Consider the following 72,089-nt stretch of genomic DNA (forward strand, 5'->3'; position numbering starts at 1 on the left):
CCAGCACCAAAACCCTCCAAAAACACAGATTCTTCTGGTGAGGGGTTTTTGGAAGACCAGCCACCTTTCTGTTTCAGGATCTCTAGAATATCTCCAAAGCAGATATTATCTGGTGGTGATCTGAGGGGGACCCCTCTCTTTCATCAAAACTGGTATCCTCCATGAGAGACTCCAGTGGGGAGTCAATGTGTCTCCTTTTACAAATCCACTTCTAATGTACATCCTCTGTGGGATATTCAGGTGAGGTGTTGGAAGAGAGAGAAAGTTCATCAAAGGGAACTGGATGGACACTTACTGGCTCTAGCTGTTCCAGTGGAATATGCCTGAGCGACTCAGAGCTAGAAACCAACGGGGGAAAAGCAGTAGAATTCAAGGCATGAGAGAGCAGTTCTCTCTACAGAGAAAAAGCCCTTTCTACCACCTCAAAAGTGGGCGGACCCAGACAGACCCCAATCCATCACCTCATAGGCAAAACTCCCAATGAAGGCAGGTCTAGACCTCCCTCGGATCCACGCCTTGAGGTGGAACAAGGTACAGGGCCAAGATTCAGAGAGGAAGGGATGGATCAGACAAAACTGCAGCCAAGCCTATCCCCTCAGACTCAATGCAGACATTTTGGCTCCAAGACCCATTCTGATCCAATGAATCAGAGCAGAACTAGCCAAGGATATAGTTGGAGTGGAGGAGGAAGCTTTCCTCAGATCCGACACCAGGCCTCTCAGGGATCTCTGATCCTGGGGCTCTAAAACCAAAAAATGGATCGGAGGAGAGAAAATAGCTTTAGAAGTTGTTGGCATAATCATGAGTCCAGCAGGGGACGAAGCTGCTAAGACCCCCATCTTGATTTGAGCTCTGAGCTCTGAGAAACTTTCACATCATCCTATCCATGTTTTCTTCAGACAAGCTCCTGGAAGACTAACAGGAAGAAGTGAAGGAGGCCTAGAGTGCTTCTTGGTGGTTTGAAGCAACCTCAAAGGCAGGGTAGTTGATACTGACTTGATAGTGTACTCAAGAGTAGTGCTCCTATAACCAGAACCCTGCTTAGGATCTGAGGGTCTAGGATCCAAGGTGTCATTGTTGGACTAATGGTGATTACATTGGTTGAAGCCTAAGGATTCAAAGTCACTGGATCCGATTGAGAAGTCTTAGGATCTGATAATGTAGGATCCAATAATTTTGTTGCCTTTTTTGGAGGTGCTGAGAAAGACCTGGAGGACTTCGGAGGGGATCACTTCCTATGCTTCAAAGGAGTGGACTTGCTCTGCTTTGAGCAGGTTTGAGCCCTTGAAGTAGAAGTGGAAGGCAGAAGACCTCTAAGGATCAGTTTATTATGTCAATCTGGTAAAGCCCAATGGCTGAAAGTGGAGCATATTTAGCATGCTGTTTCCAGATGATCAGCCCCTACCTCTAGACAATATATACACTCTTTGTGGGCATCACAAACCCACACTGTCTGAAAAACAGAAAGTTCACACTCACTGTGAAATACAGAAAAATGCAGAGTAAAACTTTTTTTTTTTTTTAGCGAGACTAGAAAATATAAGAAAAAGTTCTGCTACCATCTATGGTAAGCAAGAAATACCCCAAATTATGGTTCACTAGAAATACCAGCAATGGTAATCGGATACTACCTAAATACAGAATTAGAAAGAAGGAAAAAAACGCCCTAACCCCACCCAGCAAGAGAAACTGAGACAGAAGATAATATCCTGGAAAAATAGATCAAAATGGAAAAAGAAACAGAAAATGGCAATAAAAGTTTTATAACTCACTAAACCAGTGATCACTCAAGAGCTTGAAATCCTGCATCTGTTTGCAATGGCGACAAATGAGACTTGAGGCTCTGGGGATGTAATAGAGCATTACGGGGTAGAGGGAGGAGCTCGAGAGTTGGATCCTAAGTCTGGAATAAGTGGCCAAGTCAGATCTGAGGATCAGATCTGAACCCATACATTGAGGAAGAATGAAAAGAACATCGGATAAATAAGTTTGTTTCTTCAACACGATAAAGCTCTTGGGCCAAAGGCTTTGCAAATACAGCAATCTTGAGTTAAACATTTTATGACCAAACACACTATACACAACTAAAACAGAATTTTTTTTTTCCCATGGGAGCAAGCCTCCCTGATCACCTCACACCCCCTGATATTTATATATACCAACCATAGCAAAACAGTGGGTAAAGGGCAAAATTCCACTCCCACTGTGTAATGATCCAGCACCCAAAGCAGAAAGCATTCTGAGATGAACCAGCAGTTTGAGAAAACAACACTCGTAGCAAACATTTTCTCTAATGAATGTTCAATTAAACCAAATGCACCCATGTGTATATATATATATGAATTCAGCATTCTAAAAGCAGACTGCACTATAGTGGGGATCGAAACATGTACCCCTTCTCTCACTGCAGTGTGATTTCGGAGTTAATATATTAAATTAGCAGGGGGTGCAGGGGAGCTTGTCCCTCTACATGATGGTGTTTGGAGACATCAGGAAATGTTGGGTGTTTCCAAAGCATTCAACATTCCTGAAATGTCGAATTTGTGCAGCACTTTTGTTGTTTTCAGCATTCCAAAGTGCAGTTTCCACCCATGTGAGTCGGATATTTGTTGTGTTGCATATTTTAGTTGTGATCTTGTAAAGGTCAACCATAGATATATATATATATGTATATATATATATATATATGTATATATATATATATATAGGGTCTATATTATAAACGCGAAAGCTCAGTATACAAAATACACTTAGATCAACACATAAAGGTCGAACAAAAAGAGAGAAATACGTAATCGTCGAAAATGAAAACGCTGAACATATTTGCTTGGCCAGCACGGCGATCGTAAAAATGAGGAAATATATCCTTTTCCCCACTGCAGTGTGATCTCGGATTTGATATATTTAAGTGGGGGGTGGGGGTATTTATTTTATTTTATTTTGTTAGTTAGTTTGAGCTTACCTGCATGGCGCTGTTGATTGACAAAATATGTTCGGCGTTTTCATTTTCTCCAATTACATATTTAGCTCTTTTTGTACATCGACCTTTATGTGTCGATGTAGATGCATTTGCTGTTTACAGCTTTCGTGTTTATAATATAGAGCCATGTACATCACACACACACACACACACACACACACACACATATATATATATATATATATATGTGTGTGTGTGTGTGTGTGTGTGTGTGTGTATATATATATATATATATATATAGATATATATATATATATATATATGTATATATATTTTTTTAAACAGAAAAAGCAATGGCAGGAAATACAGATGCCGATAAAATCAGAAGGACAAAGGACTTAATAGCTGGAAAGGTGAGCAATGAATTTCTCAACAAAAATTCTATCCAAATAATATTAATAAAGTTATCTAGCTTTCTTTTAGAAAGAGCAACAAAAGAGGAGTTGTAAGCTAAATTGTTAAGTAGAGATATATGTTTGCTCACTACAGTGGCAAACGAGATATGAGGCCATTAGAACATGATGGGAAGAGAACTCTTAAAAGCAGCTCATGGCTGGAGTGCTAGTGTTGACGAATTGGATTCCGCAATTGGCTTGAGGACCCACAAGTTGGATCAGATGGACTAAAAGAATAGGATCTCCATCCTTGTGTTCCTGACACTACAAGATATGACAGAACACAAATTTGTCAAAACATGCAAAAAGTCTCCTGTAGAATAAAGCCAATCCACTATGACCAGTCCAGAAGAAATAAAATCAAAAGCATATGAAAACCCAAGAAATGTCTGTGATGATTCACTATCTGTTACAATTTCTGCAGTCTATGATGACAAGCCAAAAGACCCCATAATATGTAACCACAATAAAGATCGACAATCTCATGTGACACGTCAAGGAACAGAGCGAATCTTGGGAATCTATTCAAAGTCTCCATTCACAAGACTGAAAGCAAAACTCAAACAGTACAAAAGAAACGATAAATGTTCTTTCATTCCTCTCTCTGCTGATTCTCTGCACTATGCATAATTAAGAAGAACAGGAAGAACTTTTTTTTAGAAGTAATCAACTGTTGTCTTCCTGTAGGTATTTTGCAAGCAGACAGCTAACCAGAAAACAATGTACATGTTCACAAACTCAAGTAATAAAAACATGAAGCAATCCTTCTTTAAGATTTAAGTTGTCCAGTTTATTCAAAGTAATGAGTACTTTTGTCTATCAGACTTTAGCTGATACAAGGTTTCTTCCAGAAAAAAACAATACAATTTCAGTTGTTTATATAACACTAAACAAAGGGGTGTGGTGGTGAGCAATCCTTATGACTGGGAGTAAGGCTATGGCTCCTGAATGACTAATAGTTTGGCCTGCTGGTTGGAAGGAAGGCCAAGTCCCTAATTAGAATGACTCATGGATTAGCTAATACTCAGACCAGGTGATTAGAGGGCAGGCCAAGTCCCTTATTAGAATATCAGTCATGGACTGGTTAGCCTATTATTCACTTCCATCTCCTTGTTAAGGGGGGGGGGGACTCATTCACAGTGTTGTTATAATAAAAAAAAAAAAAATAGTTTGCAGTTCTAAAAGTATTTTTTATAGAAAAACTTTTAGCTATTGAAAAATCCTTTATTTTTCAGTTAGTGTGAAATAATGCATGTGGGAGTCGACATAAACAGTGAATCAAGGGTGCCTGCTTTTACAGGGCATCCTGTGTCATCTATCTATATGACAAATCTATCCAAAATTTAAGTGGAGTAAACAAAAACAGAAAAAAGGGTGCCCATTTTATAGGGCCAGAGTTAACTAATTGAAAGATTCATCCATTATTTGTATGTCATCATCCAGTTTAATGACTTATAATGGGATTGCTGCCAGTTTTGTCTTTCATAGGGTTCCAAATTTTCATATGTGCTGGCATGAGCTGGTGTTAGATTTCACATGTTTTAGTAACACACCTGGAAAAGTAAGAATAAAGTAATCACTTTTGGTCCTGAACTAAAGTTTCTTCCGATTACCAGAACTAGAGCAGTAGAAAGGAAGCCAATAACAATCAAAAATCAAAAACACAATTTGCCATCACAGAGCTTGTGATGTTATGAGAGAGTGCCATCTGTGCCAGGGAGAGTAGGGCAGTACATGTGTACATATAGGTTCACAGGTTGGTACTAGGCTATTGGCCCTACAAGCCTAGACAAACAATTCCCTGGATATTTCTTCCCACAATATTTACTTCCCTGTACCCCTGTCTAGCAAGGTGACTGACGTGATCCCCAGGGTGAATTTCCTATATCCCATCCGATCGTCAAGGTTCCTTTTGAAGAGGGGCAAGGAGGCGCTCTGCTTGACATGTATGGGCAGTCTATTCCAGAGTCTCTGGGTCAGGAACCTATCCCACCAGCATGTTTTGTTCATTGTGATGACAAGGTTTAGATCCCTGGAGCGTGTGGCTCTGAGGGATTGGGATTTCTTTAAGTGGAGCATGTCCAACAGCTCAGGGTTTGACATGGCCTTGTATGTTAAGCAGAGATCACCTCTGAGTAGACGATATGCCACAGAGTATAGCTGGAGGTTTTTAGATGATCAGCATAGGGCATCTGCTTTAGGCCTATGATTTTTTTAGTGAGGTATTTCTGCAGCCTTTCCAGCTGTTGCAGATGTCTTGTGAGGTAAATACCAAACGGGGCATTGTACTCTATAATGGGTCTAATGAGGGATGAGTACAGTGGGACAATGACCTCCTTTTTTCTGGATGAAAAGCCCTTGGTGATGAGGTGTGCCAGATAGAAGGATTTCCTGACTGTTGTGGCGATGTGGTCATCAAAGGGGAGACCACTGTCTACCTGTGTCCCTAAGCCTCTCATCACACTTTCGGTATTTAGTGTACTGCCAGCATAGCTAGCTGGAGTTTTGTAAAGAATTTTGTGTTACTTGACTATCACACTGATTTGTGCAGGTGTTTGAGTTAAAAATATATTGGAAATGTTACTCATGTTAAAATGCATTAACAGTAGGTCCTGCTAGACAGGGAGAATGTATGCATACACATTAGGTTGTATTGTTGTAACTGATCGAATGTGTATGTTTATCAAAGAACCATGGAAGGGTGGAAAGTTTGAAATTGTGTTATAGCTTTCAGATACTGCCACAGATCTTAGCAAATCTGTAGCTTTCAGATACTACCACATATTTTAGCAAAGTGTGTGTGTGTGTGTGTGTGTGTGTGTGTGTGTGTGTGTGTGTGTGTGTGTGTGTGTGTGTGTGTGTGTGTGTGTGTGTGTATTGTACCAGAGCAGGGTGACCAGAGGTGATGTCATCCTCTAACCAGCATCTGGCTTCTTTGGAACTCTTGCAGAAGCTCTTTGGAACCTGACAGGAAAGTTTTCTGACTGTTTATTTGTCTCACACATCCACACAGACAGGAGATACATCATCTGGCTTTTGCTGTGGTAACACCCTCAGTACACATCAACTTGCCTTGCTTTAGTGAGTAGTAAGGGTTAGTACTTCTTTAGTTAGAAAGATTTAGTGAGAACAGTTTAGTATAGTTTTCTGCATATGTGAGAAACTATCCAACTGTATTATTTTTATATCTCTGTGATTGAATCTCTGTTGATTATTGTATTCAGTATTCTCCTGTTTTCTGTTTTATTAATCATTAAATATTTAATACATTTCATTGTAGCTGGTCCTTTATAGAATACTTTTAACATCTTGAGAGTACTTATGCTTGTTTTAGTGACATTGTGGATGATCCTGAAAACCTGGATACTTTGGTCACACACTACCATTTGTATTGGTATTAATTTTATACAGTATAATTGGGTACACTCTGTAATAGCCTTAGGGTAGCTGACTGGTGGCAGTATGATTACCTCAGAGTCTGTGCAAAAAGGGGCACAGCAAGTAGAAACAGCTTCTCCTAGGTGTGTATATGTGTGTGTGAAACTGAAATATCCAAGTGTGTGTGTGTGTGTGTGTGTGTGTGTGTGTGTGTGTGTGTGTGTGTGTGTGTGTGTGTGTGTGTGTGTGTGTGTGTGTGTGTGTGTGTGCATGTGTCAGCTACTGGGAAAAGGGACAGAGAGTTCCAAAGTGGTCAGTGTGGAGTTTTGTGTGGGTCTGGAGAGACGAGAAGAGTCCAAACCTAGGTCTGGAGTGTACTCCCTGTGTGCTCTTAAGGGAAATTGTGCTTGGTGCAGGGAGCTGCATCTGAAAATACTGTGTGACTCCATCTTTGCTCTTAATGGCCATCTCTCACTGGAGTCAGTGGGGAGGATTGAGTCTCGTCTCCTTGAATGCTGGCCTGGAGTAGGGACACGTCACATATTGGAGGCAGCTGTGTGGGATATTAATTGACCTTCAGTAGCTGATGGGCAGTTGTCACAAGGTGTGTGCACTCTCAGCAGCTAAAAGGTAAACATACAGAGTTTCATTTTCACACCAGTTTTATTTACTTTTGTTAATTTAGTTTAGTCCAGGAAAGCAGGCCAGGATGTCAGCAGAGGATTATAGCAAGCTGACAAAAAAACAGTTGGCCAAAGAGTGCGGAGCCAAAGGACTGGTGCATGCCAACCTGAATTACGAGGAAATGCTTTCAACCTTAGTCACAGCTGCAGCACAGACCAGCAACCCAGAAGACAACCAGTCTGGTGATGGGGATGTGCAGTCTTCAGAAACAGGACAGTTCACCTTTTCCGCATAAGACTTAAAAATCTGCCTGGAGATAAAAAGGCTTGAAGTGGAGGCCAAATGATAGAGAAGCAGATGGCATCAGAATCAGACGCGAGCTTGTGGCATTTGGAGGTCGAAGAGAAAGAGAGACTGTGTTGTTTGGAGGTCAAAGAAAATGAGAAAAGTACAGTTTTGTACCTACCATAAATGTAGATGTTCGAGGATCCACATTGCTGCAGTCCTAACTATTGGGTAGTCCGCTGTCCAGTCGGCCCGAATACCAAAGTATATGGCTGACGTCGGTCAGGGCGCATTAGACTGACGTCAGTACGTCAGGGTACTAATGCGCATGACCGACGTCATATCCTCAGTCTTTTCTTGCCCCAGATGTCAGAAGACCCTGAAAAGATAAGGCCAAAACAAAACAAAACTCCCAAAATACCTGCACCAAAAATATATATACAATATATACACAATTAGCAGAATATAACCTCACCTACACAACCACCCCTAAACACAGAGGGGAAGGAGGGAGGGTAAATTGGACTGCAGCAATGTGGATCCTCGAACATCTACATTTATGGTAGGTACAAAACTGTACTATGTTCTTCATTCCACATTGCTGCAGTCCTAACTATTGGGTAGAATCCCAAAGCAGAGGTAAGGGAGGCTGGCAAATCATAAGGAAGCAGGAACTGACAACATGCCTTGCAAAATAGCTGTGGCAAAACCAGCCCTAGACTTAGAGTAGAGAGGAAGGTGATAATGCTTAGAGAAAGTATGCACTGAACTCCAAGTAGCTGCCTCCAAAATATCCTTAGTTGCCACCCCTTAGAAATGCTGTGGAAGTGGCAGTAGCCCTAGTGGAATGAGGCCTAATCCCAGCTGGAATCTCCTTGCCATGATGGGAATAACAAAATGTAATGCAACACCCAATCCACCAAGAAATAGTTTGTTTTGACACAGGCTTGCCCTTTGAAGTCAAAGCAAAAGAAACAAACAACTGCTGAGACTGCCTAAAATCCTTAGTCCTGCTCAAATAATAACGCAATAGCCTGTGTACATCTAAAGTGTGCAAAATCTTTTCCCCTTTATTTTGGGGATCTGCATAAAAGGTAGGCAAATGAATAGTTTGGTTTAAAGCCACACTAGAAACCACCTTAGGCATAAAGGAAGGATTAGTACGTAAAGATACCCTATCCTTATGAAAAATCAAAAGGCTCCACTGCCATAAGGGCCTGCAACTCAGAAACCCTTCTTGCAGAAGTAATGGCCAACAAAAAAGCAGTCTTCCATGACAAGTATTTCAATTCAGCAGTAGCCGCAGGCTCAAAAGGTTGTAGAGTAAGTTTCTCCAACACAAAATTGAGATCCCAAGCAGGAGTAGGAGCTCTACGTGGGGGTCTTATATTCTTTGCCCCTCTAAGAAATTGCTTGAACAAAGGATGCGAAAACAATGGTGGATCACAATCATAGTGAGCTGAAATAGCTGCAGCATGAATCTTAATGGAAGAGAAAGACAAACCTTTGTCCAGTAACTCAGTAAGATATTGAAGAGCCACACTCAAATTAGGCTCAGTAATCTCCAAATTGTTTGCTGCACTCCAAAACAAAAATCTCTTCCATTTTTCTGCGTACACTTTCCTTGTACTAGGTCTTCTGGCTTCCATAATCACATTTAAAACTTGTTGAGGAAGCTGAGACCTGCTGTCTTTCAAAACAGAATATGCCAGGCTGTTAGATGTAGAGAGTGAAGCTTGACATTGAGCAGATGACCGTCCCTCTGAGACAACAGGTGTGGAATCAAGGGTAAAGGCCATGGAGGCTTCCTTACCAGACTCCTTAGTAATGGGTACCAGTGCTGCCGAGGCCAATCTGGAGCTATTAAAATCATCCTTGGCTTGTCTTGTCTGACCTTTAGAAGCACCTTTGGAAGAAGAGGCAGAGGTGGAAAGGCATACACATGAAGATTTTTCCAACTGAAAGAAAGAGCATCCACTTTCCAAGCTGTGTGATGAAATCCTTTCGTGCAAAACTTTGGCAGCTGGTGGTTTAGTGGAGAAGCGAACAGATCTATGTCTGGAGTTCCCCATGACACTGTCAATTTTTGAAATACATGAAGATCCAGTTTCCACTCGTGAGGATCCATGATTTGTCTGCTTAATACATCTGCTAAGGAGTTCTGTGCTCCCGGCAGAAACCTTGCCTGAAGAGTTAGTTGCAGACTGAGCGCAGTCTCCCATAAAATCATTGCTTGTCTGCACAATGGGTAAGAATGTGTTCCCCGTTGTTTGTTGATGTACCACATGACAGTTGTGTTGTCTGTTAGAATCAACACCTGCCCTGGAAGAAGTAACTCCTTGAAAGCCATTAATGCAAACTGAACTGCTAACATCTCTTTCATGTTGATATGTAGATGCTGTAGTCTGGCAGGCCACTTGTCTTGTATCCACTTTCCATTTAGATGAGCTCCCCAAGCAACATCTGAGGCATCTGTCGTTAGAATCTGACTTGCCTCTGGCCGGGTCACAGAGAGTCCCTTGTTTAGGTGACATTCCTGAGCCCACCACAAAAATTCCTTTTGAATGCAAGGTATTATTTGAATGACAGTGTCCAAATCCTGGCAGTGCTGTGTCCACAGATTTTTGAGATACCATTGTAGCTTCCTCATATGCAGTTTGGCATTGGGAAGCACCAGAATACAAGATGCCATGAACCCTAAGGCTTGAAGGACTGTCCTTGCAGTCAGCCCGGACTGAAGAGATAGATGATGGAAGTAACTGGAAAGATTCTTTTGTTTGTCCGGGGTTAAAAAGGCCATCTGGGCTGCTGTATTCAGTCTCACACCCAGAAAGCACATGTCTTGAGAGGGTACTAGACTGGACTTTATTTCGTTCACAGAATACCCTAGGCATCTTAGCACTGCTATGACAAATTCCAGATGCTGTAGAAGATCTTCTTTTTCTTGAGCCAGAATCAGGCAGTCGTCCAAGTAAGGATAGATTTGGATTCCTTTTAGCCTGAAGTAAGCTATCACTGTAGCCAGAACCTTTGTGAATACTCTGGGCAGTAGATAAGCCAAAGGGCAATGCAGAGAACTGATAATGAGAATTTCCAGCTCGAAAACGCAGATACTTCCTGCAACTTAGTCTGATTGGCACATGAAGGTAAGCTTCCTTGAGATCTAAAGTTACCATCCAGTGATCTTTGCCCAGCAGAGGTAAAAGCTGTTGTAACGTCAACATTTTGAACTTGGGAATGTCCAGATAAGTGTTGAGGATAGATAAATCCAGAATTGGTCTCCACGTGTTCCCCTTCTTTGGTACTAGGAACAGGCGAGAATAAAATCCTAGGCCCCTTTCCGGCACAGGAACTGACTGAATGGCCCCTATTTGGAGCAACAGAGAAATTTGCTTGTGAGCCTCTGTCCTTTGAAGAGGAGGAATGTCTGGCATGCCTTTGAAAGGAGGCAAGGTATGGAAATAAAACCTGTAACTGTGGTGAATAATATCCAGAACCCATCTGTCTTGGGTAATTAAATCCCAATTTTCTTTGAAAAGAGACAGCCTTCCTCCCAAAGGTGCTGCCAGGCGAGAATGTACTGGCAGCTGAAAAGGTAGGTCATTGGGTCTGCTTACGAAAGGACTGACCCCTGCCCTCACCAGAAGTCTGAGCAGGGGAACTCCCTGTCCTAGGCCTAAAAGAACCCTGAGCTCTGCCCCTACCACGTCTAGACCTACCCCTAGACTGGGAATCATAAGCAGGATAAGTCCATCCCTTAGTAGGCCAATTTCTACTAAACTTCGGAGGCTGCACCTGTAAAAAATCTTTAACAGTTTGCATAGACTTAGCCTTGTCCTCCATTTTCTTCAAAACTGCTTCCACATGCGAACCAAACAACACATCAGACTGTAAAGGAGCATCCAAAATCCTTGTCTTAACATGCTCAGCTAAATTCTGATCTCTCAGCCAGGCGTGCCTACGAAGAACAGAACCAGTGGCAGCCACCCTGGAGGAGGCCTGCACAGCATCAAAACCACACTGCAAAGAATGTTTACCTACCTGTTCAGACACATGAACTAAATCCTGCAACTCTTTACACTCAATACCTTCAGCCAGAGCATCCACCTTAGATTTCAACTGTGAAAGAAGATAATTCTGATATTTTAACATGTGAAACTGACAATTCAACGCCCTCATGGCTAAAGTGGAAGAAGTATACACTTTCTTTCCCCATCTATCCAAAGCCCTTGCCTCTTTATCAGGAGGGACAGGATTTTTAACAACTGAGGCCTTCACACCTTTAGGCCCCTGAGAGACAGTTTCTGGGTCTGCCCTAGGACTCTTAAAAAGATACTTATGAGCTTCAGGCACCCTATAATACCTATCCGGTTTAACTGGGGCAGGAGGCAAAGAATCAGGATTCAGGGAAGCCTCTGCAAACACATCTTCCACCACATTCAAAACAGGAGGTATAGCTAAAGGCCTATGCTGGGGCAAAAACAAGAATTCCCTAAGCCTTTTCCTGGAATCAGAGAAATCTTGACCTTCCCATTTAAAATGCTCCCTCATGGAATGCAGAGTCTCCGAAAATGAAAAATCCTCAGGAGGAGAAGCAGAAGGAGTAGAATCATCCACATCAGAATCAGAATAAGGAGGGTACTCCTGCAAGTCTTCAGCCGAAGACTCCGAAGCCTCCGAGCATTGCTCAAAACTCTCAAACTCAGGTTCCACCCTAGGCCTCTTATCAGGAGGGGGCATAGAACCCCTAATCATAGTAATCAAATCCTCTGCCATTTTAAGCATATGTTTCTTAGGCAAAGATCCTGAAGTACTAGGAGAAACCCCCACAGAAGCTAAACTTGGCCTGCCCCTCAAAGAAGCCTTGGAAACTGAAGGAGAGGCTCTAACCACCTTAGGAAGAGAGGGAAGAACAGCCACCTGAGAAGCCCCCTCAGCCTGGCCTACTTCCTGAGAGGATACATCCTGTAACAGTAAAGTCTCTTCCTGAGACTCCAAAGAGACACCTGGCAAAACCTCCGGCTCCACTGAGCCTTCCAAAGAACCGACGTCTGGGACTGTCGGTTCCTCCACCCTAGGCTTTGCTGCTTTATCTTTGCGTTTTTTAGCCGAAGCCGGCGTCGGAGCATCCGACGGCATTATATAATTACAACGCTTCCCAAACACTAACCTGGCACAGTCTAACCGTCTCTTAATAGTGCGTTTGTTAAATCTAGCACAAGAGCGGCATCCAACAACGTCGTGCTCAGGCCCTAAACAAGGTATACACAAAGTATGGTAATCCCTATGAGGTATCTGTTTCCCACAAGAAATACAGTTATTCACTTTTTCTGACATCCGGTTAAATACTGAGGCAAGAAAAAACCAAAATATTCCCCAACGGGGTACTTAGCCAACTTTGATTCGGTCTGAAACTCTGACTTCAGAAACTTTCAGAACGCCAACCTGCACTCGCAAAATTGCTTCTGCATCGGACCATGCGGCAAAAAAGACTGAGGATATGACGTCGGTCATGCGCATTAGTACCCTGACGTACTGACGTCAGTCTAATGCGCCCTGACCGACGTCAGCCATATACTTTGGTATTCGGGCCGACTGGACAGCGGACTACCCAATAGTTAGGACTGCAGCAATGTGGAATGAAGAACATCAGCACCAACATGAGAGGGAGATGCTGACTCTTCGGCAGGGTCATGGAGGTAATGGGGAAAGGAATAACCGAACCCCAGAAGCAATAAAGGTCAGTAAATTTCTTCCACAGTTTACTGAGCCTGATGGTCTTGATAGTTTTATTCATGTACTGGTCAGCATTATATTGTTTATATAGTCTTTCAAAGTACTCTGAGTATGGTTCCTGACCCCCTACTCCATGGTAAAGCTGTAACTGCTGTTCCTAAATTGTCTGATACTGATTGTTTAAACTATGATAAAGTAAAACAATGTTTACTTGAATGTTTTAAGTTAACATCTGAAGCTTACAGAAAAAAGTTTTGTGAGCACAAACACAAGGCAGATGAAAATGTATGGGATTATCTTGCTGAGTTAAGCACTTATTTTCATAGTTGGGTGAGTGGGAGTCATGTCACCACTTTTGAAGGGCTGGAAGACCTTTTGCTGAGGGAACAAGCCCTTAGCACTTTGCCTGAGGACATGAGAATCTGGTTGGCAGACTGGGAGTATAACTCTGCAGATGAACTAGGGAGAAAAGGAGATCTCTACTTAGCAAGCAGGGGATCACTGCACAAGAAGGGGATACCCAGCGCTGCACATGGTTGTAGGGGAACCCATGGTGGGCAGCCTAAACCACCCCAACAGCGTACACCAGTTGTTGCTCGTCTTGTATATCTGAATAAGACTATGAGGCTTGGGCATTTGTTTAAGTACTTTATTACATACAAATGCATCAGGATGGATAGCAGGAACATTAGACTTAGATGAACTAACTGACTGACTACTACACACATGCATGCATGCTTTCACTCTGGGTGCTCTCTCAAAATGGCACTCTTGCTTGCATGTGCTCAGTACTTATATGCACGTGCCTACAGACTAAAAAGCTTGTTAAAGGTGTATCACACACTTTGATCTACAACCTCCCTCTTTACTGAGCTGTCTTGCAAATGATAATGACATCTGAATAGGCATGCAAATTATACAGACAATAATGAATAAAATAACATTCATCTTCAGATTGTCGTGTATCTGGAACTGGGTCTGGAAAGGTGACCCGATCTTCTAATGTAATAGGACTGGATTTAACAACAGGGACAGTCACTGGTGAATGTTCTGCTTTAGGAGTCTTGGAGATAGTCTCAGGGACAGGGATATATGCCAGAATGTCCTCTAGAACTGGAACATTGGATAAGTCACTGAGAACTAGAATTTGTATTATAGGCAAGATGCTGTAACAGTGGCTTGGACACTGGTAATAAATGCTTCCAACTCCACCTAAATTCTTTTCCCTGTTATTCCACAATGTATGATCTAGGCTACTGACACAAAGTTTTCACAAATCCAGTCTGATCAAAACCTTTTGCTGACTGCATCTTCACTATCTCCCCTTCTTGTAATGGACTGAGCAGTTTGCTTGTCTTATCATAACAGGACTTCTGGGACAAATGCTTTTGCAGGAGTTGAACATTCACTGCTTTGTTGTTCTTAGCACATGGAACCAACAAACCGCTACTGATTAGTAGTGTGGTTCTGGTTTGTCTTGATATAAGTCTCTGGGCAGGTGAACCAAGATGATTATTGCGAGGAATGTTCCTGAGATTTCTCTAATAGCTGTTCTGCACTTTGAACGGCATGTTTCACCAAGCCATTTGACTGCAGGTATTCTGGGCTATTCGTAATATGAACAAAGTCCCACATTTCAGCAAATCTCATGAACTGCTGACTTGTAAACTGTGCACCACTGTCACAAATGACTCTGTGCAGACTACCATGGACAGAAAAATGTCTCCAACTTAGTAATGACAGCACTGAATGTAAGGTTAGGAAGTAGGTCAATCTTGAACCAAATTGAATAAGAGTCTATTACTACCAAGTAATGTTGACCATGCCACTCGAAAATATCAGTGGTTACTGCCAACCAAGGCAGTTCAGAAATCTGGCTTAAATGACACAGAAGCCCAAAATACTAATCCTTTCACCTTTCTTTGGTAGAATCAGTTCCTGGGTGGCCACGATGCAGGATTTTAATATACTCTTGTTGCAAGGATTTTGGAACAATCACTTTCAGACCTTTCTTGATCATACCATTGTCAGACAAAATCTCTTCTCTGTAAGGAAAAAAAAAAGTTATGTATTTACCATAATGTTCCATGTGAGTTGTTCTACCTCGCCTTCATTCTCACTGATGGGTTCGGAGCCGATCCCTCAGCTCCGACATGGCCGTTAGCAAGCTCGAGGTTTACCAAAAGCTCGAGACCTAGCCCCTTATCCCATGATGCACTGCCTGGAATACCTCAGATCTTGTTTGCTGTGTGTACTACTTTTGTCAGATAATAATTATTCCAACAAAAAATAAAAAGGAATGCATAACCAGGATGAAGTTAGATTCCAGGTCAACTGTCAGCCAGGTGGGGGATGGAGGGAGAGACGTGAGAATGAAGGTGAGATAGAACAACTCACATGGAACGTTATGGTGAGTACATAACTTCTTTATGTGAAGTTGTTCAATCTCACCGTTCATTCATCATTGATGGGTAGCATCTCTAGCACCCCAAATCTCGGGTGGCTCATGGAAGTACATTTCTCAGGACTGTGGAACCGAAAGAGGCCCTGTCCCTAGAGGCTTTATCCACTTTGTAATGAGTGATGAAGGTATGAGGTTTAGACCAAGTGACTGCCACACAAATATTATCTAAAGGCACTTTGGCTTGAAAAGCAGCAGATGTAGATACTGCTCTGGTAAAATGAGCTTTACTCTTTTGAGGCAAAGGGATATTGGCAGCTGAATGAACAAAGGCATTACAATCCGATAACCATTTAGATAGAGTTGTTTTAGCCACTGGCCTACATTTTCTGGTTTCTGAAAAGGATAAAAAGAGTTGGTATGATTTCCTAATATCTTTAGTTCTGTGCAGATAAATTCTGAGCTGTCTGTGAGCGTAAAGTTTGTGTAGCATATACTCCATTTTGTTAGAATGGTTGGGAAAGAAGACTGGTAACTCAATGACTTGATTAATATTAGTTTCGGAACAAACTTTAGGCAAAAAGGAAGGATTTGCTCTGAGTGATACTCTATCGGGTGAAAAATCAAATAAGGTGGTCTGATAGGTAAGGCTTGAAGCTCTGACACTCTACGGGCAGATGTAATGGCCACTAGAAACAGAATTTTCCATGATAAGAACTTAATTTCACAGGATGATGCTGGTTCAAAGGGAGGAAGAATAATCCGGGACAATAGTAAGTTCAGATTCCATGGTGCATAAGGAACTTTCACTGGGTGTCTGATGTGGAAGGCCCCTTTGAGAAAGGCTCTAGATAGCTTATGGGTCATAATGTTAAATCCGTCTATTCCTAGGTGAAAGTTAGCAATGGCAGCCATTTGAACTCGTACTGTAGCTGCTGCTGAACCTTTATTGAAAATCATGGTAAGGAATTATAAGATGGAGGACATGGGTGCTTTACATGGGTCAATGTTCTGTTTGGAGGCCCATAAAGAAAATCTTTTCCATTTGCTGGGGTATAATCTTTTGGTGGAAGGCTTCTGGGAAGACAACAAGATGTGCATTGTAGCCTGAGAAATATTATCAAGCCTGGCTATGAGGGGAACTGGAGCAGCAAAGCTGTGAGCTGCAGAGACTGCAGAGAAGGATGGAGGTTCCCCGACGGATGTGTCAGCAGGTCTGGAACCGGGTCCAGAATCCATGGTTCCTCCATTAGGTGCTGAAGTAGGAATGGGAACCAAATCTGCCAAGGCCAATGAGGGGCTATTAGAATCATAGTCCTCCTTAGCAACGAAGCTTTCTGTAGAACATTTGAAATTAGAGGAATTGGTGGAATTGCATAGAGAAGACCCAGGGGCCAATCGTGTACAGGTGAATCCCTTGGGGACTCCCCCAGAGGGGGGATCAGGGCAAAATAGCTTCTGCATTTGGTGTTTGGGTGACTGGCAAAAAGATCGCAGCAAGGCTGGCCCCATTTGCGGAAAATCCTGTCCGCTATCTCTTGTTTGAGGGACCACTTGTGAGGCAATAAAATTGCCTTGCTCAGTTTGTCTGCTATCATGTTGGATCTTCCCGGGATGTGCTTTGCCAACAGAAAACACTGGGAGGATACAGCCCACTGCCAAACTCTGAGGGCTTCTCGGCTTAAGGGGTAAGATCTGGTCCCGCCTTGTTTCTTCACATACCTGACCACTTACATGTTGTCTGTCTGAACTGCAATGGTCCCGTGAGGAGAGTCTTGGAAGTACTGCAACGCCAAAAGTACTGCTCTCATCTCCAGGATGTTGATATGCAAATGTAACTTCCTGGTCGTCCATGTGCCTTGGACAGTCCTCTCCTGATAATGCCCCCCCCACCCTATCAGGGAGACGTCCATGGTCACAGTGGCTATTGAAGGTGGAAATACAAATGGGCGACCTACGGTTACATGAGGAGATGTCAACCACCACTGAAGGTCCTTCTTGCATGAGTTTGTGATCAATATTGTGTGACTCATGGAAAGCTCCTGGTAAGACCAATGAGTGAAAAGTAACCATTGAAGTATTCTCATATGCATTCTCACTGGAGGAATGGCTATGACTGCAGCAGCCATCAGACCCAAAATCTTTAACATTTCTGATGCTGGTGCTTCCGTCTTTGATACTAGAGAGCTGATTTGCTGACACAGCAGAGCGATTCTTTCTAATGGTAGCCTTAAAATGATTGTTGAGGTGTCTAACTCCGCTCCTATAAAGTTTATTTGCTGTGATGGTGATAAGGCAGACTTTTCAAAGTTGATGGTAATGACCAACTGATTGCAGAGAGTCAGGGTGTGGTCTCTTGATTGAACTAGTTGATGCCTGGTGGCGGCGGAAAGGAGCCAATCGTCTAAATACGGAAACACCTGGAATCCAAGACACCTCAGGTGAGCCGTTACCACTGCCATGCATTTGGTGAACACTCTGGGGGCTGAAGTGAGACCGAAGAGCAGGGCTCAAAATTGATAATGACTGCCTCCCAGCCAGAAACGCAGGTGCTCTCTGGATGCCCTGTCCAATTTTATGTGGTAAGAAGCATCCTTGAGATCTACTGAGCACATCCAATTGTCTTTCCCTAAAAAGGGAAGAATAGACTGAAGCGTGACCATCCGGAACTTCTCCTTCTTTACAAATTGGTTGAGTCTGCTGAGGTTCAATATAGGTCTACAGTCTCCTGTTTTCTTTGGCACTAAAAAGAACCTTAAGTAAGTTTCGGATCCTGCTTGGTCTGCTGGGACTGGCTGGATGACTCCTTTTTCTAGCAACTTTTGGACCTCTGAAGTTGCTTGTTCCCTGTAATGGGGTGGTACGTCCGGGATTTTCCTTAGGGTTTTTGGGAAGGAGGTGAATGGTATGATATATCCTCTGGAAATGATTCTATGTACCCATTTGCCATTGGAGATATTTAGCCAGGCGTAGGGATACAGGGATAAGCGAGCCCCAACTTCCTCCAGAGTAGAACAGTCGGGCTTTCCTTCAGGGACGCTGGTAAGGTTGACCCAGAGAACTGATCTCTGTCACCTTGATGCTGCGGGCCCCCACTGCCACAAGAGTGGCATCTTCCGTTATTACCCCCTCCTCTGCCTCTAAAGGGGGTATCACCACGGGTGTCTGGAAAGGCTGTGTGAGATTTTCGGAACCACATTTTGTCTCCCTTAGTGCCTTTGGGATAAGGCCGTGTAGGGGTGACAAAACGGACTCTGATGGCAGACAGAATCTTCCTGTCTTGCTCACTCCTGGTGAGAGTTTCCTTCACTTTAGGCCCGAAGAGAGCGGTGCCATCGAATGGGGCATTGATGAAAGAAGACTTGTGAGGTTCCGCAAAGGAACATAGGTGCATCCAGGACTGTCTACATAAGGCGATTCCTGAACATGCAGCCCTAGTCGAACCCTCAGCTGCATACGAAATGAGCCTCATGGATGAGTTTACTATGGAGTTAAGGGTAGCAAGCTGGGTGGTCACTTTGTCAGCAACTCCTGTAGCTACAGAACCCTGGAGAGTATCTCCTAACTCCCTGAGGCGATCTTTCTGTAGCCTAGTTAAGTGGGTTAGGTAGTTCAGCGATCGCAATGAAAATGTTGCTGAACTGAAGATGCGTTTCCCGTATCGGTCCATAACCCTAGAATCTCTGTTAGGGGGATGGACCGATGAAGTCTCGGATAATTCTAAGGCAAACAGCTATAAAATTTTAAAAAAAAGCTCCCAAAGCATAGGAATTGAACCTGATGTTTGTTTAGACAAAATTACTCACCTGCAAGTTAATTATTCAGGAGTTACATCTTGAAACCTGGGCTCTAGTGGCTTAGTGTAAACCCCCACCCCCATTCTATCCCTGTTACAAAGGTTTGAAATAGCCCTTGTCTGGTGCCTTTAATTTCAAATCCCTAGTGCTGTAGGACCTTGTTACCGGCCTCTACCTCCTGAGGTATGTATTAAGCTGTTATTCATTGTTCCTAATAGACTGTTAAATGTATTTAAGTTGAACTGTGTGATTTAATAGTAACTGATGTAACTATTTTTTGCTACATAGTTACATAATGCACTATTGAATGGCATGAATATTGTAGCTACTTGTTTCTTTAAAGCTAAGTTGTGTCTCTAAAGCTAAATGTGTTTGGTAACCAGACTTTAGTATGACATGCTCTTTGCAGGGCTGTACATTAGAGTGAAAATTGAGAGCCTTCTGTATATTTTTTGAGAAGCAGGATATTCAACATTCAACATTCTTTGACTCTCAGTCATAAGGCACTGTTGCAGTAAAATGCTAATGTGTTATAATGATTTATGCTATATGTAAAGATATGTAAAGATTTTACTAACATAGTTTAGGGTTTCCTCGGGTAGTCTAATGTTGTTTAAGCTACACAGCAGCTTCTGACTGCCTCTGAAATCAAGCTCTCTCTCTATCCCTCCCAGGTCTTCCCCTGCACAGCGTGAGGCAGAAAAGAACTTCGCCCTTTCGGCGACTACTCTACTATTGCCCACAACCTGTAAAAACAAAACAGGTCATTATCTGGTCATTTTAGTATAGACTTTAAAGTAAAGTATTATTTAAGGGTCCTCAGCACTAGCACGAATCTCCCTAGGCTTACCCAAACAAAAAATCCAAGCTTGTTTGCATATACTCCACTTAAACTACAGAACACACTCTAAAACTAAGGCAAACAGCTATAAAATTTTAAAAACAAGCTCCCAACGCATAGGAATTGAACCTGATGTTTGTTTAGATGAAATTACTCACCTGCAAGTTAATTATTCAGGAGTTTCATCTTGAAACCTGAGCTCTAGTGGCTTAGTGTAAACCCCCACCCCCATTCTATCCCTGTTACAAAGGTTTGAAATAACCCTTGTCTGGTGCCTTTAATTTCAAATCCCTAGTTCTGTAGGACCTTGTTACCAGCCTCTACCTCCTGAGGTATGTATTAAGCTGTTATTCATTGTTCCTAATAGACTGTTAAATGTATTTAAGTTGAATTGTGTGATTTAATAGTAACTGATGTAACTCTTTTTTGCTACATAGTTACATAATGCACTATTGAATGGCATGAATATTGTAGCTACATGTTTCTTTAAAGCTAAGTTGTGTCTCTAAAGCTAAATGTGTTTGGTAACCAGACTTTAGTATGACAAGCTCTTTGCAGGGCTGTACATTAGAGTGAAAATTGAGAGCCTTCTGTATATTTTTTGAGAAGCAGGATATTCAACATTCAACATTCTTTGACTCTCAGTCATAAGGCACTGTTGCAGTAAAATGCTAATGTGTTATAATGATTTATGCTATATGTAAAGATATGTAAAGATTTTACTAACATAGTTTAGGGTTTCCTCGGGTAGTCTAATGTTGTTTAAGCTACACAGCTGCTTTTGACTGCCTTTGAAATCAAGCTCTCTCTCTATCCCTCCCAGGTCTTCCTCTGCACAGCGTGAGGCAGAAAAGAACTTCGCCCTTTTCGAGCGACTACTCTACTATTGCCCACAACCTGTAAAAACAAAACAGGTCATTATCTGGTCATTTTAGTATAGACTTTAAAGTAAAGTATTATTTAAGGGTCCTCAGCACTAGCACGAATCTCCCTAGGCTTACCCAAAAAAAAAATCCAAGCTTGTTTGCATATACTCCACTTAAACTACAGAACACACTCTAAAACTAAGGCAAACAGCTATAAAATTTTAAAAACAAACTCCCAACGCATAGGAATTGAACCTGATGTTTGTTTAGATGAAATTACTCACCTGCAAGTTAATTATTCAGGAGTTACATCTTGAAACCTGGGCTCTAGTGGCTTAGTGTAAACCCCGCTCCGCCCTGCCCCTATTCCCACCCGCCCCCAGTACTCGTACTTTTATAACCTCAAACCACTCCCTCTACTGTCCACTAACTTCCTGTACCTCACTACCGCCCTCTAAGATCAAACGGAATATGACACCACCCAGGAAGCTTATCATACTAACTCTTTTTCCCCTGCTACTTGTCCCTTACCTAGCTACCCTATATGAAACCTGGTCTTACATAGGCTTCCACCACCCAGGCTACCAAACCAACCCCTCCCCCATAATTAACAACAGAGGCCATGACTCAACTCCCTACTCACCCTCCTTGTTAGAACTCGAACGCTATGTAATTATCAAACCTACCAATATTAGGCCAAATGATAAACATTACTACAAACTTCTACTCAAAGCCCTCAAATTCATTACCACTCTGAATCACAGACTAGCCACAGATGGTGATATCCACCCCAACCCTGGCCCTTCCCCTCCACTGAATTCTAATTCCACACTATCCTCCCCTCCACTTCTCAATCTAAACTCTAGACCCTATAACTCTCTTCTGACCTGTCATCTAAACATCAGAAGTGTAAACAATAAGATTCACAACCTACATGCCCTTTTAGCTACTTGTTCCCCAGACCTACTATGTCTCACAGAAACCTGGCTTAAACCAAATATGAAAGACACACAGATAATCCCACCAGGGTATGATATACTAAGGGCAGACCGAATAACTCGTAAAGGTGGCGGTGTAGCCATACTCTACAAAAATACATTACAAATCTCCCTTGCCTCTCCACAACCCCTCCTAACAAACAATGCTGAAATTCTACTTGTAAAACTTCAACCAAACAAACATAAAAGCATAAATATAGCATGTATTTACATCCCCCCAGGCAACAATAATAACAAAACCTAAGAGGACTTTCTCCACTGGTTAACTCAAACTCACCCCCAGGAATCCATAGTGTTAGGTGACTGCAACATCGATTGGAATTCCTTCTCATCTAGCTCCCCATCTAGCAGCATAAATCTACATGGCTTTTCTCAGCTCATATCCACTCCTACCAGACTAGGTAAACCCCAAAACAAAAACAGCATCCTGGACTGGATCCTTACTAATAAAGATCCTGACCAGTACTCAGCAGGTACTCACCCAGAGGACATGAGTGATCACTTACTCACCTATGTTATCAAATTCAAGAAAATCACCCCCCTTCTTACAACCATAAAAAGAATCAGGAACAATAATAAATTCAACGCCTCCATTTTTCAAACTGAACTTAAAGCCCACAACTGGACAATACTCAAGACTCTTCCTCTTGAAGAGGCAGTTATCTACTTCAACACCACCTTCCTCAAGATTCTAGATTTCCATGCTCCAATACGGTGCATTAGAACTAAAACTAAAACCGCACCATGGCTCTCTAAGGAAACAAAATCCAAAATCCTATCTAGAAACAAGATGTGGGTCACATGGCGTACCTCTAAAGACCCACACTCCCACCAAACCTTCCGGCAACTTAGAAGTGAAACTAAAAGAATGATCTTAAATGATAAAAAAAACTTCTTCCTCCACCTCCAACACAAACACCTTAATAATCCACAAAAATTCTGGGCAGGCTTAAACAAGCTCCTGCACCCAGGCCAGGCAACCACCCCCACTCCAACAACTTGCAAACAACAGTGCCCTGTAAACATTGCTAACACATTCAATAGTTTCTTCACAAAAACTATACAATCCCTGGCCACACAATTCAAACAAACAACCAGCCCACTCCACTACCCATGCCAGCAGAATACTACAACTACATCAGATCATCTATTTACCTTCGATCCAGTACCCTTATCCTCTATAACATCTCTTCTTAAAAAACTAAAACCCACTAAGCTAGCAGCTGACCTTCTCCCAGCTGAGTTTCTGCAAAAAGCAGCAGAGGCCATTTCCTATCCCGTCTCCATAATCATAAACCGTACCTTGTCAGAAGCCTTCATCCCCTCCATATGGAAAATGTCCCACATTATTCCTCTCCATAAAGGTGGTAGCTCACTAGAGCTAACCAACTACAGACCTATAGCTATACTCACACCCCTGGCCAAAATTATGGAAAAGTGTGTCCACAAACAACTGATGGAACACCTCACCAAAAATAAAATTCTAGCCAACTCCCAACATGGCTTCAGGCCAAATCACAGTACCACATCAGCCCTACTATCCTTTTCTAATACCATCAATAACTTCAGAAACAATAATAAACTATCATCTGCTCTTTTCTTAGACCTCTCCAAGGCCTTTGATATGGTGAACCACATTCAACTCCTCCATACATTAAAAAACTATCACTCAGCAATTCCACGCTGAAATGGTTCCAATCCTACCTGTCCAATAGGCAACAGGCTGTTCTATGGCAGGACAAATTCTCCACATGCCTACCTGTTACACTTGGAGTTCCCCAAGGATCTATTCTTGGCCCTCTTCTCTTCAGCATCTTTGTTAATGACCTGCCCACAATCACCCCCCCCCATGCCACATGCATTCAATATGCAGATGATTCGACTATCATCAGCACTGCCTCCAACCTGGCAGACCTCACTGCTTCAACCCAAGACACCTTCAACCTAATAGAAAAATGGTTCTCAAGTCGTCAACTAGTTCTCAACCCCAACAAAACAAAACTACTTACTTTTTCACCCACTAACAAGACTCTTCACCCCACCTTCTATATTACATCCTCCAATGGAATCGCTATATCACCAGTAGCTCACACAAAGCTATTAGGTGTTACCATTGATAACTCCCTTAAATTTGACACCCATTTCAATCAAACCATCAAAACCGTCAATAAAAAGCTTGGCTCTCTTTATAAAGTAAAACACTTTCTCACTCCTCACGCTAAAATTACAATTGCCAGCACACACCTACTATCAACTCTTTTCTATGCCTCCCCCCCCCTTTTACAAACCTAAACAAGACAACCCTTAACAAACTTGCTTCTTGTTACAATCACATAGCTAGATTTGCCACAAATTCCACCTTTAGAACGCACCACTGCACTAACTTGAAGCAACTAGGGTGGTTAGAGTTTTCCAGCCAACTCCATTTCAACCAACTCAAAATGGCTCACCAGATACTGTATCACCCAGGGAAAAAACACCAGCTCTGAAAAACATCATTCACCCCTATATTAACCTGCAATCTTTATGCTCCTCCAATAAGATCTTAGCTCAAACTACCAAAGCCAATAATTCTGCTGGGGATTCTCTATTCTCAAACTTTGTAGGTAAAATGTGGAACTCCCTACCGACCATGCTCACCTCAGAACCTTCACTCCTACAATTCAAAAAAAAGCTTAAACCCCATCTCAATACTCTCTGGCAATGTCCCTGTTCCAAACCTGATTAACCACTATAATTTACCCTTCTTTTACCTCTCTATCCTTAACCGCTTTTTAACAAGGCGCCTCACCTTTGTAACTGACCTATGTTTGTTTTTTATATGCTGCTGTTATTTTTTTCCCAAGATGTGATGTATCTTTATATTGTATTTAGAACTCAACTATATTCCTTTTTTTGCATTAACAAAGTTCATATGTCTGTTATGTACCTGGAGCTTTTCTCCCTGGGCCTCCGCTGAAAATGGACATGTATCCAATCGGACTTTCCCGGTTAACAAATGTAAAATAATAAAATAATAATAATAATAATAATAATAATAAAATTCCTTCTTGGTGGCTGCTGCCACCACCATGGCATCAACAGGCACTCCTTTAGTCAGGAACTGCTTATCCGCAGGGGCAGAGATGAATTTACTGGGCCTCCGGGGAACAGGCTCTGTCGCATCCAGTGACTCCCACGCCCTATGAGAGATCAGCTGCATGAGCTCATCATAGGGCAGAGACACCCAAGAGGTGGAAGGTTGAGACTCGATAGCCTTCAGTAGCACTGACTCATCCTCAGTAGGGCTTTTGGACTGCCAATCACCCCTCTGCCTAAGGATTTCAAGTATCTCCGCAAAGGAGATATCCTCAGAGGGGGATCGTGGGGACCCTTCTGACTCATCTAAGTCAGTGTCTGATGTCAGAGACTCCTGTGGGAAGTCTAAGTGTTTCCTCTTACACACCCTCTTCCTGGGAATCTCTTCAGTGGGGATTTCTGAAGAGGTCTCAGAAGAGCAAGGAACACCCTGTGGGGTTACCTGAGGCTTAGAGTCTCGACGCTAGGTTGGGATGACAGGAACAGAAGCAGACCCAGGAGCTATATCGGAAGAAGAGGCTAGACCTGAAGTTGAGATTGTCATTGGGGAAAAAGCTCTTCTCTTGGAATAGCCTCATGACTCCGACACGACGGAACCGAAGTCCCCAAGGGAACCGCCAGCTCCCTCTGCACCGAGGCTGGCTCCGAACCTGAGGTAGGAGCCGAGCTCACCTGAGCTGAGGCCCCAAGAGGGAGAGTCAGCACCGACAAGTCAGTGCGACTGCCCCCCCCCCCGGAGCCGACTGGAGAGTGTGGGCTCCTAGACTCCACGGTCAGCACTGATGAAGTCTGAGCAGATGGAGCCGATAGCGCAGTAGCAGGCCTTGGCTCCATGGACTCTATAAGAATCAGGTCTGCCGCCTCCAGCTCTGAAGTACCAGTGTGGCTCGGAGGAGGAGTAGAAATGTCCATAACAGTGGACTTCGGTTCCGATGCAACGGTCTGAGCCGACAACAATTTGGGAAGTCCTGGTGCCTTCAACAGCTTCTGCACCAGTCGATCCATGTCTGAATCAATAAGGCTAACAGAAGACTTAGAAGATATTACAGAAGGCAAAGATTGAAGAAGGGGAGAAGTAGGAGTCTCTGATACCGGCTCCAGGGACATAGGCCGGCTCCAAACAGTGGAAACAGTCGACTCCGAAGGCATTGGAGCCGATGTTCCAGCAGATTCTCCCAATTTTGCAGTTTTATGCTTCAATGACTTACAACTAGAAGTCAATGAAGATTTTGAAGATATAGGGAACTAACCAGCCCCATCCTGGCTAGACAAAACCTCATCAAAGGAATGTTTAAGCAGGCCTCTATCTATTAATTTTCTTTTTCTCTCGAGCAAAACCCTCCGAGGAAAAGCATAACATACAACAGAAGACTTAGAAGATATTACAGAAGGCAAAGATTGAAGAAGGGGAGAAGCAGGAGTCTCTGATACTGGCTCCAGGGACATAGGCCGGCTCCAAACAGTGGAAACAGTCGACTCCGAAGGCATTCGTCCATGCATTCACTCTGGTGATGGACATTTTTTGTCCACAATCTGGACATTTTTTGAAGCCTGATTTAGGCCGTTTGTCCTTTTCCTGTGACATCCTAAAGTAAACTAAACAACTTTTAAGGAAGTTGTTACTGCACAGCTAAAATAAAGTCAACTGCTGTTAACTATAGAGTTAGTTGTTAATTCACAACTACACCCTGACAAGTAGGTCCAAGGGGCACTTAACTAACAAAAAACTACACTTTCCTAATACAAAAGATAAGATGGGAACAAGGGGTAAACAGTAAATAACAATAAATAAAAATTAGTTATTTGAAAGAAAGAATTTAACTTGCGTAAATCCTATTTTTCTCCAGTAAAGGAATCGAGCTGTGGAAATACATGAGATCTGTGCCATGGCAAACCAGATCTGAGGTATTCCAGGCAGTGCATCATGGGATAAGGGGCTAGGTCTCGAGTTTTGGTAAACCTCGAGCTTGCTAATGGCAGTGTCGGAGCCAAGGGATCGGCTCCGAACCCATCAGTGATGAATGAACGGCGAGATTGAACAACTTCACATATACTGTTGCACGTCTACTGGTAAAAAAGATGGCTTTGATGGCTATCCTTGACTGATAATGTGGTTGAGCTTCTGCAGAATAGGATCTGAAGCTGTATGAGTTCTATGCTCATAAAGACGTAGGGAAGAAAAATTTCTCACTTCCATGACTTCAAAATCGGGTTTCTCATTTTTATGCTGTTCAGTGTTTTTTCTAGGCAATATGGATGAAGTCCACAAGAATGCACACAGTCACAACTAATAAACACCAAAAGGCACTAAGCAGATCTGGGGATCCCAAAAAGTACGCTGTAAAGCCAGGTCTGTAGAGAAGTTTTATTCAATATACTTATTTTAAAATAAAACAAAAAGTTAATAAATTAAGCACTTTCGTCTCTGCTTATTCAGAGACTTCTTCAGAATACCATACCAAGCTATTCATCTGTTTTTATATTAACATTTTGAATAAAATGCACGCCCCCTAATCACTGCACCAGACCAACCCAAAAGCACAATCAATTAAATATGTAAATGCATCTCTCATATATCTCATAAAACACATCAAATAAAATAAAATAATATATGAGAGTTCCCTCCCTCTTATACGCCGCCCCAGTTCTTACCAATATCCAGGCCTTCACTCTAAACAAACTACCACAGACTTACCATAAAATAGCCAGATTCATTACTAATTCACCATACAACTCACACCACTGCATTTCTTTAAACTCTCTTCAATGGCTTGAACTTCCCCAGTTTCTGCTATCTTATCAATTTCATATGCTACACTCTATTCTTTATAAACCCTCCTTCTGTCCATCTCTACCTTCCTTGGTCTCAATCTACATCCCATTCCAGACCCTCTGTACTTCTAACAAACAATTACTTGATATCTACCACCCAAAAAGGTCAGTAGGCAAACTACTCCACAAACACTCCTTTGCCCATGCTTGGAACAAACTTCCCCTTGACGTACGTTCACTCTCCCACACCTCACACTTTAAAAATGAACTAAAAGCTTATTTTCTCAATTCCAGAACCTGCCCTTGCCCTGACCCTACCTAGTCTTCTTTCTCTTTATGTACCCTCAAAAGGACCATACTTGGTACCTCATTACACCTCTCTCTCCAATGTGTCTACTATACATTTGCACAATTTTATACAAACAACATTTTTTTATTGTTGACCTATTGAACTATATCAATGTAAAATTTTCACTTAGCTTCTTTTTAATGCAACTTTAACTTTATGCATGTAATCCAACATATGTGAATAGTTTTTCTATAACTGCTATTATATCAATATTGTTTAAAATTGTACTTGTTTTAAAATGTATTACTGGAGCTTTTCTCCTCGGGTCTCCACTGAAAATGGGCCACAAGCCCAGTTGGACAAACCCGGTTAACAAATGTCAATAAATAATAAATAAATAAATATCTAAAATATAATATAGCATATCAGTATATCTTAAATAACATTTAAACATATAAATGTTTAAAATTCAGCAGCTTTACATATTAATCTTAAAAACATGTTTAAAACCATAAGTAAAATAATTATGCTATCAGCATGACATAAAAGGACTACGACTGATACACAAGACAAGAAAAAAGACTTGCGTTTCAGCTTCCCTTTATAAGCCCAAACCTTGTCTATCTAAGGCTTTCAGTTTAAGAAAGCATGCCAGTGACAAAGAGTCATTTAAGCCTGGCCACTGTGTGTGGCATTTGTTTTAATTTGCCAAAGTGCCTCATGTTTTTCTAGTATTAACGTCCAGGGGCCGCCTCTTTTATCTAGTTCGAGGGCTTCAGTGATGGCAAATTTAAAACTATGGTCCTCAAATTCAATACAATGTTTAGCTAATGCATTTTTATAATTTTTTTATTTTTTATATCCCTCAGATGTTCATAAATATGATTTTTTTTAACTTCCTCTCCATTTTTCCTATATAGAAATAAGGGCATTTTAAACAAAATGCAAAGTATACTACTTTCTCCGTGTTACACAAACATCTTTTGTTTAATTTTATATTGTTTTTCTCATTAAAAATACAGCCTTCCTTAATGTAAGGACAATAATTACAGGCACCACACTTACTCATATTACCATTCATTGGTCCCTTGGAGGTTCTATTTATATGAGTTCTATTTAGAAGTGGAAGGGGTCTCAATGGGCTCGGCCTGTGGGGGTCTCTATGCAAATGTAATCATGCTCCAATGGGAGAAAAAGTTCTTGTTAGTATCACCTTATTTTCCATATTGTAAGTGTTACATGCAGTTTTTGGATGGCATTTTTATTTATTGGACAGGACCAATTGAAATGATACCTGAGTTTTTGAAGTATGTAAATAATGCAACCACATTTTTAAAATTTAGATACACTATTGGCATTGAGGAAATTGCTTATTTAGATATTAAACTATTAAAAGAGACAACAAAGAGTTTTTTAAATCTGAGATTTTTAGGGCAGCCACATATTCCAGTAGTTTTTTATACTATGAGAGTTCCTGTCCTTATAAACAGAAGAAAAACTGGTGAAAGGGCAGTTTGTGACAGCAGAATGAATGGTCATAGTCTTTGATAGATTTTTAAATGAGTGTGAAACTTTGAAAGAAATGTTTTTAGGCAGGGGGTATCCCGCTATTTTAGTGAATTCTGTTATGCTCAAAGTAGTAAACAAATGTGAAAAGGGACACTTTTTGCCCCTTCTGAACCAGCAAGAAAAATATGGTGACATTATGCTGAACTGTGATGCTCTAGGTAATATTGATAGTTTGAATGTTGACAGACCTAATGATTTGGGTAGAAGGTGTCCTGTGACATATGATAATTTTTAACACTGCGTTTGTTACAATATTTAATAGTTCAAGCAAGAGTATTGTGGATATACTTTCAAAGAACTGGATGGTAATGACAAGTGATGGGGAAATTATGGAGTCTGTTGGTGAGAGACCCATTATTGTTTACAGAAGGGGTACGTGTTTGAAAAGTATTTTAGAAACAACCTCCAAGGGACCAATGAATGTTAATATGAGTAAGTGTGGTGCCTGTAATTATTGTCCTTACATTAAGGAAGCTGCATTTTTAACGTGAATAACATCAATATAAAATTAAACAAAAGATGTTGGTGTAATACGGAGAAAGTAGTATACTGTGCATTTTGTTTAAAATGCCCTTGTTTCTATATAGGAAAAACGGAGAGGAAGAACATCTGAGGGATATAAAAATTCCAAAAGGACAGCTCATAAGAGCCAGTCGAATGACAAGTGAAATGCATGACTTTTTGAAGGAAATAGAATTTATTACTACCTTGTTTGTTGAAAGAGGGTATAGTAAGATTCTGCTGAAAGAGGAGGCTGAATATGTCACACAAAATATGGACAGTATCTTTCCAGCCATCCTTGAGCATGGGTTTTCCAACATTAATACAAAACAGAACCATGACAGGAACACATCTGATGCTGGTAATTATTTTTGTTTGGACATGACAGTAGATAGTGTTATCATCATAAACTTAATTTTTGACAACTGGAAATTTTTAGATGGAAACAAAGATTTACAATCCATTGTGGGGACCCAACCAAGGTTTTTATATAAAAATCAAAATAATTTAAAAACATTTTAGAAAGAGAGGGAAACAAATGTGTTCATTGTCCCAATATCACACAGAAAAGATGGGGCATGTATAAGTGTGGGAATTGTAACATATGTAGATACATTTCTGAAAGTCCCTTAGTTAATTTAGAACATTTGCCTTACACTATGAAAGTTCCAGGGCACTTTAACTGTAAGAGTAAAGGAGTTGTATACATTGGTATGTGTGCACACTGTAGTGCATTCTACATTGACTACAAGAGCCCTACGCACTAGAATAAAGGAACATTACTACAATATTAGAAAACAAGATAAGACCAATGCTTTTTATAAGCATACTATCACCTGTCCCATGTACAAAAAATGTTGTTTTCTGTGCTGAAGCAAGGAAGTCATGATTTTAGGGGTGGCAATTTCAAAACAAATCTTGAACAAAAGGAGACTTTATGGCAAATCAGATTAAATTCAGATAAAAAAAACTGGTATAAATGGTGCTGTTAACATCAAATGATTTTTGAAAGACCGTAGAGTCTATATAAGGAAATAACTTCCAGAGCTTTGAAATTTTATTGATTAATTGTGTAACTGTTAGGTGGAAAGATGTGTTTATTGGTGCACAGGCATTTCAAAACTGTTTTTAAATGTGATGTAGAGAATGTACAATTTATTCTGAAGAAGTTTGGTTACGAAAGCGTGGATTAAAAGTTTTTATTACACTAACATTATGTGGATTTCACTCTGTTCTTCTGCATCCTCCAGTCTGTTTTTTTGGTTCTTGTGGTCATCCAGGAGTATTTCAACTTTTTTTAGAGGAGAAGGTGTGTTGAGTGGGAGCTAGAAGTTCAGGAATGCTGTAGGCAGAGGTGATGAGAGTGGAAGCGTCGGCATATTGTAGAAGTGTTGAGAGGTTAGTAGCAAAGTGAAGTTTGTTAGTGAAAATACTGAACAGGAGGGGGCCAAGGATAGATCCTTGAGGGATGCCAGTGTTTACTGGGAGGAAAGGGGACAGGACAGTTTGCCAAGCGAATGGACTGTTGCCTGTCAGAAAGGTAGCTAGAAAACCAGTTAACAGAGGAGGTAGAGAGATGAAGGTCAAAGAGTTTAGTTAGAAGTTTGGAATGGGAGACAGTGTCAAAGACCTTAGACAGGTTGAGGAATAAACAGGAGAAAAGCAAGTTATTGATACGGGCTTCAGCTACAGTTTAGGTGAAACAGAGTAGTGCAGTGGCTGTACTATGGTGGAGTCTAAAGCCATGTTGGGGGAGACTTAGGAGGTTGTTGTCAATAATGCGTTTGAGTAACTGAGTATGGATGCACTTTTCCAGGATTTTGGAAAGGGGGGACAGGATAGCAATAGGTCTAAAGTTAGAAGGATCAGTAGAATTTCCACCTTTGTGGAGAGGGATTGTATAAAATACTTTCCATATGTCTGGGACATGGGCTTCAGAAATGGAACGATTGATAAGTATAGAGACAGGATATGCAATAGACTGTGCAGCAACTTTAAGAAAGTAGGGGGGTAGTTGGACGGCAGAGGGGGAGCAAGGTTTAAGTTTATTTAGGAGAGATTTAATAATGGAAGTGGGAAATGGTTGGAAAGTGAAACCATTGGAGAGGATTTTGTTATAGGGTGATGGAGGGGGTGAGCTGGAAGTACTATTTTGGGTAAGTTTTTGGATTGTTTCTATGAAATAGTTGTTAAGGAGAGTTGCAGTTTCAGTAGCAGTGTTGTGTGGGAAGGGGTTGGGAGTAGCTGGATTGCCAGGGTGAAGCAGGTTATTGATGGTAGTCCAGAATTTCTTTGGATTTTTATGTGGGCTACATTGGCTAGAGCAGAAGAAAGCTTTCTTATCTTTGCTAACTAGTTTTTTGGTCACGATTCTGAGCTCCTTGTATCTTTGAAGAAGGATACATTTTTTAAGCCAGGCTTTCCAGGCACCATCTCTTTTGTGCATAATGGAGCAGGTTTGTTTTGTGAGCCAGGGGGCAAAGTTAGATTTAATTCTAATTTTTCTAGAAGGGGCAACTGAGTCGAGTGTGTCAAGGAAAATTTTACTGAAGGATTCTACTGCTTCATTGAGAGGGAGGTGATATAGGAAGGACCATTTAATGCTAGAAAGTTTGGAGTTAAATGCATCATGTTGCTCATCTTGTATATCTGAATAAGACAATGAGGCTTGGGTGTTTAAGTACTTTATTACATACAAACACATCAGGATAGATAGCAGGAACATTAAACTTAAACTAACTGACTGACTACTACACATATGCATGCTCTCACTCTGGCTGCTCACTCAAAATGGTACTCTTGCTTGCACGTGCTCACTACTTATATGTACGGGCTTGCTGACTGGAAAGCTTCTTAAAGGTATATCACACACACTGATCTACACCAGTAACAAGGGAAGCCACTCATTCAGGTACATGGCCAGGACCAAGGGTTAGATATTTTGAATGTAACCAGGAGAGCCATGTAGCATGCAAATATCCACCGAGGTAAGGTGGGAACAAAATGTGAAGAAGCCAACAAGTGGGAATAACAGCATGCCAGTGATAAGTTTTCTGGAAATAACAGGGGTACCAAATTATCATTGAAGTTTGTATCCTATCTTAGTGGATGGAAGACATGCCACTGCTAAGAGAGACACAGCCTCTGACACAACCATTGTGAAGCCTGCGGTGGTTAAAGAGGAGCAGTACTTGTCTGGGCAGTCTACACCAGAGTTTTAGGAGGGACCCCATTCCAACTATCTTTGGCCAGTGTTCATCTTGACTGGGAGGATGGGAAAGGAAGCAAGCAGGTATGTGTGTTTAGGATATCCCTACCTTGTGTGCATGCAGTTACACGCAGTCAGGCTTGAAGACAGGCATGTGGGTCAGGTAGCCTGAGGGAGACCCAGATATATCCCACACCTGAAGCTGGGGCTGGTGAGGTGGCTATTTCAGGGAGGGAGCTATCCTGTAGCAGTGAGCTTGAAAGTGAGCCACAAATGCTGGTAGGTACTGATGTTCCCATGGACAGGGTGACTGCAAGGGCAGAGGTGAATGGTAGTACCCAGGCTAACAGTGAGGCACCACTGTCAGGAGAGACCAGGCTTCCAAAGGAAAGGGAGCAGGGAAGGGTCACAAAGGTAGAATTGAGAAAGGCTCAGCTCTCAGACCCTACATTACAAGGTTTGAGGGCGGTAGCTAAGGAGGCACCTGATTCTCAAGGAAAAGGGGAGACTGTATACTGTGAGTATATAAGTATACATAGTCACTCGCACTGTATACATGTGATTACATGAGTGTCTTCTGCCACTCGACTATTTCTTATGGTTACTGAACATTTAGCATAAATATTAAGGGAGGAATTAAAGTAAGAGGGAAGAGAAAGGCAGGATTAGCACTTTTCCTTTTTGCAGATATCTACATGTTGGTCATGGAAGATGTTACATATCAACCACCAAGGATTGTAAGGTATTTACTTATTGTTTTATTTTACATATTTATTTTTTACAAAATGTGTAGATGACTCTGGGTTGAGATTCTGCTAAAATAAATCAACAATAGTACAGATCAGAAAAGGAAAGGAAGATAATTTAGGACTGCCAGATATGGAAGGGTATGAGATATTTAGGTTTGCAAGTGTGCAGAATGGTAATAAAGATTAAGAGAAAACATTGGAACAGTATAGAGATTAAGACAGAGAAGATACATGGTATGTGAATGGGGAAATAAGTACTCTTGGAGGGAAAATAGATGTGTTTACAAGTTGGATCTATATTATAACATCGAAGTTACAAAACTTTGCATGTTATAATATCAAACGCACTACATCGAAGGATGAAAATAGCGACACTGCGGAACATTGAATTCTTACCTAGGGCAAGATTTCGGTGGGCCGTTCCATGGCTTCGCTATTTCCTCCACTGTGGTGCGATAGTTACGGACCTTAGGGTGAGGGTGCGAGTTAAGGTAAGTGGATAGATGGGAATGTATGTATGGTTTAGTGTAGGGTTAGAAGTAGGGTTTTGTTAAGTGTATGTGTGTGTATTAATTAGTTTGTTTGTGTATAGTTTCTTAGGGTAAGTGTGCGATAGTTACGGACCTTAGGGTTAGGGTGCGGGTTAAGGCTAGTGGATAGATAGTAATGTATGTACGGTTTAGTGTAGGGTTAGATGTAGGGTTTTGTTAAGTGTATGTGTGTGGATTATTTATTTTGGTGTGCTTGTGTTGTATGTATGTTTCTTGGAACAGCAATTTTTTTCCCCTGGGGAAAAAAAATTGTTACTCTGAGTGTTCAATGTTATCACATTTCGAAATTCCAAGTTCGAGCTTATGGTGTTCGATATTTTGGAATTTCGATTATGTGATATAGACCCTACAAGTTTAGTGCTCCCTGTTGCTATCTATTTAGGAAAACATATACAAAGTATGCCGCAAAAGAAAGTAAGTGTGCGGGAAGGCAATTCAAATATGTAAAGGATAAATATGAAAAAATGAAATATTTGCAAAGGACAGACTGAGGTGGATAGATAACTAGGAAATTGAGGATAACATATTTAGATGATATATACTAGCCATAAATGTACCACACTGGATAAAACTGGCAGTAGGAGGGAGACTTAGAATGGATTATATGAGAAGAAGGATGAAAAGTGAAATATGAGGGAGCATATGAAAGGATAGCAAAGGATACAAGTAATATGTTGTAGAACTACTTAGGAAGGAAAGTGTCTACAGGAAGAAAGAAACAACAGGCTGAGAAGTGTATGAAATAAAATGTCAGAAGACAAGGAGAGGAAAGTATGCAAATGGATAAGCCTAGGAAATTTAAAAAAAAGGAGACCTTGAGAAGAAAGCAGAATGGTGGGAGTGGCTGGAGTTTGAGGTGGTGCAGGGGAAATATAGGACTGCTTCATTTTACAGACTATTTTATAGGTGACTGATTGCTGAGGTTCAGAAGGAAGATAGGATAGAAAGCAATTGACATATGAATGGAAGGGTGGCAGATGTGAATTAAGGAGAGTTGGAAATACAAGGAAAGGGTGCATAGAGAGGATATATAAAACAGATAAAGACAAGGTGGCAAAAGAGACCATGGATACATTGTGGGACTAGTGGATAATACAGAATGCTTCTTAGCAAATAATAGGGCGTGAGATGGTATATAAGAAATGTTAAATTAGGTCAAATTGGCAAGGGATAATTCATAGAAGATGCAAGACATCAATGAGGATTCTTTTATCAATGAAGATTTTTAATAAGATTGGGGCAAACAGCAAGCTGCTGAAAATATGGAGTGGACATTTTGGGTCAAATCTATATGCAGTAGATATGTATAGAAGTGAAAGTAATGGGGTTAAGCAAGAAAGGAATGGGGAAAGGTATATGGGAAAATGACATCAGATTCATATAAGTTTTGTGTTTATTGGGTAGATAAAGAAAGTAATGCATGGGAATGGGAGGAGAGGGTAGGAATACAGATTGCTAAAGATGATCTGTGGAGATTGATGGCAAGAAAGTGAAAGAGAACGAGGGGGGGGAGCATTTCCCGACTACATGTCCTGTAGCTGGATGAAGGAGGCAGGGAGAAGAAATAAAGAATGAATACAAAAAAAGATTAAAAGGCTAAGATGGAGACAGGAAATAGTGAATGTCAGTGACAGGATGGTGGAGGAGACACTATGATATGCAGGCACTGGTGATAGAATAAAGAATGCGAGACTTGTGGTGTTACACAGGAAGATTTGACTGTATTACTATTAACTTCGGAGGAGATATGAGGAGAGTGAGCAGAGAAGTTATGGATAGGGCCCTCACTTTTTCCACAATTTTCATCTTGCTCTCTACAGAAAATCAGCAAATTTTTAAAATAATTTCTGACATATTTTTAACAAAGATACTGAAACTATTGACATATTCATGTAAATCTAACAAAAGATAGCAACTGTTTAACAAAATATTACAGTATGAAGGTCAGCTGATTTATTCTATGTTTCATCATTCAGGCTATTAGCCTGATCACATAAACACTGAGTTAAAACCACTAGCCATAGAAGTTGCCATTCTCTTGGGTGAGGCAACTACTAAAACATTTTATTTTGTGTGGCTAAGTCTCCCAGCTATTAATAGTTCATCCTAAATCTTAATTTAAATATATGAAAAGTTTAAATTGACGTGGCTGCTTAAAATGTTGAAACCGTTTAAGGGAGTTTAAGTGACATAAGTGCATGCTTATTAAATGTAAATAACATTTTCATAAAGGTTGCACCCTTATCACAGGTTTTAGTAATTCATGTTCTTTGCATTTAAGGGTGTGTGGTATTAAATTTTACTGCCAAATGTAATTGGTGGCGTGAGGAGGCATCTTTTCACGAATTATGTTAGAAATTAATTTTTCAGCAAAACAGACACAGGTAATTAGGTGTCTGCTATAATCTGTTAAACATGGAGCACCCAAGTGAGTGTCTAATATTTAGGTGCTGCACTGCTTGTGATGTTGAGGTCTTTAAGAGGTATTGTGTAAAGCTTTGTGTGCATGTCCTTTAAGGAAAACTCAGTCTGAAAGCACCAACACATGGCAGCACATCTGGCATGTAATTTATGTGATTAATACAAGTGGCAGCATATAAACTCTTTAAAGGGCTGTGCAGTAAAGCCCACGATTTTTCTACAATTTTGAAAAATACTTCTGCAATTTTTGATGAAAATTTTCTGCAATTTTCTAGTGGCTTTGATTATTGGGAAGGTAGGATAACATGATGAAAATGGATAAATGGAAATCCTTTTACACTATCCCTCTCCTCAAAAGAGGAAACTCCAGTGACCCTTCCAATTACCAGCCTACAGCTATCCTATCTCCCCTATCCAAAAATTCTGTTAAAATGTGTCCACATTCAGCAACTTAAACACCTGCTTGATAATAACTTCCTAACTGCCTATCAACATGGCTTTAGACCCTACCACAGCACATCCACTGCTCTACTTTCATTCACCCAAACAGTAGCAGAAACCCGTGATAACAACCTACTTGTTTCCTGTTTATTTCTCGATCTCTCCAAGGCATTTGACACTGTCTCTCACTCTAAACTGATAACTAAACTCTATGACCTTCATCTCTCTACCCCCTCTATAAACTGGTTCTCTAGTTACTTATCAAATGGACAACAATCCATACACTGACAAACTGTCTCCTCCCCATTTCTTCCTATCATTATTGGTGTTCCTCAAGGCTCTATTGTGAGCCCTCTCCTGTGTAATATTTTCACTAAAAGGTTACTCTGCTACTAACCTCTTTACATTTTTACAACATGCCAACGACTCCACCCTCATCACTGCCGCCCACAGCATTCCTGAACTCCTTACTCTCACCCAAAACACTTTCTGTTCTGTCGAAACCTGACTCACAGATAATCAGCTAATACTAAATCCTAAAAAAACGAAACTTCTGCTTTTCCTACCCAAATCAGTGGTACAACACAAACCCTCTTTCTTCATAACCTCCCTTAACAATACTATCATTAAACCCGAACCTCATACCAAATTACTTGGTGTCACTATTGAAGATGAACTAAAATCTGACATACACATCCACCAAAGCATTAAAAAAAAACATCAGAAACTTGGTCTACTGTACCGTAATCATAAATTGCTTTCACCCTCCACTAAACCCTCCCTAGCTCTGTCTCTACTCTTACCCCGTCTTCTGTATGCAGCTCCAGTATTTACTAACCTTCAATCATCACTTCTCACTAAGTTAGAGCAAACTTGCAATAAAATAGCTCGATTTGCCTCCATTCTCCACTATAAATCTCATCACTGCCCTGCCCTTAAATCACTACAATGGCCTGAATTCCAAAACAACTGCTTTTTCCACAATTACATAGTACACATTCCATCCTCTATAACCCCACTTCCTGCCCCTCCATCTCTAATATTGTATTTCAATATAATCCCGACAGCTGCTTCGTACAACTGACAAACAAATTCTGGACATCTACAAACCATCAAAAATATTGGAAAGTCTCTAGAAATGCTCTGTAGCTCACACCTGGAACTTTCTTCCTCTTCATGTAAGGAGTATTCCCCATAAGTCCCAATGCAAACTAGAACTTAAAAACTACATACAAAAGACCTGGTCCTGTCCTTGTCAATCTCCAACCTGATATCTAACAGCTTTTTCGTGTTTTTCCTACCTCTTATTTTAATTATTTCTTCTTTTCTAATAACATAATATAGCATATCTTTATTTTATTTTGTTTCTTGAAAGCTTTTTTTGTATACAGTTTTATTCTGCTGTTATATAATTTCTATTGCTAAAAGTTGTTCACTACTGTACAAAATAGAAGATTCATCTTATGTATAAGTTCTTGTAAACAGCTCTATTGTTAATTTTAGTTTCACTGTATATTACTATTATTGTATTTGGAGCTTTTCTCCTAGAGTCTCCACTGAAAATGGGCGCCTGGCTCAGTTGGACCAACCCGGTTAACAAATGACCATAAATAAATAAATAAATAAATTGCAATCAAGATTTATGACTATGAGAAATGTGCCCAATTATGGGAAACATCTTGTCAAAGTTTTGTTATATATGCTGCTGCTGTAAACTTTATACAAGAATTGGAAGTCATAACAGGTGGACGATATAAGATAATATGCATGTGTGTGGGATATAATATTTAAACATATTATGCACATAATATATTGTATGATTTAAATGCATCCACGGAGGCCTGGGATAATTACTATCTTGGCAGTAATTTTATTTCCAGCTTGGTTAAGTCAGTGTTGAGCTACAATATTCCCAGGTGGTCATAGAGCCACCAATGGAAGGCCATGTCCTTGATGTTAATTGGATCAAGAATGATTCAGTAATCAGTTGTTGTAGGACTGAATATATAGATTCTGATCATGTATATGTTTATTGGGAAAGATATATTTACTTTGGTTTAAAGAATAATTCTTCAATATTGAAATATCATCAAACAGACTACTCAGCTACAAATAATGAACAAGAAAATTAAAACTGGCAGATAGCTATGGAAGATAGAAAAGTTAAAGCTTGCTGAGTCACTTATTATGAATATATCTTTCTCTTATTGATCATTTTGTTCCAAGGACTAATAAGCCCAACTATCTAAAGAAGCACAAAGAACTGTGGACTGGTAAACTCGATAGGCTAGGGAGAAAAGTGAATGTCTATTGGCAGAAGTTTAACATAATTCCTAAGAATATAAACAAAACAAAATATAGGAGAATCAGGAATAAACAGGCATGTGTTAAGATCTACTAGAAGGAAATATGAATACAAGTTAGCAACCTACAGTACTGATAACAAAAAGGCTCTCATTATGTACATAGGGAGTTATAGGGTGGATTTTCAGTCAAATATTTATAGATGCATCCCAGCTGGTAAAGGTATATGCAGATAAGGTGTGTTCCTTGTCAAATAACAGCCCCACTCTCTCCAATTTTAATTTCAACTACCACAGTTATACCTGCCTACTTATAAACAAGGATCAATTGGTTTCTGCATCAACATTTAAACTCAGCAGCTGGATCTGATAGGCTATGCTATTATTTTTTTGTCTAAAATTTCTAAATCACTAATATCTTGTCTGTGCTGGTTATATCAGTTTATTTTACAGGCAGGGTTTGTTTCACTGATACGGAAAACATCTGTTATATTTGCACTTTTCAAAGAAGGTAAAACTTGTATATTAGACAGTTATTGCCCTATTAGTTTTACATGCATTATCGGCAAATGTTTTGAAAGAATGTTATGCTCTTTGATAAAACAAGAGCTATGTTCGAGCCTAGATATTTTTCAGCATGGGTTTTACCCAAGGGAGATCTTGTCTGACTCTTCTGTTAAGTTTTTACCATAATGTCTGGAAATCAGTTGATGTAGGTTTATCTTTTGATGCTATCTACTTGGATCTGGCCAAAGCATTTGATGGTGTTCCCCATGCAGAAATTAAGATGACCTTATTTAAACTTTGAATCAACCAATTTAGAATAAAGTGGGCCATTAGCTGCCTGACTGAGAGAACACTTAAAGTGGCAACTGAAGATGATATTTCTAAAGAAAGGAAGACTGCAGAAGCAGTCCTTCAGGACTCAGTTCTTTGACCCTTGTTGTTTAATCTGCTTATGTCTGTCTTCCCATCTGAAAATAAGATTTTAGTCAGCAAATCTGAAGATGATGCTAAAACTGTGGTGATTATTAACTCTGGCTAATTTGCAAGGCTTTCTGGATGCAATTATGGTTTTTAAATAACAGCATGGTCTTTAATGCCAGTAAAATGAAGGTGTTGCATGATCCTAATTTCAGTATGCCTTGGATAATATTTTTTTTTAAGTACAGAGGGCAAAATCCAGAGTTTACGTCTGCTGCTAGCCTCTAGACTGAAATATGATGACAGTTTAACATTTGTAATAAACAAGCAATACTCTCTTATTAGAGACATTATACTTAGTATCCCACACGGCTGTATTAAGACCGCATGTAGAATATTATGGTGCTGTCTGTGTTTACAATTGTGCCCAAATACCCAGAGTGGAATGAATTTAGAAGTATTTTATGAGGCAGAGTCTTGGTGCTAAGAATTATAGTTACAGAAATACACTTAAAAGCTATCTCTGTATTCCTTGCATATGGGACCTGAGATTCTTGTATAAACATTTTTTAAATAATGCTGTATTGTCAGCCACTTCGGATCTCAAATTCATTCAGCACAGTCCAGGTACTAGAAATATATATTTTTGTAGATATGTCAGTGTGGTACTCTTCTCTGGGGAGCAGCACTATTCATCACAGGGCTGGAAATTGTGGAGTGATCTCCCAATAGAGATCAAAAAGGTATCTAATCTCAATAAATTCAACAGTTATTGACAGTTGATTTGGAGATAAAGTAATTATTAGTAACAGACAGCATACTTAATGAATCTACTGAGGCTCTGAGTTTGATTCTCACTCACCAAACATTTAACATTAATAATGGTTCAATTAGTCTCAGCTGGTCATGAATTCAAACAACGTTTTCTAAACAAGAAACAGAGCAACCTTAACACCCCTCCCAAACATTTGCAACATGCGACAGACCTCTACAAATACTGGTGTTTATCTCCTTCTAATACAAGGATAACTGAGTTTAAAGAAAATATAACGGATATGGATACAAAAGTTTTGGATGCACACAGAGTGGGAGGACTTGACAGAAATGTTTCAAGATGAATGTCTGTAAAATGAAAATGCATGCTGTGGTTAGACAGAGGCACGATTATGATGGAGAAACAGGTCTGAGGAATATCAATCTGTAATCGAACTGCCAAGGATTCAAGAGTACAAAAAGAATTTGGCATTAAAGTTCTGAGATTGTGACATTTTAGCAAGTAATAATGTTGATGCATTAGAACAAAGTTCCCAAGCTATTCCACTACTTTACAGGGATTAAAAAGTTCATTAATAGAGTCAAGATATGTAACAGATGGAGATGACTTAACATTACTGCACTTAAAGGCCCATATAAACCATAAGGAATAACTTACTGAGAGAGATGAATGCAATTTTTAGGAGGTTATAAGTGGACCTGCTGGGAATGGATCAGGAAAAAGATCATGGCAGTATGATGTTACAATTTTTTTTTACTTGTCTCTGTTTATCTACAGGAAAGTGCCTGATCCAAAAAGAACCCATTCAGCCACTGATTGGGCTCATAACAGCAGAAAAGTTTATAGAAAATGAAAAATAAACAGTTTCTAAAAGTAGGTAAACATTTTATATACAACTATAAACAGATATACAAATACAAAGCAATGAAAAAAGGCAGGCATATCTCATGAAAATCACTTCTGCCAAAGGATACAATGTTTGACAACTAGAAAATAAATACTAAGCCATATACATACAAGATGCTGCAATATTAACATAATAAATGTTATATACGCATAAAAAAAAGTTAAGAGTATTGGCAAAATTATAAATTTTATCAACAGTATTCAAGTCATGCAAAGAATAAAATAGTTAAGACTTATTTAAAAATAATGGTGTGGATCAGATAAGTTGCATTTCCCTGCTGCTCCATCTGCCTGTGGTCAGGAAAAACATATTTGTGTGGTTTATTCAGTGATTTACGTAACAAAATGCAACATTTGGATAACTAAACAAAGGAATAAATAGAAGCAGCAGCAGTGGGACCTTAGAAAGTTTCCAAAAAATTGTAAAAAGTACAGTCGTGAAAGTAAACTTACTATAACAGTAAATATTCAAATAGATCACACTTGCAGCACAGTAGCCTAAACACTTTTGGTTATAGCCTGCCTAGGAAATGACAATCATCCAGCTGTTAAAGCTTCAGGGCACCTTTTACACACCCTAACTGCCATGGGCACAGGCAGAGCCACATAAAGAGGCAGTTTTGGGTGCTGAAAGCATCAGGGCTTTCTTAACTCGAGATGGGAGGACATAGCATTGAAAGGAAAAAAAGCTATGAAAGGAAAAAGCAAACATACACAATGATATCCATACACTGGCAATACATCAAAAACAAAACAAGAGGGTGGGGGAAGGGGGCAGCTACTGCAACAGTGATCTATTTGAACATCTACTGTTATTGTTGAGGTTACTTATACAACTGCACTATGTTCAACATTTGATCATTGCTGCAGTACCCTAAGCTATTTGAGTAGATTACCATAGTTTAGAAACATATATGGAGAAGAAGGAAGTTCATTAATCCAGAAGTCCCTTAAGAATATTCAAAGCAACGCTTGTTCTGGACCTAGAAAAGGAATCCAGTTTGTAATGCTTTGGGTAAGTATGTACACAGGACCACTTTTCTGCATCCTGAGTACTTCTGGGGTCCACCCTTTTCCAGCAAGCCACGGAAGAAACCAAAGTCTTGGTAGAGTGGCCCCTCACCCTGCCTGGAAGTAAAGTAACAGCAACTAACAACTATCTAGGAGACTGTCTGCTTTGGCACTGGTTGTCCATTTTTCTTACCTTCATAAGAGAAAATTGCTGATCAGCTTTTCTGAAGGATACAGTGTTGTCCAAGTAGCATCTGAACTACTTGTGGATATCCAGACTATGTAGGATTTTCCCTCGTTTTTAGGTCAGGAAAGAATTTAGGGAGATTACTATATCGCTTCAAGGTAAACAATTAAACCACTTTGAGCATAAAAGTAGCATCTATTCCTAAAGAAACCCTGTCCTTCTGAAAAATGAGGTAGGGTTGACTCACTGTAAAAACTTGTAATGGAGATACTCTGCCTGCAGAAGTCCGGGCAATAAGTAACACAGTTTTCCAAGTCAAGAACCTCAAATCAGCCTGATGAGTTGGTTCAAATGAAAGGAATGTAAAATTTTCAAGCATAAAGTTAAGATCCCAAGGAGGAGCCGCATGTTTTCTACGAATACATATATGTAAAACCTCTTGCAAAAACTGCTGGACTTAAGGACAGATAGAATGGGGGATCCAAGGGCAGAAAAGCAGAAATAGCTGAAAGATAAATCTAGATAGATGGGTAAGAAAGGCCAGAGGATAACCTGCAAAAACAATCAAGAACTAGAAGCATCTGTGTCTTAAATGGGTAATGGTTCTTAGAATACCACGAACTAGAAAATCTCTTCCATTTACACACACAAAATTTTCTGTTAATTGGTTTCTTAGCCTCCTTTAATACCTGCTGCATGTCCTCTGGAAACCTAAAGGGTATCAAATCTCTATCATCCAGACAGTCGACTGAAGTGTTTTCAGATTGGGGAGTATATACCGCCACATCCTGTATGAGCAAATCCAGTCTGATGGGAAACTTGTGGTAATCGCTTTGGTCAATTTCAAAAGAAGGGAAAAATGAAAGTTAGGTACTTAACCATAATGATAGATCTGTGTTGTCTGCTTCTGTCCTTCCTCAAAGGATGGGTCTTCAGATCTGACCTTGGAGCCAACTTCAGCCACTTCAAATTTTGGATACAAAGCTCTGTCTCCTCCTCTTACCCATAATCCCCTCCTGCCCCTGACACTACCTCAAATTGAGTTTGGACTCTATCCTCAAAGACTAGACTCTCTAAACTCAATACTTATCTCATATTCTGTTCTGAAGCTTAAGAAGCATTTGCACAGACCCAGGAGACAGATAGTATGGTATACCAGGAACCAAAAAGTGATAACTTCAAAAATAAAATATGGGTAAGGAGGGCAGGAAGTTGAGGAAGGACAGAATCAAACAACACATATCTACCATTATGTTAAGTACATAACTTTCATATCTGATATCTTCTCTTCCATCTGTTCCTCAATGCATGCCCCAGAGCCACAGCTAATAAAACTCACGGGTTGGTCTCATGGAAGGATATACTGGAGGATGTCTGAAACAAAAGCAGTCCTATAGCTGAACAGTAAATCCAATTTATAATTAGAAATGAAGATATGAACAGTGGAATAAGTGGTTGTAGTGCAAATATCTTCATTGGAGGTCCTTGAAAAGAAGGCAGTAAAAGTAGACACAGATCAAATGAGTCTTGATGGGTTTGAGTAAAGTCAGACCTTTCTCTCTGTATAAATGTGATGCAATAGGATAACCATCTAGATAAAGTCAATTTGGAGACTCCCTGTCCCAGTCTGGCTTTTGAGAAAGAGACAAACAGCTGATATGACTTTCTAATATTCCTTGTATGGTGAAGATAGAAATGGAGCTGACAATGCACATCTAGCAAGTGCAGCATATACTCCTCTTGGTATGTAAAATTTGGGAAGAAAACTAATAGGTTGATGGACTGGTCTAGGGAAGTCGCAGAAGGTATAATACAAATAATGGATGGGTTTTTCCACAAACGCCACCTATCATTATGAAAAATAAGGTAAGAAAGTTTGCAAGACAGGGCTTGTAGTTCTGATACTCTCTGAGCTGAAGTGATTGTCACCGAAAATAGTGTTTTTACAAGCCAGAAATTTGATATCCACCTTGGTTGCATGTTCAAGGGGATGCTGAGTTAGAGCTTGTAATGGTAATGTCCCAAGGAGAATTGATATCTCTCGGGGGGGGGGGGGTTATGGTAAGAAGGAAAATGCCCCTTAAGAAGGCCTTCTGTAATCTAAGAGCAGTGAAGGATGACTGATTTTCCCCAGTATGATAATCTGAGAGAGTGGCTAGCTGGACTTTGATAGCAGAGTAGCTGGCCCCATTGTGAAAAAGTGAAGCCAGAAATTCTAAAACACTCAGAAGAGCAGATGAAAAGTGATTCAGATTCTACTGACAGTCTTAAATAGAAAACTTTTTCCATGTGTCTTTGCAAATCTTCCTAGTAGATGATCTTTGAGATGACATAAGAATGCAGATAACTGCAGAAGAAGCCTGGACTGACTAGCCATCATTGAAAGTTAAGAAACCAAGCAGTTAACTTGCTAGCTTTAACAGCTGGGTGAGACTTTCCAGACAGGTGAGAAAGAACATCTGAACTGGAATCCAGAACCCAAGGAGAATGCATCAAATGAGTACAGAGGAAGGAAAACCACACATGTGGAGGCAAGAAAGGGGCAATGAGCAATGAGGATGACTGTGATCTTCCTCTCCAATTTATTCTGCAAAAAGTTTGTAATAAGAGGAGTAGGAGTAAAAACATACAGGAGCTCGGGGGCCAAATGTGGGTCAGAGCTTCCATTGTTGACTCCCCCCTGGGTGATCAGGGTAAAGTACCTGTCACATTATGTGCTGTGAAGGAAGGCAAAGAGATTGCGGCATGGTTGACCCCAGCAACAGACAATCTGTTCTGCCACTACTGGTTTGAGGGACTACTCATAGACGTGCTCAACCTGCCCTCTAGAACACTGTGTTTCTCTAAGATATGCCTTTCTATAAGAAAGTGATCAGAAGACATCACCCATTGCCAAACTTTAATTGCCACAACATAATGGGTAGGAACATGTTCCCCTCTGTTTGCTGATGTAACAGACCACTGACATGTTGTCTGTCTGAATAAATATCATTCCTAGAAGAAGGGAATCCTGTGAGGCCTGCAACACTAGGAGGACTGCCCTTATGTCCAGAATACTGATGTCAAGACTGGTCACAGAGGGCGAACATGTGCCTTGGACAGTCTTTCACATTTAGTGTCCCCCCCTAGCCGGGAGGCATCTGTGGTCACCATGGTCTTGGGAGAAGAAGGAACAAATGGGTGACCCTCTGAGACTTCCGGGGTTAAGCCACCATCATATGTGTATTCTCCAAATGTTTGTTAGTCATATTTAGAAACTCATGGGTTGATGTCTGGTGGACCACTGCACTGAATGTGCCCAGTGGAGTACTCCTCATGTGATATCTGGGCTAGAGGGACCAGAGTGATGGAAGCAGCAATTGATCCTATGAGACAAAGAATAAGTCTCACTGGTGGCTTTGGCAGGAAAAGACCTCTAATGCCTAATTATGGAGGGTGGTCAACCTGTTCTCTGGAAGACTCGCAATCTGGCATCCTGTATCCAGTTGAGTACCTATAAATTCTATCATCTTAACTTGGAGAAACTTGGACTTGTCTGAGTTCACTGTGATACCTAGGTGAGAGGAAAGATGAAGCAAGAAGTCCCTGACACAGATAAGAAGATCCCTGATAGGGGTGGAAATGAGTCAGTCATCCAGATATGGGAACACTCTCAACCCTTGGAGACTGAGATAAGCTGTGGCCACTGGTGAACACCTGGGGGGAGGGGGGGAGGCTTTGGTGAGGCCAAAGAGCAGGTCCCTAAATTGGAAGTGACTGGCTTACAGCAGAAAGAGAGGAAACCCTGTGGATCACCTATTCATCATTATGTGATGGTACGCATCCTGAACGTGTATCGACCATATCTAATTGCCCTTTCTCAACAATGGAAGGATGCTCTAAACTGTGACTATCTGGAACTTTGTCTGTCGAACATACTGACTGAGATGGCTAAGGTCCAAGATTGGCGTGACGTCCCAGCTCTTTTCTGTCACCAAAAGCAATCCTGAGTAAGTTCCAGATCTGTGTTTGACTGGTAGGACCTTTTGGATGACTTGCTTGTCTACCAGCTTTTTTATTTCTAAGACTGCTACTGTTCTTTCAGAGGGTGTGTAACCTTTCTGATGATGGGAGGTGAAAGAGAAAGCGAACTAAATAGCATCTGGTTATAATCTTTTGCACCCACACGTTTTGTGTGATAGATGCCCAGGTCTTGGGGTGTAGAGGTAAGCACTCCCTGACTGCCTCCAGAGTGTGGCAGTCATGTGACCATTCAGAAGTTCTGAAAAGGCCTCGTAGAGAATGGCCCCTGGAAGCCTTGATTTTGTGGCTCACCCCTGCCATGATGGTAACATCTACCATTAGAATCCTTCCCCACTGCCCTGAGATGTCTATCCCCAGCAGTTTTGGGAAAAATCCCCTGAGACTTCTGATATCACAGCTTGTTGCCTCCCTTCTGGTTTCTAGAAAAGGAACTCTACGGGGGTAGGGAAATATACTCCCAAGGCAGAAAGGGTTTTCTCATCTTCCTAACTTCTTGAAAGTGTGCCCTTGGCTTGTGGCCCAAAAAGTGTTCAGACATCATAGGGGGCATTGAGAAAGGATGTATTTAAGTACTCCACAAAGTAATACAGTCACATTTAGGCATGTCTGCTTACTGTTATTCCAGTACTTGCAGCTCTCAAAGCACCCTCTGCTGCATTAGAGATGAGGTGCATCAATACGTTGGAAAGGAACTGGAGGGTGGGCAGCACTGAGTCCAAGTTTTCTTGTCCTCTGCAGAGATGTACTCAGAGAGGGTGTGGATTGTTCCTTCATCAATTCCCTCTGGAATCCTGTAACATGTGCTAAGTAGTTCAGTGCACTCAGAGCGAGGGTCACTGAAGCATTCATCCACCTTCTGAATCTGTCCAATGCCCTAGATTTTATGTTAGGGAGGTTGGACAAATACGCTTTCCTCAGCAAGCACCTTTTTAGTAGTGGCCGCCACTACCATAAAATCGACAACAGGACCTTTGATCCAATTTGGAAAATCTTTGGGTGATACTAGGTACTTATCAGGTTTGTGGGGAACTGGTTCAGCCACATCCGAATCCTTGCATGCCTGTTTTAAGCTAAGGTCAACCATCTCATCAGCAGGAGGGATCATTCAAAAAGTAGCTGGGCTAGACCTGAAGGTCTCACTTAAAAATGACTCCTCTTGATGGGGACTTTGGAGAGCCACATACATTTCTGTCAGAAAGGTTGAAGGATCTCAGTGAATGAGATGTACTCAAGGGAGGATTTGGGAAATCCTCCCCTTCACTGAAGTCAGTGTCTTTTGTTAATGACTCTTGAAGGGAGTCAACATGCCTCCTCTTACACATAGGCTTCTGAGAAGCCTCTAGAGCAGGATATTCTGGTGAGGATTCAGAGAGGAGAGTGGAAGCCCTGAATATGGGCATTCGTGAGGCTCAATGTGACTCAAGAGCATTCTGTAGGGGATGGGCAGAGCCAATTAGGAAAAGATGTCCGCTCATCCGATAAGGAGAATGCTATCTCTATGACCTCGAACACTAAGGTGGAACCTAAATCAGCCTGACCAAAGACTAAGCAACTGCTCCAGGCAAATACTGGAATCTGACTTGACCACGTTCCAAGGCTGGAGCTGAGCTGTCCAGCATCAACGTTCCAAGAGGAAGGGAGAGCTCCAAAAACTCAAGAGTTAAACCCATCCTCCCCAAATCTAGTGCTGATGCTTTGGCCTGAGATCCTTCTGGATCCAAGCTACTTTGTTCAGAAAAGGTGCCAGAGAAGAAGACAACCATGTTTTTGGATTTGATGCAGGCAATCCCCGGGTAGTACTGGGATCCATAGTACCTGGACCCGAAAGGTGGATCAAGGTAAGACAACAATGGAGTGAGGGGAAGTACTTGAGCTCACAGGTCTGGGAGAATCCCCATCTGAATTTGGGTCCCGAGGAACTTCATCATTCAGTCCAAGTCTGCTTCTAGCAGACAGTATTAACCATAAAGAAAAGGTTGTGGATGGTGGTCTGGAAGATCTGTGAAAGGATCTTTCCTGAAAAAAAAGGAGAATGAAGCTAAGGGAAATGAGCTCTGGGGAGAGCTTAGGCTCCAGCAGCAAGTAGTATGGGATCTGATAAGTATTGGCTCTGAGACTGGGGACTGGATCCAAGGACTTAGAGAACTTTGGAGCTAGAGCCAAGGACACAGCAGAAGAGAATGTCAGGGGATTGCTTCATAAATTCATTTAGTTTCTCCTTCAATCTGCCTGCACTCTTATCCTCCTTAGGTCTACCAGAAGGCTTTTGACAGAGGGGTAGTTCCAGAACCAAAGGATAGAGCCTGGGACAAATCCTCCTTAGGGGTCAGGAGAAGTCCCTTCAAGACATTTGATTCTGCTTTTGTTGATAGCCAATGGACCAAAAGCAGTTCATATGGTACACTGCTCATCTAAATGGGCAGCACTGAAACACTACATGCACTTCAAGTGCAAATCTGAGTTAGGTATCTTAAGACTGCAGGCCACTCATTATTTGAAGTCCAATGGTTTGTTGGATATCCTGAAACACAAACCAAGAAAACCACAGTACCAGAAACTACTCAAAAAAGCACAACTACTAATAATATATTAATAAACACATTACTACATAAAAACTGTAAAACATTAACAATCTAAGCTATCTAAATAAACACTCTCTTATACAATGTAAAGAGGGGCAAAAGCATGAGACAGTAAAAAGACAGATAAATAAAAGTTATGTATGTGTGTGTGAGTGCGTCTGTGTGTAAAAAGATTGAGAAATTGACAAAGATAGAGAAAACCAAGAAAAAATGTCAAGGGGGCACAAAAAACACCAAATTCACCTAATGACAATACCCAGAGCAATGGAGATGCACGTCTGAAGCAAAGGAGTGGCAAACAAGATCTGGGGTTATGTCAGGGGCAGGAAGAGATTATGGATAAAGGAAGGAGACAGAGCTTTGGATTCAAAGTCTAGACTGGCCGAAGTTGGATCCAAGGTCAGATCCAAAGACTCATCTGTTCAGAAACAGATGGAAGAGATAACATCAGATCCACTGCTGCCTGGGCCAAAAGGGAGTCACCACCACTTTCTTTGCAGAGTGCTTCTGGATCTTTAGAAGAACCCTTGATATCAGTGGAATGGATGGGAAATCATATAGGAACATTCATGTCCATGGGAATAAGAAGGCATCTGTCTTCCAGGCCTGTAAGGAGTGCTGCAGCAAAGTTCTTTAGCTGTCTGTTTAGAATGGAGGTAACCAGATCTACTTGAAAAATTTCCCACAGTTTGGTCAATTCCTGGAAGACCCCCAAATGCAACTTCCATTTGTGATGGTCTGTCTTGTTACAGCTCAGCTTGTCTGCCACATTGTCTTACTCTGATTGAACTTATGTAGTCTGAGGAGTACAAACTGAACTGACCTGCTAGATCCCAGGCTTTCACAGCTAATCTGCAAAGAATTAAGGATCTGGTTCCCCCTTCTTTATGTATCACATCACTGAGATACTATCTAAGATTACTAACATTGAGCTCAGTGTGCAAAGATGGTACATGGATTTAAGAGCATTTATTAGTGTCATGATTTCCTTGATATTTATTATTTTTAACTTGTCTTGTTTATTCTATAGACCTTGCACTTCCACTCCACTGGACACAGCTCTCCAGCAAAGCCTGAACTATTTGCTGTCTCAGACTGAGTTGGAACTGGCAGGGAAAAGAGAAGACCTGGGTGGAGAAACAACTGATCCACCTACCAACATGCATTTCCTGAGAAAGGAATCATCACTGGAATTTCAAATGACAAAAGGTGCTGCTGCTGAATACGAAAAAACACTGAATCTTTCTTATGTAGAGTCTGGCAAAAGGAATCATATGAATAGTTGAAGCCATCAAGCCTTGAATTATATGGTATTCTCTGGCAGATGAGCAAGTCTGGTTAGAAAATACAAGGAATTGTTCCCTGTAACTCTATGTTTTGTCTTAAGGAACGTAAGAATAAATAAAATAATACATAATAATAATAATAATAATAATAATAATAATAATAATAATAATAATAATAATAAATCAAAAGTACAGGTGTAGGGGCAAAGTGCCCTGCGTGGGAGATGGGAGGCTGTGTACCTCATAAGAAACTGCTTATAATTAATGTGCACATTTGAGTTTTTGTATTTATGTTGAATAGTTTCTTTTGAGGAGCACTTCCACTTTTGGTGTATCCATCTAATGTACTCAGTGACACTGTTTTAAGTAATGTGGTCTACCACATGATAGGACTTAAAGCCATGTAATAAACTCTGTATCCTTCAAACTGCTAAGAGGTGACCTGTGTCGGGCATACAAGGCATCCTCTGAATGATTACAGATGGATTTACTGCACATGAGCAAGTCAAATTACATCAGAAATGCTGTGTCTAGCAATCAAACCTCTTCTGCAAAATCAACAGAATGGATTGGAAAGACGGTTATATCTCACAGAGGATACTGCTGCTGTGGAACAAATAACCCATCCACATAAAACAAAGTTCATCCATGTCCATGTTCAAGTTCAACTTATGGATGGGAAATGGAAAATTTACCCAGGACTGCCCCCTGTACTACTAATGGACAGCAACAGCTACTAATGCTTTATCCCATGCACAGACCAGCTTAAAATCTTTATTGTATGATCCCAGTTATTATCATTAGCAGTAATATATAATTATCAGCCATGGGATGAGAAGTGCCACTTTATAATATAATAGAATAGGTTATTTTGAGCACAAAAAGGGAAACTGATTAGGCTTAAAATGGCCTGCAAGAGCAGCTAGCCTAGTACCTATGAACCTAATAGTGTTGTATCTAAAAGACGCCTAGAAACACTATCTTGAGAGAAGGAATAACAGACTTCTCTGTTCACCCAAAAGCCCAGGTTGAGAATAAGAAGATATGTACTCACCATAACGTTCCATTTGAGTAGGTAGACTTCATTTGTCTGCACCTTTGGGATTCGGATCCGACCTCGGATCCGAGCCGGCAATCTTTCATAGCTTAGATCCGAGCTCCTAGCTCCATCCCTTCACCCATAATCCCCTGCCATCCCTGACTGACCTCAGATCAAGTTTGCCCATAACCAATAAGGCTGAAAAAGGAAACTAACTACCTTCCATAAAGGGCAGAGTGAAAACTTCTGGCCAAATAACATCCGAAGGTCAGGGGGAAGGACAAATGAAGTCTACCTACTCAGATGGAACGTTATGGTGAGTACATAACTTCTTAATCTGAAGTAGTTAACTTCATTTGTCAGCACCTTTGGGACAGAGTCCCCAGCTACCTGTACCTTGGGCGGCCTACATAAAAGGATGTTCCGAAGCACTGCAGAGCCAAAGGATGCTCTCCCTCGAGAGATAATATCCAATTTATAATGGTTGATGAAGGTATGAGGTGAAGCCCAAGTGGCTGCTGAGCAAATATCATCCAGGGGTACTCTAGACCGAAAGGCAGCAGAAGTAGACATGGACTGAGTAGAGTGGGCATGGACTCCCTGAGGTGCGGGCCTGCCAGAACTTTCATAAGCCAAAAGGATGCATTGTGAAATCCACCTCGACAAGGTGACCTTCGACACAGATTTGCCTAAATTAAATTTTGCAAAGGAGACAAACAACTGGTCAGAATGTCTATGACCAGCCGTTCTATGAATGTAAAAACGCAGCTGTCTATGCACATCTAGAGAATGTAGTTTGTATTCTCCTTTGTTCTGGTATTCAGGAAAGAAAACTGGCAGATTAATGGATTGGTTAATATTTGCCTTGGAGGCGATCTTAGGAAGGAATGAGGGATTGGTCCTGAGATAAACCCTATCCTTGTGGCAGGACAAGTAAGGAGGTTTTACACATAGGGCTTGAAGTTCAGAAACACTCCTAGCTGAAGTAATAGCGATGAGAAAGGTTGCTTTCCATGACAAATGTTTGAGATCAGCTGAAGCTGCAGGTTCAAAGGGAGGAGCTGTCAAGGCCTGAAGTACTAAAGTCAAATCCCAGGGGGGCACTACTTCCTTTATTGGAAGTCTGAGTAGGAAGGTGCCCTTCAGAAAGGTCTTACATAACTTCGTGGTGATCAATGGACCCAATTCATGTCCCACGTGGTAATGAGAGACAGCGGCTAGTTGAACTTTGACTGTGGAACAGCTAGCCCCCTGATGAAAAAGCCCTGAAAGGAAATCCAAGACAACGGGCAACGGAGCTGTGAAAGGGTCTAGGTTCTGACGCTCCGCCCAAATAGCAAAACGTTTCCATTTACTCCTATAGACTTTCCTAGTAGAGGGCTTGTGTGCTGCTACTAGGATAGCTTTAACCGGGGAGGAGATACCGGGAGTCCTAGCTAGGAGTGGAACTGGAGCAACCAAGCCGTAAGCTTGAGATTGTCCAGGTTCGGGACTGGGAGGCCTAGGGGGTGGGAAATCAGATCTGGGAGGGGATCTAGAATCCAAGGTGGATTCACCAGATGAGACCAGAGGTAAGGGAACCAAGCTTGATGAGGCCAGGATGGGGCAATGAGGATCATTTTGCTCCCCAACCGACTGGCTTTCTGTAGAAGCTTCAGCATCAGAGGTAGAGGAGGGAAAGCATAGAGTAGACCGGGAGGCCAAGCATGCACCAGAGCGTCCCTCGGGAATTCCCCAGCGGGGGGAATTAGAGCGAAGTAGCTGTTTCATTTTGTGTCTGAAGGAGAGGCGAAGAGATCGCAACAGGGTTGTCCCCATACGGCAAATATCCGCTTCGCTACCTGGGGATTGAGAGACCACTCGTAAGGAGACAGAATGGTGCGACTGAGTATGTCCGCCAGGATGTTGGACCATCCCGGAATGTGCGTTGCAATAAGAAAGCGGTTGGTGGAGATCGCCCATTCCCACACTCTCATAGCTTCTCGACAGAGTGGGTAGGACCTGGTTCCCCCCTATTTGTTGATGTACCAGACCACTGACATGTTGTCTGACTGAACTGCAACTGTTCCTGTAGGAAGAAGGCTCTGAAGTGCTTGCAACGACAACAGCACTGCCCTCATCTCTAGGACATTTATATGCAATGAGGTCTCTGTATCATTCCACGTGCCTTGGACCGTCCTGCCCGCATAATGCCCCCCCCACCTGAGGCGAGAGGCGTCCGTGGTCACCGTGGCGAGAGGAGGGGCCATGGAGAAAGGGCATCCCGCTTGGAGGTCCGGTGATTGTAACCACCATGCGAGAGCCCTTTTGCAAGCCTTGCTGAGGGGAATGTGGTGACTGAGAGGGTATCGATGAAAGGACCATTGGACTTGGAGAGTCCACTGCAAAACCCTCATATTCAGGTGGGCAGTGGGGAGCAGGGTAATTGTGGCCGCCATGGAGCCCAGCGCCCTCAGGACCAATCCCGCCGGGGGAGCCGACGATAGTAAAATGGCCCGCACATGAAGTCTCAGGGTGTGAAGTCGTTCGGTGGTTATGAAGGCTAGTAAGTTGTTGGTGTCTAATCTGACCCCGATAAAGTCTATCACCTGAGTCAGGTTGAGAAAGGATTTGTCCGTGTTGACAGTGATGCCCAGCTGGAGAGCAAGGTGGAGAAAGTAATTCCTGGCTGAGCAGAGTAGATGCCTTGTTGAGGCGGTCAGGAGCCAGTCGTCTAGGTATGGGAACACCTGCATTCCCTGAAGCCTCAGGTGGGCCGCTATCACTGCTAATACCTTGGTGAACACCCTGGGGTCTGAGGTGAGACTGAAGGGAAGGACCCTGAACTGATAATGACTGGCTCCTAGCCGGAAGCGGAGAAACCTCCTGGATCATTTGTCCATCAATATGTGGTAATACGCATCCTTGAGGTCTATCGAGCACATCCAGTCGCTCTCCCGCAACAGGGGGAGAATGGATTGAAGGGTGACCATCAAGAACTTTTCTTTGGTTACTGACAGGTTCAGGAGGGAGAGATCGAGGATTGGCCTTAGGTCCCCCGTCTTTTTTGGCACCAAAAAGAACCTGGAGTAGTAACCCGATCCGAACTGGTCTGGGGGGATGTGTTGGATGGCTCTTTTTCCTAAGAGCTGCTGAATTTCTGCAGCTGCAGCCTCCCTCTGATCGGGTGGGACGTCGGGGAGGCGTTTGGGTTGGTGAGGGATGTGAGAAAAGGGAATTTGGTATCCTCTGGATATGATGCGAAGCACCCAGCGGTCTGTTGTGATGGACTCCCACGCTGCCAGGTGCCTCAAAAAACATCCCCCGACTGCCCTCAGGGTCGCTGGGTGGGCCGGTCAGAGAAAGCTTCTCTGGACCCACCATTCCTCGGGCCCCCTCTGCCTCGAAAGGACTGGGGGTCCGGAGCAGACTGGGATTGTTGCGACTTCCGGAACCACATTTTCTTCTGTACCTTTTGGTTCTTGGAGAAGGATCTCTGGGGAGCAGAGAAGTGGACTCCGATGGCAGAAAACATCTTCCCGTCCTTTTCGCTCTGGACCAAAGTCTCGCGAACAGTCTTGCCAAACAGGGCAGAACCATCAAAAGGGGCATTTGCAAATGACGCCTTGAAGGGTTCCGTGAAATCGCAATGCTGGAGCCAGGCCTGACGCCACATGATGTGGCCTGTTCCGCTGGCTCTAGCGGCTCCCTCTGTGGCATGGGACAACAGCCACATAGAGGTGTTAGATATGGACCTGAGAGTGGCCATTCGAGTGGAGTACAACCGTTTGTCCTCCACTGACATGGACTCCGGGGGCGTCGCAGCATACTCTTTGATAAGGTCCCGCTGCAGTCGAATAACATGTACCATGTAGTTCAGAGACCTCACCGAAAAGGTCGCTGAACTAAAAGCCCGCTTCCCTAAACGGTCCATCAAACGGGACTCCATGCTCGGTGGATGGACTGAGGGGCTCTCCTGAGCTAATTCCCTCTTGGTGGCCGCCGCCACCAACATGGCATCTACGGGGCACCCTTGCTCCAATGGGACCTCTCGGAGGGGGGACTAAGTATCTTGTCCGGGCATTTGGGGACTGGCTCCACAGTGTCCGGCTCCTTCCACCCCCTAGTGGTAATAAGGTCCACTAAGGGGTCGGGCGGAGGGGACACCCAAGAGGTAGATGGGCCTGCTTCGAATGCCTCCAGGAACACGGATTCATCCAAAGAAACCTTGGGGGCAGACCATCCCCCCCTTATCCTGAGCATTTCCATGATGTCTCCGAAGGAGACATCCTCGGGGGGTGACCTAGGGGAGCCTTCCCCTTCATCCAAATCTGTGTCATCTGTCAAGGACTCAGGGGAGTCCACGTGCCTCCGCTTGCACTTTCGCTTGTGAGGGACGTTCTCGGGGGGGGGGGCTGTCCGAGGACGTCTCACCAGCCACGTACTGTTCCAAGGGAACGACCTGGGACATCGAAGCAGGCTGTCCCTGGGGCCGGGTGATGGAAGCCGGACCCAACAGAGAGGGAGTGCGGCAAGGACCGGGGGCCTGGAAGCACTTGACAGTGCCCTCTCCACCACATCGAAAGCCGAGGGAGAGCCGCTCTCTCTGGGATCCAAAAGCAAACCCTCGCTCGGATCTGATGGATGGATCGGGGTCGGCGCCGAAGCCATCAGATTCGAAGGACCAGTGTGCTCCAACCTAGACAGAGCCGAAGACACACTGATTCCCTCGGATCCGACGCTCAGCCCACGGCTCCGAGAGCCCGGATCCGACAAAAAAGGACCCGACAGGCTCGAGGGAAGAGTCGGCGCCGAAGTACTCGATACTGTCGGCGCCGACCCACCCCCGGCACCAAGGCTGCTCAGCTCCGAACCCGGGAAGCGGGTCGGAGAAGGAGCTATCGGAGCAAAGAAGGGTGTCGAGCTCCCCCCCCCCCGGAGGGGGGGTGAGGCAGGAGCACTCCCATCTGCAGTTGGGCCTGGAGAAACCTTTGCATCATCCAGTCCAAATCTGCATCGGAAAGACTGCGAGTTGATCTCGAAGAGGCCACCGAGGCTGGCCGGGAGTGCCGCCTCAATGACCTCGACGGAGATCGGGTCTCCTCCTCCTCGGGGCCCGGTGAGAAGCACGGAGATCAGAGCCGAGAAGGAGGATACCTAGAAGCCCTGGAGGGAGAAGTCCGCTTAGCCGGGGGGGGGGCCGAAGCGGAGGCCTCGGCCCACCGCTTGTGGTGCTTCTCCCTCCTTTTTTCTTTCCTGGCCTCCCTCTCCTCCGGCACTGCAACGGGAGTTTGAGTCCCGACCGGAGAGAGAGAGGCAGGAGTGGCTGCCACCGAAGCCGGGGAGGAGGCCACAGAAGCACCGGAGGCCAAAGCCGAATCCGGGGGCAAAAGTCCTGCTAGGATTAACTTCGACCTCCAGTCCTTCAGTGCCCTAGGGTTGAACGCCGCACAGATAGAACACCCAGACGAAAGGTGTTCAACCCCAAGGCACCGTACACACCAAGTGTGGCCATCCGCTGGAGAGAGCTTATGGCCACACTCGATGCACTTAGTAAAGATGGGTTTTGGGGCCTCAGACATCCTAAAGAAAACCCACTCATTAGGCCCCAAACACACAACACACAAAAACTAACGACCAGCGAAGGGGAGGGAGGGAAAGTTTAACTAAAGGGTTTAAACTAGGTAGTTTTACACCAAAAAAGGAACCTGAAAACTCAACGCTCACACACACTTAAGGGGGATAAGAAAAAATGAGAAACTTCTCTTACAAAAACCCTGCGATACCAGGAGCTCAAGAACCTAGCTGCTGACAAGAAGCACGGCAAACTAGATCTGAGGTCAGTCAGGGATGGCAGGGGATTATGGGTGAAGGGGAGGAGCTAGGAGCTCGGATCTAAGCTATGAAAGATTGCCGGCTCGGATCCGAGGTCGGATCCGAATCCCAAAGGTGCTGACAAATGAAGTTAACTACTTCAGATATAGTTTTAGCACCCAAGTCAGAGATTTTTGACAAGCTGCGAAAGGATCTGCAAAAATCAAGCAATCATCTAAATAAGTAAAAATGTGAATGCTGTGCAACCTGTAATTTGCTGTTACATTCACCAAACACTTTGTAAACACTGTCAGTGCTGTAGATTACCCAAAGGACAAAGCAGCAAACTGAAAATGCAAAACAGACATACAGAAATGCGAAAACATCTGAAACAGTTAACTGGAATGTGATGGCAAGTATCTTTTAGAAAACAAAGTTACTAGAAACAGGGAGGAGGAGGAATGAAAGGTAACAGAGACTGTAAATGCATTTTGAACTTTGTAACTATTACAGGTCTCCAAGTTCCTTCTTTCTTTGACACCAGAAAAAAATTCTCAAAGTAAAATCCTTTCCCTGTGTGATCTGTAGGAACCAGTTCTAACCCCCCACCCCCCACCCCAAGAATGCACCTGATTCAAGGTAGGAGGGAACAGACCAGCTTGACTGGGAGGATGTGGAGGAATCCTTTGAAAAAGAGGAAGGAAGTCTCACTACTAAATGTAACCTTTTTAAAATGATATTCAAACTCCAACTGTCTGAAGGCATCTGGTTCCACAAAGGATAAATAAGACCTAAAAACTGGGATAAAATTATGGTGTTGCCAGGGTGGGGAAGAGGAAATCCAGAGAAATCGTAGTCGGTCTTTTTTTTTTTCCATGTTGACACTGGTTTTGGGAGATCCATCTTTCTTCTTTGATCCCTCCCGACACAGCTTTTTGAAATTTTGTTTGCCTAAACCTTGTTGGGCACACTTGCTCTGTTTCACAGATGAAGCAGACTGGGGTTGGGGGAGGTGATGTAATGGTTAAAGTGTTTACCTCACAGACACAAGGTACAAAGTTTGATTCTTACCTTTGAGGGGAAATTGACTGGGCTTAAAATGGCCCACGAGGGCAGCTAATCTTTTAGTTCACCTATGAAACTTGCACTAGACTTAAAGCTTTTGTTATATTTTGGAAAGGAAGGCTGAAAAAATGGAACAACACCTCAATTAAAATTTCAGTTTTAATATCCACTGGTAAATTTTGAGACTGTAACCAAGTCTCAGAGGGCTCAGAGGTAGACACATTCTCTGCCACATTTTTTCTAAACAGAGCCAGTGTCACCAGTTCTGGATATAACATTAGCAGTCATAAGCACATTTCAAAAAAGTCCAACTTTCTAAGAAAAAGCAAATACTGCAGAACACACACAGATGCTTCAGTATCTGATGGAGGGACATCAGCAGTTAAATTCCTTAAATTATTATGTCAACAAATACTTAGACGTGTGCCAGATAACTTGCAATTCTGAAGGCCAGGCTGGAAGAATATATTTTTTTAACCAAACATATCTAAAACCTTCCCCACTTTGTCAAAATGGTTAAGGCTGATAGATGAATTAAGCCTGGAAAAAGTGACTTTGACAAAGAAATTGCTGCAGGATCTGACCTGGGATTAGAAAAAAATGTTATGGGATTGGGAAACCTTTTAGAATATCAGACGTTTTAGGAAAGGATGGTTAACCATCAGGAAAAGGGCAGCCTACCAAAAAGGCATCCTCGAAGGCTAGCAAAACAAGATAAATAGCTGCAGGTTGAGGCAAATCTGTCTGTTGTATCTTTCGGCTTTTCCCAGTTAGGGGTCGCCACAGCGGAACTCCGGTCCGCTAATGATTGGCAGTAGATTTTACGTACCAACTTGCCAGGCCTGACGCACAACCTTCAACGAAGGTACGCCCATTCACGCACGTCTCCACACAGAAGATGCTTTAGCTGAGAATCGAACAGGACAACATCTTACTGTGAGGCGACAACGAGGCAAATCTGTCTGTAATGCATCATAATATCTTTGCTGAGATTCTGAGAAATATTTTGTTCCCATTCAAGGGATTCCCTTACTCCAGCAAAAGTAACAGAAAAAGAGCATTCTTCAGATGGGGAATATTAACACAAGCTCACTTAAGAGTCAGATTCTCTATCCTGTAAAGAGAATACATGAGAAGCACAGTCCCAAACCTATTCCTGTCCCTCTAGAAATCCGTATATGACAGAGAAAAAAAATCTTCTCCTCTTTTTCTGGGGAGGATAATCATCCTTCAAAGTCTGAAAAGCTCACAAAAACCCTACTGTCAAATCCAGCCAGACATCAGCTTCAAGAGAAGAAAACTGTTTAGATTAGCTTTCCTTTTTTCTAGGAGACCCACCCCTGAAAAAAAGGAGTGGCTAAACAGATTGTTCTCTGCCTTGTGGAATTGGCTCATTTGAGTGGTTACCACTGGTACCTTTCCTGAAACTGACAAGGGCAGTTTTCCCTTACTCAAAACCTAAGATACTGGACAGCCGCAGAGAATGTGCGTGCCTCTAAGCCCATAGGAGCACCTGAAGAAGAAACATCAGAGAAACAGGGAGAAAAAGATGAGCAGCCTGACGAACAACTGATAATTAAAACAAAGCCACCCACCATTGGTTGAAGGATGGAAGAAACTGTCTTGAAGACCAAAGCTTCTCAGATAATGTTTTCTTTGTGTACCTGGGGGAGGAACTGATAATGTTACTAGGTCCTTGGTCCATGTCCTAGCCATGAAAGGAGTCTCCCAGACTGATAGTAGAGCCAAGAAGAGTCAAGTTACCCGCTGATCATCTTTGAGATAAATTTTTTCCATTGAAAAATCACACAACATACTTGCCCTAGCCCCATGCAACAAGTTCATGCATAAGTAGAACACTGTTTCTCACAAAAAAACAGTAGTAAATTAGTGAGTCCCCACAGATAAAAAGTGCCTGATATACAGTTAGAGGACTGCAGATAATTCAGTAGTATAGCCTGACAGGAAAATAACTTTTATAATAAGAATTACCACAGACAACTTAGTATTAATGAAGTTTAAGCCGCAAAAAACAAACTTGAATGCAATTTTACATAAAAAAATACCTCAAAGAAGCCTGTTAGAAAAAAATAAGGTCTGAGGTAAATTTTGTCATAAGTGTTCAAAAGAGCAGAAATGCCCTAAAATACTTCTTCTGTCAAAAACTAGATGTGAAAGGTAATTATTTATTTATTTATTTTTACATTTGTTAGCTTGTAATACTCAAAGGGAACTTCTCTGCCCAGCCTTGTTGAAACTCTTCCTAACTGATAATCTCCCAAAGCCTGGGAAGGAGAGTAGTCTTCAGCGGCTAGAACTTTCTGAAGCATTTGGCACCCTAGTCACTGTTTTTCTCTGCATCCTCATGCATACCAGTGTCTTGGGTGCATGTAAGGACCCCAAAATCTTTGGATAGCTGTCCAGCTGGTCCGATCCTTGGCAGGACATTCCATATCATTTAAGGCTACTGCAGTACTGATTTAATGAGGAACATATTGTAACCAGCATAATTTTACAATGATATCAAATAACTTATCAGACTCAATATGGTTTACTTTCTTTTCTATTAATGTGCATCTGTCTATGTCCTAAGTGATAATGTAATAACAGTGCGTTTAAAAAATGATCAGACTCTATCCCAAGTTTGGCTTTTTAAAGGGAATATCTTGTCTAATAAATCTTGTGAACTTCTTTGAGAGGGTTACACAGGCTGCAGACTGTGGACAAGCAGTCCACACGGTGTACCATGACTTCATCAAGGTATTCAATGCCATACTACATGCAAATATAAAGCTGAAGGAGCTCCAATTTAACCCATATGTGGTTATATCCTAGCCAAATGGTTTAGTGACAAGACTTGTCAAGCAAGAGTAAGAGTTGAAGAAACATCATCAGAGAAAAATGGAAGTAACCAGTGGAGTTCCACTGGGATCTGTGCTGGGACCTCTGCAGTTTGGTATCTACTTCTCTGATCTCCATTTATCAAATGAGGATCTCTGGTTAGCAAACTCTGCAAATGATTGTAAGCTAGGAGCCATCATCAAGTCCTCCTCCAAATATACATGCACTGTAACAGGAAGTTATACTTGTCAATAAATAGCGTACTAGAAATGGATTCAAGCTTGATGCAAAAAAGTTAACACTGCAACATTTCTTAAGCACCCTCTAGCTCTGGTTTATAGCCTAGATAGCACACCACTTCAAAATGAAAATGTCATGAGTATTTGTGTAGATAGCTCACTTAAGTTTTGACCCTCATATTGTTAACAGTGGTTAGGAAATCCTTTCACCTATCACACCTCATAGCAAAAGGTAAATCATCCAGATTAAAAGACGTCCGTACCTCTTTGTAATTTGCATTGATTAGATGCACCGAGTACAACACCCACTTTGGGATGTACCTTCCTAAGTATATCAAGTGATTTGACAGGCCCCAGAGGTTTGTAACTAATAAGATCAGGGGCTTAAACGACCTGAACTGGCAAGAAAGACTGGAGGCTCTGTCAGTATACTCAGTTTCATATAAAATCCTTAAGGGTGATTTGTACCTTTCTTATACAGCTATACGTGATCATGTAATCCAAGAACTCTTATAACTCAATAAATCAAACTGTCAGAAATATAAATCTACTCCAAAAAATAAGACAAAAAGGGTGGAATATATTTATATGTTTGAAATAATGTCTTTACTGTTTGTAGTCTCTGATTTCAGTACTTTCAGGTAGCAAAGGCTGCTACAGTTTAAGGACAAGTACAGAAAAGCTGTGGTCTGTAGAATGAAGTTTTGTGGATAGAGTTTTGAGAATGTGGCCATTAGTGGATTGTCTTCTTAGGTTGTAGTGTGGGTTGGATGTAGTTAGTCTCATAGTTACAGGGTATGGCGTGTCTAGTTATAGAAGTTTGAAGAAAATGGAGCCAAGAAGGTGGTTGCCTCAGCCTTTAAAAGGAAGCCAATCTGCCTTTTCCAAGGAGTTGTAGTGATGTGAACACTGAGAGGAACTGGTGATGAAACAAGAAATTTTTATTAGAAAGAGAATGTAGAATGGTAGTTTATGTATTTATTTATTTTTTGCAAGGTAGTGGCAAATAGAGGTAGGCCATATTCTAGTTATGTAATCAGGACACATTTGCCTAAGGTTGCTCTAGCCAGTTGTGAGAGGAAATGAGATATTATTTGGGCCCAAAATGGGAGGCAGTTCACTTTGGATCTGACATTCTGCATGCAGTCTTGGAAGTTAAGAGACTGGTCAAGCCAAATACCAAGGTATCTAAATGATATGATGTCTCTGGTGAGCTGTTGTCTACTAGGTCTTTGATATAGAGAGGGTTAGTGGCTTTAGCAAGACTTTTATTTGTGCCAAACAGCATGAACCTGTTTTTTTTTTTTTTTTGTAGAGTTGAGAAGTAGTTGTTTTAGAACGCAGCCAGTAGTCAAGTTGTTAAAAAGCACCATGAAGTTGATTGTGGATGATGTCATGAGATGGGTTGGATCAACACATAACCATGTCATCAGCATAAAGAGGAAGTGTAGATGAGGAAGGTCAGGAGGCAGTTTATACATACAATGGAGAACAGTACTGGTGCAAGAATTGATCTCTGAGGAACCCCTAAAAGAGTGAATGTTATTTCATAAGGCAGGCCTAATTTTAATTGTGACAGTTAAGTTGGTCTGAAAATCTTGAATCATTGGGTACAGTCAGAGTTTGCAAAAGTTCAGCAACTTAGACAAGTAAGTATCTAGACACAAACAAAACCCTGTAAACAATCTGACCTTAAAATGAAAATACAATGTGCAACTACACAGATAAGGAAAATATAACAAATTTTATTAAGCTGTTCCTCACTGAAAAAGAAAGTCATGGATAAAACCTGACATTTAACTGAATTTTTGGACCACAACAGAACTCAGAAAACAATTAGAAATTCAAAGCATAAAACAAAAAGAAAACACAAACACACATCTAATATCTACTAAACAATAAAGAAAAAATGAAATTAAGGAAAGAAAATGCCCAAAAGGGATAGCTACAGACTCTTAGATGAATTCAACAAACCTTAGTTATTCCTTTGAGGTGAATCCTCTTCTCCAGAGGAAAAGGGCTAATAAAGGTAGTTCTCCCCAAAAATCTTTATTAGTCAATGAATGAGCACTTACACAGAACTTCAAACGTTACAAAATTTTAACAAAAGTTAAAGTGATTTTGCCTTTAAGAAGTGGGAATAGTTACTGGGGGAGGACAAGGGTCACATGGGTTTGGCTGAAACAGGTCATTATTTGGAAGGATCCTATTGCAGGATTCCTCTAGCCTTTCTTTGTATATGAGCCCTTGGCTGGCCAGACCGCTGTCCTTACAAATCAATTAACTTTAAAAATCAAAAGTATAAATATTTCCATTTCAGTGAATAAGAAGATACTGGAGATAAAAACTGACATGAAATTCTCCATCACAGTGCATTTTCTTTTATTTGTATTTCTATTTTCTGCTTAATTCAGGTTAGCCTTTATGTTTAATTACACCAGTCTTACATAGCTTAATCGGATCATTTTCTAAAAAGCACTTTCACATAAGCTTCTTCAGACCCATCAAAAAAATCAATTAACCAGACCCCATTTATAGGACTCAATTTTTTACTTAGCTTTTTCTAGTGTAAAAGCCCACCTAACCAAAAAATTCTGAGTATAAACTTAACAGGTAGTACATTTTTGCTTATGCTTGCTTTTTTGGAGCTTGAGTAATTAAGGAAAAATTTATAGATCAAAAATTGGACATGAAATGATTTGTGAAATGGCCAGAATGTGAAGAAGCTGCTTAGATAAGGGGGCCTTGGGATGGCAGAGGATATTACAACTGCAGGACAATGGGACAGGTCCATAGTACTATTGAAATATGACTAGAGTTGGCAAGTCAGACAAGAGTGGAAGTAGATGGGAGGAAGCAACAGTAGGCCAGATGATGTGGGAAAAGATAGTAAGGAAAAAAATTAGAGGACACTAGGACATGGGCAGAGGCTGCCAGGGGATTACAGGCAAGTGGGGTGGTGCAAAGTATGGTGAAGTGAGAAAGGAAGAGGCATAATATTGCAAGAATTAAGGTATGGTGGAAGGACAGATGCAGAGAGCAGTAGCAAGTGTTAAGGGGGAGATGGAGCCAGATACGGCTATGCAAGAGAAAACACCACAATGTGGGCAAGAAGAAAATGGGCAAAGAGGGACACAGCCAAATGGGACAGGAAAAGGACAACAGAGAGAAAAGCTGACAGATCTTGTAGGATGAGCCATAAGGGATGGGAAAGAGAGCAGATGTGCCCCAGAGAGAAACTTTACATGCTGTGAGGACGACAGAATGGTGGAAGTGATTGTGCAAATGTTACAGATAAAAGGGGTAGTGGTATGGGATACGAAATGGAACAGACAAGGCCCAGTGTGAGGACATACAAGACAGTTACCATAAGAAGGAGACTGTTACAAAGGTGTTAGGAATGGAGGTAAGTGAGAAAATAATGATTTGAGTGAAACTGGTCTTTGGGCTTAAATTCAGTGAAAGATGTGATGATGTGACCAAACTGATTTGTAAGAGACAGGGGTGGACACACTGTGGTGCTTGCAGGTACTAATGACCTATCAGAAAATGCAGATAAGAAGGCAGCAATCGGTATCACAGGGTGGCAAAGAAATTCAAGAGAGTGGCTGGACATAGCACTTGCAGAAAGTGCTGTACCAGCAGCCAGCAAGCTCTAGCACTTGACAAAAAGGAAAGACATGGGACTGTTACAAGATGTTCATTAAAAGATTTAACAGTAATGTAATCCATCCCAACTGTATGCCCAATTTAATGTTTTTGTGTCTTTCGGCTTTTCCCAGTTAGGGGCCGCCACAGCGGAACTCCGGTCCGCTAATGATTGGTAGTTGATTTTTAGGTGCCGAGTTACCAGCCCTGACACACAACCTTCAACAAAGGTACGCCCATTCACACATGTCTCTACGCAGAAGACGCTCTAGCTGAGAATCGAACCAGACAGCGTCTTACTGTGAGGCGACAACGCTACCGCAGCACCACCACCGCGGGTTTTATTTATGCCCAGTTTAATACTACTGGAAATAGTATCCATGGTGTGTATGAATTTTAAGATATTTACTTCTGAGACTACCACAGTTTTATTACTGTGTATAGTAATGTTAAGTGACTGCATTAAAGAAGGTAAGAATGAGGAAGTTCAAATGTGGGTAAAAAGAGCTTTGTGGGTAAAAAGAGCTTTTATTACTTCTTATAGACCAAGTTTCATTATTTTTTATTTCTTTTATTTAGTTTTTGACGTTATTTCTTTTAGATATAAAATCTGCTTTATTTCCTCAAAGACAGGAGTACATGTTCAACATGACCCTAAAATGTCAATAACAAGTTTAATTTTTATTTGTACAAAATACAGCCTGTAGGAAAAGGGGCAAGTCAGATGTGGCACAGTGGCAGACAGCAACACAAGTAAAAAGAAATTAATAAAACCAAACTTTTTTCTTTCACAAATTTATATATGTTAGTGACTTAAAGAGAAACCCAGCCTATTATACAATCACCAGCCTGCTCACGGATATAAGTTACTTGCATCTCAAATATACCTCTGACCTACAGGTGCTCTTCTATTAACTCATTACTGAGCCCATTACCAAACCTAATCACACACACTTTATCTCATCTCATTCTTCTAAGGGCTCCCCTACTAGGTCTTGGCTCTGAAGTAATGCCATTATAACTTTTCAAATGGTTGTCATAGAAAAAAAATAAATTACTGTTAGTATTATAACACTGGCAGTGATTTATTTATTTATTTTTTTAATTCTTTTTAACCTTTCTCCATAGTTGCACAGCCTTGTAGATGGTATATATCAAGTGTGTATGCTTGTCTCCATACAATCTTTTTTCATTCAGGTGAAGCTTCAACTAGTTGTGCTTATCTGGACATTACATGAGGAATCACAGTACAAGCCCTTCTAACACACACTCTCAAAGCACACTCTAGGGTTATTCTTACAACTACCCCTACCTTACTGTTACTGCTCTAGGTTCATACGTTCATAGACTAGTACTAGCCTAACTGCACATGTGGGTCATTTTAAGCCTACCTATTTATTCCATGTGAGAATCAAACCCTGCACCTTGTGTCTGTAAGGTACCTTAATAATTATGCCAACCTCCCACCCTTTCTCTTCTATTCCCCCTTTCCTCATTCTCTTTCATGTCTAGCTAAATAATTCTATCTGCTTTTCTCTCCACCATATATATGTGTACAAGAACGTTCAGTGTGTATACCTGTGCACTTGTATATGCATTTTATTTCACTGACCAATATCTTCTTCAGAACAACTATGTAACCATGGAGGCTTACAAATATTTTAGTTTATATGAAAATTTATGTTGTCACCTGAGCCACTAATCGAATCTGGGATGGCTAGGGAGTAGTCAGAGCTTTATCCCTCTGTGCTATCGGAGTGGCTATACTCAAAGTGTTTGTTACACTGAAGATAATGGAGGTTTTCTTCTCAAGCCCCCATTGAAAAGTGGGCTCTGACCAGATGGCTTACTCTGATAAACAAATGCAAAATAGATAAACAAAGCACCCAGTACAAGACAAAATACGTATAACCCCCAAGTTACTGGATTTATTAGTCAGTGTTAAGGCAAATGTTTTAAGTTAAAATATACTAAGGTTATATAAAGTCAAGACAAGTGGGTGTCAAATTCAGAATTTTTGGACAATGTTGCACAAGGGAAATACAACCATTTTGTCCCAAGGAAAGTGCTGAATGGCCTCCAAATAAAAAAGGAGTTATAACAAGTCTAAAAGATATGCATGCCACAAGTAGGGGAGGCAGAGAAGTGGCTTTTCATTCCAAACAGTAGAAAGCTTAGCAACAAAGGAAACAAGCCATGTACAAGCCAGGACAGTACACACATTGCCAAATACAGCAGAGAGATCATATGCCTGATGGCAGTAACAGCAAACAACTAGACTATCCTGCAAACTGCAGCTGAAAGAACATAATATAGCAATGTACAGTCCATTAAGTAATATTTGCAAACTAAGAAGAGGTGTGGGAAAAAAAAACAGCAGGGGGAAATGTATGTTAGACATATGGCAGAAACCACATGTGAAATAGCAGAAAAGAAAACAGACAACAGCCCAAGTAAGCCAAACACCTAAGGAGAAAAATCACACTCACACCTAATGCAGCAGCACACAGTCTTACTACAACTGTTTTGCAGTGTGAATAAAAATATATATTATGTACATGTCTAGAAAGAGAGAAGCAGATGTATATGTATACATATGTTTATCCCAATCCCCATCCCATTGTCATGAACTAAATAAAACTTAATTAAAACATGCAATTAAGGACAATCTCACAGCATACACTGAAGGTTCAACATGATAAACAGTTGAAGCGTAACTCATTTGGCACATTGTCAACCAGTCAGTGTTATTCACTGTAATGGAACTGGCCTAGAACTCTGCCAAATTCAGAAAGTGTAATGGACTTGTGTGACCAATGATAAGGGTTACGAATTAAAACTGTCTGCAAAGTAAGACAAACACCACTACCTCCACAGCAACAATTATTAAGTGAAACTTCACTTCCTGTAGGCTTGAAAGATTTACACTTCAGAGACCTTCTGAATATCTTAGATTTTTTTGTGGTTACCCATATAAAAAGCACTATGAGACAAAGCTGTCATGTTTATAAATGAAGCACTGTGAGCACCCTGAAGTTTAGTTAGAAAGCTGGCATGTCTCCACCACCAAAGTACGTTATATAACTATAAAAGTCCCAACATGTGCCTCTCAACTGTCCCTGATTTGACAATGTTTATGAATATGCCTCACATTTTTGTACTGTCTCAAGTAATAGTTGTGATTTTTCTTTTAAATTGCTAAGGATCACAACTGGTCAATGATGCTTGACACTACAATTTTGAACTCCATACTCTTCAGAAAATGCATTTTTAATGTAAAATCTCTTGTTCTATTAACTTTTTAATTGAAACAGAAAAAGAAGTCATGTACTCACCACAACGTTCCATGTTTGCTGTCCAGTATCTCACCTTCATTCTTGCTGGTTGGGTTCAGAGCCAAACCTCTGCTCCGACTCGGCCGCATACCAAAGCTCGAGAGCTTCTACTGGCTCAAGGCTATAACCTATCCCATGATACTTAGTGGCTGTTCCCCAGATCTCGTTTGAGAGACTACTTCCCAGAGTATGCTAACATACTGAATAGAAAAATTTATGAAATATATTGGTCATAAAGGTAAAGGGGCAAGAAGGGAATCAGACCATATTTGCAAATTGTAAAGTCCTCTAGATCCTCCAGGAGGGGGAATGGATGGGTGGGATGCAAGAATGAAGGCGAGATACTGGACAACAAACATGGAATGTTACGGTGAGTACATAACTTCTTTATGTTATGTTGTCCTATCTCGTCTTCATTCTTGCTGGATGGGACAGATTCCCCAGCACCTTTTTCTTCGGTGGCTCAAGGGAATAAACTCTTCAGGACAGTGCAACCAAAAGATTCCCTGTTCCGGGAGGCCACATCTACTTTGTAAGAGAGAAAAGGTGTGAGGACTGACCCATGTAGTAGCAGCAGCACAAACTGAATCCAATGGAAGCCTGGGTTGAAAGGCAATGGAAGTAGACACCGCTCTAGTTGAATGTCATTTAACTTTCCCTGGCGGTTCTTTATTATGAGAATTACAGACATAGGTGATGGTCTCAGTAAGCCATTTGGACAAAGTAACTTTTGAGACTGCCAAGCCTTTTTTGTTTTCTGAATAGAAAACAAACAACTGATCTGACATTCTGAAATCTTTGGTCCTTTGCAAGTAAAAACGCAACTGTCTATGCACATCCAATTGGTGAAGCTTATATTCTGCCTTGTTGCCATAGCTAGGAAAAAACACAGGCAATTTTATAGATTGGTTTAAATGCACTTCAGAACAAACTTTTGGTAAGAAGGAAAGATTTGTTCTGAGGGAAACTCTATCTTTGTAGAAAATCAAATATGGTGGACGGATAGACAAAGCTTGCAACTCTGAAACTCTCCTAGCTGAAGCAGTTGCTGTTAGAAAGACTATTTTCCAAGATAAAAATTTTAGTGAAAAAGAGGATGCTGGTTCGAAGGGAGGAAGGATCAAAGATGATAATACTAAATTTAGATCCCATGGAGGAGGAGGTTCTCTAAAGGGTGGTCTTAATAGAAAAGTACCCCTGAAAAAAGCTTTGAATAATCTATGGGACATTACATTGGATCCGAGGTCTCCCACATGATAACTTGATATAGCGGCTAATTGTACTCGAATAGTGGCTGCCGCTGCTCCTTGATTAAAGACTTCTGTTAGAAATTCCAAAAATTGCAGGTACAGGGGCTGTAAAGGGATCTATGTGATTTTTGTCCGCCCAACAAGCGAACCTCTTCCATTTGCTTGCATAAAGTGTTGTAGTCGTCTTTTTGTGTGAGGAAACCAGAATGTGACGTACTGCAGGGGATAATTCTGGAAGCCTGGCTAAGATTGGAAGTGGAGTAACCAAGCTGTCAGCCTGAGGCTCTGAAGAGCAGGATGGAGTGTTCCTGACTGATGTGTCAGAAGGTCAGGCACTGGGTCCAGGATCCACAGGTCCTCCTGAAAGTGGGGCCACAGGAAGGGGAACCATGTCCGACGAGGCCAGTAAGGAGCAATGAGAATTAGCCTGCGACTCAACAACCCGGCTTTCTGAATAACCTTTAGAATCAATGGAAAAGGGGGAAAAGCATAAAGAAGTCCCGGGGTCCAATCTTGGATGAGTGCATCCCTCGGTGACTCTCCTGGAGAGGAAATGAAGGCAAAGTAGTTGCTGCATTTGGCATTGAATGGAGTGGCAAAAAGGTCGCAACAAGGCTGGCCCCATTTGCAAAAAATTTCATTCGCAACTTCCTGATTTAAGGACCACTCATGAGGCATGAGAATTGCTCTGCTTAGCCTGTCTGCTATTATGTTGGACTTCCCTGGGATGTGTGTTGCCGTCAGAAAGCACTGAGAAGAAATTGCCCATTGCCAAACTCTCTGGGCCTCTCGACATAGGGGATAGGATCTGATTCCCCCTTGTTTGTTGATGTACCATACCACCGACATATTGTTTGTCTGAATTGCAACAGTCCCCATGGGAAGCGAGTTCAAAAATGCTTACAATGCCAAAAGCACCACCCTCATCTCTAGGGCACTGATGTGCAAATGGTACTCATGATCTTACCAAACCCCTTGGACAGTCTGTCCCAGATAATGCCC

Source organism: Protopterus annectens, chromosome 8.part0 (assembly GCF_019279795.1).
Source record: "Protopterus annectens isolate FY-2018-M chromosome 8.part0, PAN1.0, whole genome shotgun sequence".
NCBI classification, from domain to species: Eukaryota; Metazoa; Chordata; order Ceratodontiformes; family Protopteridae; genus Protopterus; species Protopterus annectens.